Consider the following 72,089-nt stretch of genomic DNA (forward strand, 5'->3'; position numbering starts at 1 on the left):
GAGGCATGAGGACAGATACAGGATAAAAGCTAGAGGGGAAGCAAACGAGAGTTATTTAATGATGGAGGAGATCTAGGCATGTTTGGAGGGAGTGGGGAGGGAACTAGCAGAAAGTTTACAAAACTGAGATGAGGTAAGGAAGATGAGGTTGGATAATGCTAATCATTGAAGAATGGTCCAGGCAGAGTATCAGAAGAAGGAAGGACCTCCACTGATGAAGGCAGGTGATTAGAAGGGTCCAGGTTTCCCTGAAACCCTTAACCAAAGTTCCATATGGCTGCATGTGTGCCTAGGAATAAGAAGAGACACTTCCCCTCCCATTTATGTAGTTGACAGATTACAGTTATTTGCACAAACAAATGTTCAGGAGCAGTCTTACCCCAATATGCAGAGGACATAAAATCAGAAGGCCTCAGTTCAAAGGTCATCCCTGTCACTAGCCCTGTGCATCTTATCAAGGTGATGATTTTCCTAATTCACATGGTTGTAGTGACAGAAGCCTTTTGTAATATTACAGCCAAATCAGAAAGTACTTTCCCATTACTCAGATGAAGAAAGGAAGCGCCAGGGAAGAGAAACACCGTGTTGCAAGTTCTCACAGTTGCTATGTTGCAAAACTGCAGCTGGAAACAATGTCTCCTAACTCAAGGTATTTTTCCAACACACAGTGTTATCAAAGGAGAGAGTGGAGGGAGAAAATAGAAGCAGACCAAGGGCTGAGCTTAGAAGGACATCTACACTTAGGGAGCAGCAGAAGGGAAGGGGTAGGGGAGAAAAGAGAAGGAAAGAAGCATTTATTAAGCACCGACTATATACCAAGCCCTGTGCTGAGTACTTCACTGATATTAACCTATTTGATCCTTATAACAACCCTAGGAAAAAGGTCCTATTATGATCTGCATTTTATAGTTGAGGAAACTGATACAGACAGCAGTCAAGTGACTTGCCCAGTGTCACACAGCTAGCAAATGGCTTTGATCAGATTTCCTAAGTCCAAGCCAAGTCACTCTATCCACCGAGCCACCTACAGAAGAAAGATGAACCAGCAAAGAAGAATAGAAAGAAGTAGAGAGTATAAAGAGATCATGGTAGAATGGGATCCCAGATAATAATAAGACTTGATTAGGTTGAAAGCTTGCTTTTCAGAAAACAGAGATCCATCTAGACTTCTGAAATGGGCATGGGAGAGGCCCGAGGGCTGGAAGTGCAGAGGATAGGCAACAAGGAGGCTCCGTTTGGATGTCTTCATCCTCAGCGTAGCAGTAGTGTGGTTTCTGATGTAGGCAGGGCTGGGGAGGTGAAGGAAGAAAAATTAGAGCTAAATGAGACGGGGATGTCAAGAAGTGTGGAAGGAAGTTTTCCATACACTAGTGAGGGTCCAGGACCATAAAGATATAGGACATGTAATCATTATTATTCTAGGACTTCATCCAGAAACCCTGAGTGGTTTTGTAAGAGGATAGCAGGAATCAGATTGTGATGGATGAGAACAGATGATGGGTGAAGAATTAGTGATGTTGATGAACCATTCCAATAGGCATCATGGTCAAGGCTGGCATAAAAGTATGTGAAATCAGTCTGAAGTAAAGTGGAATGTGATACAACCCCCATCATGGGAAAGGAAACAATCATAAGAACATGAAAATGTTAAGGATGAATGAGGGAGTAGAGATAGAAGGATAGGGGATATAGTCAGAGAGAGGGGGCAGGAATTCAGGATCTCTCATCTGTTCACATAATTTCTTGTGTTAATTTCTGGGTACCTCCATTTGGAAAGGATATGGAGAAACTGAAGCAAATCTAGACGATCACTAAGAAGATGAAATGCCTTGAGCATGCCTTGTGAGTGCTGGCTGAAGGAAGAGAGGATGACTAGTCTGGAGAAGCAAATGGCCAGGTGGCATATAGTAGCTTTTTTAGGCACATCAAGAACTGAGCTATGGAAGCAAGGCTCTACTAGTTCTGTTTGGGTTTAGAGGACAGAACCAGGTAGTGAATGGAAGCTGTAAAGAAGTAAATTCAGACTTTGTCAAGAGGATAAAAAAATAAAATTCCTTAGAGCTGTCCAGAAAAGGAAGGGGCTGCCATGGGAGGCAATGGGACTCCTTCATTGGAGCTCTTCAAGCACGAGCAGGGAAACCATTAGTCCCATATGTTGTAATGGGTTTTCTTTTGGAGAATGGGTTGAGGTATTTCTTAATAGTTCAGTGTCTCCATGAAAAGAAGTCACTAGTGGAGTGATCTGGGCACCTTTACTTGGACCTACATTAATTATCATTTTATCCATTACATTTGTAGAGCATGTATAAGATCATTATCCAAACTTCTACTCCCACTGGCAGGTTGAGTTTCCAGACCTTTGCTGACTACATCTTCCTTACTGTTCTAGGGGACCCTGAGAGGATGACCATGTCATTTATCATATTATTACTCTAGGGGCCCAATTATAGTGTCTCCCCACAAATATCAACCATTTATCTCTTCAGTGTGATTTACTCAGTGAGTGGAGCCTCATTATGACCCCTTGATATTCATCAGAAACTGACATAGTGTTTATAAAAGAATATTTACTGAAAAGATAAGAGCAAGAACTAAATCACCAAACATCCCCCACCCCCAAATATAGGACATGCTTCCCCTTCTAAATCTTGGTCCCTGGGAAGAGTAAGATTCAACTTAGAATAGTGATTGGCAAATATTTCCCTGACAAAATTTTGTTCTGGGTATGGCAAAACTGAGGGGACATGTCCCACTCTTGTGTGCTGGGTATTGTACACCAGCTATCAATATTATTCATTGCTGAACTAGGTCAAGAGGGTGTCTCCTCATAACTACTTCTTCATTGGACTCAGCAGCTGGCAATCTCTGCTATAGACTCCAATTCCCTCCTACCTTTTGTGGGTCCTCCATACCTTTCAATGGTCACAAGGTCATAGTGTAGTCTGTTCTGTCTCCTATATTTAATCTCCTAAAAGGAGGAAAGAATGAAAACACAACAGAGATGGAAAAACAGGAGCACAATGCCATAGGTTATGGGTGCTAAGTGGAGAAATAAGACTCCCCAAAGCAATACTTGCTACCTCCCTTCCCACTGAGAAGTTTACATTAATTCTTCCTCATTTACAATCAAGAGAGATAAAATGTATTCCCCTATTAGTCTTGAAAAGGTTACAAGCCAAGACTAAAGTGGAGGGAGGGCTGGTGCATGATTTGAGGTTCACAGATAACTATGCATTCTGAGCCTCTGAGGCTGAGATGTAGCAGAGTACAGCTCAATTCTCTGCCACTTGTGCTAATTTCTGGTTTAACAATTAACACCATCCATACATAGACCCATCAGTTACAGTAAATGGAGAAATTGTGAATGCTGTGGATAAGTTTACTTACCTTGACAGTATATTTTCCAGGGCTGTACACACAGATGATTAGGTTGACACATGCATTGCCAGAGCTATCTCAGCATTTGGGAGATAGGACATTGAGAAGTATCAAATGCATAATTTTGATTACATTAAATTAAAAAGGGTTTGTATAAATAAAACTAATGTAGCCAAGATTTGAAGGAAAGCAGAAAATTAGGGGGGGAGGGGAATTTATGGACAGTTTCTCCTTATATCTCAAATATATAGAGAACTTTGTCTTATTTATAAGAATGAGTCATTCCTCAATTAATACATGGTCAAAAGATATGAAGCAGTTTTTCTTTCTTTTTTTCTTCTTTTTTTGACTGTGTAACTCTTTTTTGTTTTGTTTGCTTTTTTGTTTTTTTTTTCACTTCCACAAGTTTTTGAGTTCCAAATTTCTCACCCCTCCCCCAGCCCAAGATGGCATACATTCTGAATACCCCTTCCCCTGGTCTGCCTTCTCTTCTATCTCTCCCCCCTCCCTTCTCTTATCCCCTTCTCCTTCTATTTTCCTGTAGAGCAAGATAGACTTCTGTACCCCCAATTCCTGTATTTCTTATTTCCCAGTTGCATGCGAAAACATTTTTTTCAAAACATGTTTTTAAAACTTTGAGTTCCAAATTTTCTTCCTTCCTCCCTCCCCACCCACCCTCATTGAAAAGGCAAGCAATCAAACAGTTTTTCAATGAAGAAATAAAAACTATATATAGTCCTATGAAAAATGCTCTAAATCGTTATTGATTAGAGAAATGTAAATTTAAAAACTTTGAGATATCTCATATTTATCAGATTGGTTAGAATGATAGAAGGGGAAAATAAATGTTGGAGGTGATGTGGAAAAATTGGGACACTAATACACTGTTGGTGGAACTGTGAACTGATCCAACCATTTTGGAGAGAAATCTGGAATCATGCCCAAACAGTTATAAAACCGTGTATACCTCTGACCTAGCAATACTGCTATTAGGTCTGTTTCACAAGGTGGTCAGAGAAAAAGGAAAAGAACCTATATGTCCCAAAATATTCATAGCAGCTGTCTTTGTGATGACAAAGAATTGGAAATTGACAGGTGCCCATCAATTGGGTAATAAATGGCTGAACAAGTTGTGGTAAGTGATTGTGATGGAATATTGCTGTGCTATACGAAATGATGAGCTGGCTGATTTTAGAAAGAACTGTATGAAATAATGAAGAATGAAATGAACAGAACCAAAGAACATTGCATACACTAACAGTGATATTATTTAAAGAACTGCAAATGACTATGTTATTTTGAGTATTTAAAATATTCAAGTCAACCACAAAGAAACCATAAGGAAGATGTTATCCAAATACAGGTAAAGAACTGAAAAACAGATGCACATATACGTATATGTACATGTATATACACATATACACACACATATCTGAGTCTAATGGTTGCCTTCTTTAGTATGGGGTGGGGAGGGAGAGAGAAAAAAATGAACAGAAAACAAAATCAGAAGGAAGCACAGAAAAGCAGGGTAGCAATGTAGTATTTATTAGTTTTTTCCAAAAAAAGTAAACAGTATGAAATGCACATTCACGGTTTCACATGGAGTCTTCTCTGCGTTGTGCTGTGTCAACAGAAAGCTTTTTTGTCTTTTTGTATTTAAATTCAAAATGAATTTTAAAAAAGGATAAAAAAGATTTTTTTAAAAGTTTGGGTCAAGGTTAGAAACATAACCATATAAAAACTGACAAAGCCATAGTATAACTTTTATATATTTGTTCTTATGATATGATACTTTCTTTGTGTTACAGCCTAATTTGTGATACTTACATTTATAGTTCAATGGTCTTCTTAATCATCCAAGTTATTTACATTCTTTATTTTTAAATAAAATTATTTAATACACATACATACACACACAAGTGGCAGTAGGAGAGAGACATATGAATGTACTTTTGATGAGAACACATATTTAGAGTTTGAAGGAACCACCAAGTCCAACTTTCTCATTTTACAGATGAGTAAACTGAGGCACAGAGAGGTTGTTCCTATTTGAAAGTTATAAGGGAGCATCCAAGTCAGGATTTGAACCCAAGTTTTCTCTGATTGTAAAGCAGTGCTCTATGTATTACAATTACTGCTTTCCTTCACTCTGTTCTAAAAGTCAATCCGAATGAAAAGAGAAGCAACTAAACCGCCAGTATATTTTAAACTACTGACCTTACTATGAGACATATGATCCAAGGAATAATAACCATTGGAAAAGCACACATTTCCACAGTGATTTGTCTTGAAAAGCATTTTACAAATACTGTCTCATTTGTTGCTCACGTATTGCTCTTATTATCCCCATTCTACAGATGGTGAAGCCCAGACAGGAGCAGGTTAAGTGACTTGCTTAGGGTCATACAACTAGTATGTGCCACAGACAGAAATGGAATTCAGGCCTTGTGGCTCCAGGCATAACACTTCATCCACAGGGCCACACAGTTGCTTACAGAAAGCATGAGAGAAATAAACGTCCAACGGTAACCAAAATATTCATATGAGTGCTTTTTTGTGCCATTAAACAACAGGAAACAAAGTGAGTATCAGTCAACTGAGGAATGCCATTATAGTACATTAATGCCATGAAATAAGGAGGAATGATGACAAAAATTAGAATTTCAGAGAAAAAAATCATTGCATTTATACGGTCTTACAGACAGCATAAGTTTGGTATTTTTAAAGAGGCCTTTGTTGTTGGGAGGTCCAGTGAAGTCTGTGCTACAGCAGGAGGCCTTCCTTTCTTAATTAGATGTATTTTATCTCCAGCATGATTTCTCCAATGTAGAGACAACTATGACATCTAGGTGAAGCCCTTCCCACAACCATTGCGTTTATAATCCTTCATTACAGCATGAATATTTGTTGTCTACCAACTGTCCTCCTCTAGAGAAAAGCACATTCCCCTTTAGCACATTCGTAAGGCTTCTCTCCACTAGGAATTCTCTGCTATAAAGTAAGAGAATCTCTGGTTGAAAGTCTTCCCACACTGACTCAATACGGAGCTGCTCATCAGAGTGAATTTTATAATAGTGAACAAAGTCTGAACTCCATTTGAATGCCTTTCCTCATTCATGACAGTGATAAGATTTGTGTAATATGAATTCTCAGATGGGAATAAGAGACGATGGTTGCCTGAAGGCTTTACCACACTGATTACATTCCTAAAGTTTCTCTGCAGTGTGGATTCTCTTCTGTTAAGCTAAGAGTGGTAACCAAAAGCTCTGCCACTCTCATTAACACTAATGAAGTTTCTCTCCAGTGTGGATTCTCTGATGTTTAGCAAGCTTGGAATTGTGTGAAAGCCTTTCCACATTGTTTATATTCAAAAGGTTTCTAACCAATGTGGATTCTTTGATGTCTAGTAAGATTGCCCTTCACTGTGAATGCCTTTCCACATTGTTTACATTCATAAGGTTTTGCTCCACTGTGGATTTTTTCATGATCAGCAAGACCGTAGCTCTTTATGAAACCCTTTCCACACTGTTTACATTCATAAGGTTTCTCTCCAGTGTGGACTCTCTGATGGGCAGCAAGACTGGAGCTCTGTGTGAAAGCCTTTCCACATTGTTTACATTCAAAAGGTTTCTCTCCACTGTGGATTCTCTGGTGTCTAGCAAGATTGCCTTTCACTGTGAATGCTTTTCCACACTGTTTACATTCATAAGGTTTTGCTCCACTGTGGATTTTCTCATGATCAGCAAGACTGTAGTTCTTTGTGAAAGTCTTTCCACATTGTTTACATTCATAAGGTTTCTCTCCAGTGTGGATTCTCTGATGGGCAGCAAGACTGGAGCTCTGTGTAAAAGCCTTTCCACATTGATTACATTCATAAGGTTTCTCTCCAATGTGGATTCTCTGATGTACAGCAAGATGGGAGTTCTGTGTGAAAGATTTTCCACATTGATTGCATTCATAAAGTTTCTCCCCTGTGTGGATTCTCTGATGTGCAGCAAGATGGGAGTTCTGTGTGAAAGCCTTTCCACATTGATTACATTCATGAGGTTTCTCTCCAGTGTGGATTTTCTCATGATTAGTAAGACTGGAGTGAAATCTGAAAGCCTTTCCACATTGTTTACATATATAAGGTTTCTCTCCAGTGTGGATTCTCTGATGTTTAACAAGACTGGAGCTATACGTGAAAGCTTTTACACACAGATTACATTCATAAGGTTTCTCTCCAGTGTGAATTCTCTGATGTACAGCAAGATGTGAATTAAATTGGAAAGCCTTTCCACATTGATTACATTCATAAGGTTTCTCTCCAGTGTGGATTCTCTGATGTTTAACAAGACTGGAGCCATATGTGAAAGCCTTTCCACATTGATTACATTCAAAAGGCTTCTCTCCAGTGTGGATTTTCTGATGTTTAACAAGACTGGAGCCATAGGTGAAAGCCTTTCCACACTGATTACATTCAAAAGGTTTCTCTCCAGTGTGGATTCTCTGATGGCTAATAAGAAGTGATCTGTAGCAGAAAGCCTTCCCACATTCACTACATTTATAAGATGTCATTCCACTATCAATTTTCTGATGTTTCATAAGATCTGAGTTCCTACAAAAGGCCTTCTCACAATGATTATGTGCACATGGTTTCATCTCAGCATGAAGCCTAGGATGGTAAGGAAGAGATGAATGATGAGATAAGGTTGGTTCACATTCATTATATTCATTGGGCTCTTTTCTAATGTGAATTTTCTCATGAGTAATAAGCTTAGAGTTCTGACTGAAGGCTTTTCCACCTTCACTATTTACATAAAGCATCTCTCCAGTACTTTTTTGATATCTAATGAGCTCTGAACTCCAGCTAATAGTCATTTCCTGTTCATTATCTTGATCCATTTGCATTTCAGGAATCTTCTCATGTGACTGAAAAAGTTCTACCACTTCAGGAAAGCACTTGCTATATTCACTATCCTGAAAACAGTCATTTCCTGAGGTAATTTTCTTACAGTGATTTAGGGCTGAAGATTGTTTGAATTTTCTCCCAGTTTTCTCAAATTCACAGTGACCCTTTGGATTTTTATCCACTTTCATATTAGAGTTGTGGATTTGTCTCAAACTGAAGTCACAGGCACCATCACTCACGAATCTTTGCTGGCCAGATTCTTCCACAAAAACTCTCAGCTTTGTAGTCATCTCATGTACTTCAAACATGGTCTCTGCAACTTAAAAAAATAAACAATCATATAAACACAAGAAGACATGCACACCTAAGTATGTGTTCTTCCTTTGGATGGCAGAAAGTAAACTCTTTATGCTGTATTTACCCAGTTAAAAAGAAAACTTTTCAAACTTAAGCAGGCAGAGTCAATCTTTGGAAATGCCATTTGGTCACAACCCTAAGAGGGTTTATTTTAGAAAAAGCTTCACATACAATAACAATGTCTCCTCACAACAAATGTGCAACATGGGAAGGCCCAGCATTCTCATTAACCTTCACAACTCAGTTCATGAGCTCAGAATGGCTGAGCTGCAGCTGAAATTAGAACTTAGACCCTGTGACTGAGCGCGCTCTGTCCACAGTACCAGAAGGCTTTTCTTTATTGTCCTTTCTTTCTTCAAATGCCTCTTGTTGATTATACTCATACTGACTTGACCATACTTATAATTTTGTCCGTCTCAGGTCAAATTCTGCCATTCTGGACTGATCAGTTTGGAGGTACTTGGTCATTCCTGATCAATTTCATATACTAAGCTGAGAAACAGGTTCAGTCTTTTTAACTCACACTGATAATATTCAGTGTTACATCCAACTTTTCTTATACTCTATTCAGATCCAAAGATATTAAGCCACTTGCTGCACATGTACTAAATATTTGTGCTAGTTCATTATCTATCATATATTATGTCTCATACTATATCTTGAGTCCACGATTCTTCTGTCAAGAAGTGAACAGCATGATTCACTATTGATCCTCTAGAACCATGGCCCATGTAGTGGTTCATGATGATGTTCAAAGGGCTTTAGCTAAAAATTCTTTAATGGTAAACCTCATGCAGCAAAGAATTGTTCAGATTTTTGACCCATACATTTTCGCCCTGAACAACAAGCATGTGCATGTGTGAGGCATAATGGATCGCCTTGTGCGGTGATTCCAAATCATCATGATCGGGTATAAAATGACTTTGGTGTTCATGCAGTGATTCCATTAAATTCTGACCACTTCTAGGACTAACATACTGTTCTGGTTTTTCACCCTGTCCTCAAATTATTTCTGCATCGCCATAAAAGTCTGATATTTAATTATAAATCAGCTCTCGGTGGATGGTCACAAGTATGCACACAGTCTTGTTTGCTTTTTGAAAAATGCACCACAAGGGGCAGCGAGATGGTGCAGTGGATAGAGCACTGGCCCTGGAGTCAGGAGGACATGAGTTCAAATCTGGGCTCAGACACTTGATACCTGTTAGCTGTTTGACCCTGGGCAAGTCACTTAACCCCATTACCTAGCCAAAAACAGACAAACAAACAAAAAAAGACAACAACAAAAAATACCCGAGAGTGTCTAGAGACCTTTGCCATATACATACACATGTAATGTGTGTACATTTGTGCATTAAAAAAACACATTTGGGGCAGCTAGGTGGTGATAGAGCACCAACCTTGGATTCAGGAGGACCTGAGTTCAAATCTCGTGTCAGACACTTAGTAGCTAGCTGTGTGATGCTGGGCAAGTCACTTACCCCCTACAGTCTCCAAAATTTAAAAAAAAAGAAGACACAGAAAAATGCACCAGACTAGCTGCCTTAGTCCGAGGTTTCCTTGTAATCTCATTTCATCAGCCATGTGATCACATCAAAAAGCAGCAAAAGTATGTGTTCTTCCAGGCAGATGGTACAGTTTTTGAAAAACATGATCACTAGGCCTACACATTACAAACCATCTTGAAAGATAATTTCACAAAAAAAAAAGGAAGAAAAAGAAATAATTAGAGGCAGCTAGGTGGCACAGTGGATAGAGCACTAGCCCTGGAGTCAGGAGGACCTGAGTTCAAATCCAGCCTCAGACACATAATACTTACAAGCTGTGTGACCCTGGGCAAGTCACTTAACCCCAATTGCCTCACCAAAAAAAAAAAAAAGAAAGATGATTCCACTCATCATTGGTACATGAAATGTGCACATTTATGGACAATACAAAATCTAGTAGACCTGAAAGACAAATAGCTTTTGTTTCAAGAGAATTCAGCAGGTGTTACATCCAAATAACAACCCTGAGTGAAACAAGGCTGTCAAATGAAGGCTAGCTTACTGAAGTTGGAGTGGATACACATTTTTCTGGAGTGGCCGGAGTGAAGGGGAGCACCAGGAAACTGGTGTAGGTTTTGCAATCAAAACTAATCTAGTCAACAGACTTGTATGCCTCCCAAAAGGAGCGAATGCCAGGCTCATGACAATGTAATTTCCACTTGCAGGAAAACACCTTGCCACCATCATCAGTGCTTATGTTCCTACCCTGATGACTGATGAAGGCATAGAAAACATTTTATGAAGACCTAGAGACCATCATCAATATGTAGGAAGAGGATAAGCTTATAATTCTGGGTGACTTTAATGCTACAGTAGGCACAGACTACTAGAAATGGCAGGGAGTGCTTGAGAGGAACGGAGTCGGAAACCGCAACAGCAACAATCACCTACTACTGAAGATGTGTGCATTGCATGATATTCTCATCACCAACACTCTTTTGTTTACCTAAACATAATAAAACTTTGTGGATGCACCCTCATAGCAAACAATGGCATTTAATAGACGATGTCATTGTAAGGAGAAGAGACAGAGAGGATGTGAGAGTGACAAAGGTGATGTGTGGTACAGAGCCCTGGACTCATCACAGACTGATCCTCTCCAAGCTAAACATTCCCATTCAACAAAAGCAGAGGCCCCAAGGCAAGATGACTACCAGAAGACAAGTTCAACAGATTACAGAGCTTCTCTGAGCGAACACTTGATTGCTAACTTGGAGGGAAAGCCAAGCCAACACACAGTAGACAACAGTGGAGCAGAAAAGGAGTGGCAGCTTTCAGAGATTTGGTGAACTCATTTGGGTCAGAACCCTCACAAACATCAAGATTAGTTTCATGAAAATGATGCAGAAATTCAGAAGTTGCTAAATGACAAATGAGAACTCCATAGGGTTTATCAACAGGATTGTTTATCTGTGTCTAAGAAGGCAGCACTGAACTCCATTAAAAATAAAGTACAAGTGAGGCTTAGAGAAATGCGAGATTCCTGGCTTAGTAAGAAGGTAGATGAAATTCAATTGTATGCTAATAATAATAATCCAAAGGGCTTTTATGATGCCCTGAAGGCTATTCATGGACCGAAGACCTATGGTGCATTGCAATTATTCAGTGCCTATAGAGCTACAGTGGTCAGTGATAAGAACACGATCCTGGAGAGATGGGCTGAACACTTCCATAATGTTCTCCACAAACTACCATCAATCAATGCTGAAGCCACTGACTATATACCTCACGTAAAAGTCAATCTCTCTGTAGCCAAATTTCCAACTGAAGAAGAGGTTTTAGATACCATTTTGCTCCTACCCTGTGGCAAAGTACCTGGTGCTTGTTCTATTCCAGCTGAGATTTACAAGGTGAGGGGTCCATAGCTCATACAAAAGCTGACTGAAATTTTCCAGGTTATATGGTAAAAGGAGGTCACCCCCCAGGAGTTCAAGGATGTCTCCATTGTCAATCTCTATAAAGGAAAAGGAAATATGTTGTCATGTGACAATCATGTCTCTCCTTAGTCACTGCTAGCAAGATTCCTCCTTAATAAGCCGACACTTCACCTGGAAGATAGTCATCTACCTGACAGTCAATGTGGCTTTAGAAAGGGCCATGGAATGGTTCATATGATGTTTGCTACCCAATGACTCCAGGAGAAATGCCGGGAGCAGAACAGAGGTCTGTACATAATGTTTGTCCATCTGACTGAGACCTTTGATACTGTCAGTCATGACGGCATATAGAAAACTATGTCAAAATTTGGTTGCCTGGAAAAGTTCAACAGTATTGTACATCAATTTCATGACAGCATGCTTGCTTGGGTTCTAGACAATGGACAATGCTCTCATGATTTTTCAGTCACCAATGGAGTGAAACAAGGCTGTCTACTTGCTGCCATGTTTTTAGCATTATGTTTTCAGTCATGTTGTCAAAGTCTTGAATAAGGATATACATGGCATCAAAGTCAGCTATCACACTGATGGTAAATTCTTCAAGCCAAGACTAAAGTGGAGAGAGAGTTTGATTTTTTGTTTGTAGATAATTGTGCACTCAATGCAGCTCTGAAGCTGAGATGCAACAAGGGATGGATTGATTCTCGGCTGTTTGTACTAATTTTGGCTTAACAATTAACACCAATAAAACACAGGTGCTCTACCAGTCAGCACCACACAATCCACATGCGGAACTACTGGTTACAGCAAACAGAGAAGTTTTGAATACTGTGGATGAGTTCACTTACCTTGACAGTATACTTTGCAGGAATATACACATTGATAATGAGGTTGATGCACAAATTGCCAGAGCTAGTTCAGTATTTGGGAGGCTCCGAAGGAAAAGTATGGGATGGAAGAGGTATTAGACTAAGTACCACCCTGAAGGTCTATACAGAGCTGTTGTGCTGATCTCATTGTTGTGTGGCTGTGAAACCTAGCTAGTCTGCCAGCGCCATGCCAGAAAACTGAATCTTTTCCATTTGAATTCTATTTTCTTACAAAGATTGTGAAGATCACCTGGCAACATAAGGTACTGGACTCTGAGGTCCTTTCTTGCTTTTTTTTTTTAAGGCAACTGAGGTTAAGTGACTTGCCCAGGCTCACACAGCTAGTAAGTGTCTAGTGTTTTTAATAGGAATGTCAAAAATATATTCTGTCAAAAGCATCTGCTGAAATAATTATGTAATTTCCATTAATTTTGTTATTGATATGGTTAATTATACTGACAGTTTTCCTGACATTAAACCAGCCTTACATTCCTAATATCAATCCCACCTGGTCACTGTGCATTATCCTCATGATCAGTAATCTCTTTGCTTACTACTTTATTTAAAATCCATGCATCAACATTCATTAGGGAAATTGGTCTGTAATTTTCTTTCTATGTTTTGGCTCTTCCTAGTTTAGTAACTGCACAATATTTGTATCATAAAAAGAATTTGGTAGGACTCCTTCTTTGCCTATTTTTCCAAATAGCTTATATAGTATTGGAGTTAATTGTTCTTTAAATGTTTGGTAGAATTCACTTGTAAATCCATTTGGACTTGGAGATTTTTTCCTAGGGAGTTCATTGATGGCTTGTTCAATTTCTTTTTCTGAAATGGGGTTATTCAAGTATTTTATTTTGTCTTCTGTTAATCTGGGCAATTTTTATTTCTGTAAATATTCATCCATTTCACTAAGACTGTCAGATTTACTGGCATACAGTTCGGCAAAATAGCTCCTAATTATTGTTTTAATTTCGTCTTCATTGGTGGTGAATTCACTCTTTTCATTTTAGATACTGGTAATCTGGTTTTCTTCTTTCTTTTTAATCAAAGGTTTATCTATTACACTGGTTTTTCTTTTCATACGACTAGCTCTTAGTTTTATTAGTTCAACAGGTTTTTTTAAATTTTAATTTTATTAATCTCTCCTTTGATTTTCAAAATTTCTAATTTGGCATTTAATTGGGGAGCTTTAATTTGTTCTTTTTCTAGCTTTTCAGTTGCATGCCCAATTCATTGATCTCCTCTTTCTCTATTTTATTCACATAAGCATTTAGAGATATAAAATTTCCCCTAAGAACTGCTTTGGCTGCATCCCAGAAGTTTTAGTATGTTGTCTCATTGTTGTCATTTTCTTGGATGAAGTTATTGATTGTTTCTATGATTTGATGTTCGACCCACTCATTCTTTAGGATTAGAATATTTAGCTTCCAATTGATTTTTAGTCTATCTTTCCATGGCCCTTTATTATATATAATTTTTATTGCATTATGATCTGAAAAGGATGCACTTAATACTTCTGCCTTTCTCCACTGGACTGTGAGGTTTTTATGCCCTAGCACATGGTCAATTTTTTTGTACATGCTATGTACCACTGAGAAAAAGGTATATTCCTTTCTATCCCTATTCAATTTTCTCCAGAGGTCTACTATATCTAACTTTTCTAAAATTCTATTCACCTCCTTAACTTCTTTCTCATTTATTTTGTGGTTAGATTTATCTAGTTCTAAGAGGGGGAGGTTTAGATTCCCCACTAGTATAATTTTGCTGTCTATTTCTTCCTGTAACTCACTTAACTTCTCCCCTAAGAATCTGGATGCTATATCATTTGGTGCACATATGTTTAGTAATGATTTACTTCATTGTCTATGGTGCCTTTTAGCAGGATGTAGTTTCCTTCCTTACCTCTCTTAATTAGATTTATTTATGCCTTTTGCTTTGTCTGAGGTTAGGATTGCTACCCCTGGTTTTTTTAAATTTGGCTGAAACATAACATATTCTGATCCAGCCTTTTACCTTTACTCTGTGTACCTCTCTGCTTCAAATGCGTGTCTTGTAAACAACACATTGTAGGATTATGATTTTTAATGCACTCTGCTATCCGCTTCCGTTTTATGTGAGAGTTCATCCCATTCACATTTACAGTTATGATTACTGTGTCTTTCTCTCCACCCTATTTCCCCTTCCTCCCCATTTATACTTTTCTCTGTCTTTTCACCCTTTCCCTCCTCACCAGTGTTTTGTTTCTGACTAGCTTTCTCAATCTGCCGTCCCTCCTATCAGCCCCCTCCCTTTTCTTTCCCCTTTCCCCCACTACTTCTTCCCTCCTCTTTGCCCTCTCTTCTATCCACTCCCTCCTCTTTCTTTTCCCTTTCCTCTCCTACTTCCTATAGGGTAAGACAAATTTCTGTACCCAACTGAGTGTGTATGTTACTCCCTCTTTGACCCAAATCTGATGACAGTAAGGTTCACACAAAGTTCGTCTGTGTCCCTTCTTTCCCTCTACTGTAATAGGTCTTTGCATCTCTTCATGTGATGTAATGTGGAAGGTGCTAAGTCTTGTTTAATCCTGACTGTAGTTCCACAATATTTAAGTTATTTCTTTCTGGCTTCTTGCAGTATTTTCTCCTTGACCTGGTAATTATGGAATTTGGCCACAATTTGGAATTTTTTTCAGAAGGTGATTAGTGAATTCTTTCAATGACTATTTTACCTTCTGGTTCTGGGATACCAGAGCAGTTTTTCTTGATAATTTCTTGAAAGATGCTGTCCAGACTCTTTTCTTGATCATGGCTTTCAGGTAGTCTAATAATTCTTAAATTATCTCTCCTGGATCGATTTTCCAGGTCAGTGGTTTTTCCAATGAGGTATTTTACATTGTCTTCTATTTTTTTTCATTCTGTTTGACTGATTCTTGATGTCTCATAACTTCATCTTCCACTTACCCAATTCTAATTTTTAAGGAATTATTTTCTTCAGTTAGCTTTTGTACTCCCTTTTCCATTTGGCTAATTCTACTTTTTAAGTTCTTCTCTTCATTGAATTTTTTTGCCTCCTTTTCCATTTGGCCAATTCTACCTTTTAAGGAGTTGATTACTTCAGTGGATTTTTTTTCATTCAGTCAACTGTATTTTTTAAGGAATTGTTTTCTTCAGTCACTTTTTATCCTTCCTTTTCCACACTATTGATCTTTTGCATACCTCTCATTTCTTTTCCCATTTTTTCTTCTATCTCTCTTACTTGATTTTTAAAATCCTTCTTGAGCTCTTCCAAGGAGGCTTTTTGGACTTGGGACCAATTCATACTCCTTTTTTGAGGTTTTGGATGTAGGTATATTGATAACGTCCTTTTCTGAATTTCTGTCTTGATCGTCCCTGTCACCATAGTAACTCTCAAGGGTAAATGTTTGTTTTTGCTTTTTGCTTATCTCATTTGCATATTTCCTGGCGGGAGCACCAGCCCAAGCTTCTTTTTCTTCTTCTTCTTCTTTTTTTACTTTTCTTTTGGTGAGGCGATCAGGGTTAAATGACTTTCCAGGGTCACACAGCTAATAAGTATTAAGTGTCTGAGGCTGGATTTGAACTCAGGTCCTCCTGACTCCAAGGCCAGAACTCTATTCACTGTGCCACCTAGTTGTTCCTGGCCCAAGCTTCTTGTGCTAGGTGCCAGGGGCCTGGTAACTGGCTTTGTGCGCTAGGGCCTCAGGTGTTGGCAGCAGGAGCTACAGGGGTCTGGCAGCTTACCTGGTATTGAGCCTGGGTCCTAATGGTGCCATCTGGAGTGTGCCAAGGCCAGGTGGGATTTTTCTGCATTTCTCTCGAGACCACACTGAAACACAGGGAGGTCCAACCAACACAGGATGCCTGCCTACACAGGGCTGCACCAGAGCACAGGGAGGTCTGGCAGCTGTAGGATGCCTGTCCACCCTGTGCTGGACTGAAGCATGTGGTGGTTCTCCAAGCTGGGTTCTGCTAGTTCCCCTGGCTGTGTTAAGGCACATGGGGGGAGTGGGGTACTACTGTTGGCGTTGTCTGCTCCATCACCCTGGGGCTTGGGATCTCCCAGTGGTTTGCTGACATGGAGCTTGCTGCTGGCTTGCTGAGATACTTCCTGTCCTGGAATGTACTCCCCTTTTATCAGAGATAGACCGATCCTCCAAGGCTACAGGTTTAAAAAACTGCTCCACCCCATCTTTCCACTGGCTCCACTGTTCCAGGATTTGTTCTGGGACACAATTTTATGGTTTTTGTGGAGGTGAATATGGGACAGAGACAGCAATATACTACTTACTCTGCCATCTTGGCTCCCAGAAGTCCACTGAGGTCCTTTCTTGAGCTAAACTGCCAAACATTCAAGGTCTACCGTAGCGAGTGAAATTCCAAGGAGGTAGCCACTTAGTTTTTGAATGCCAAATGTACATTCCCTAAAAGACTATTTTATGGAGAACTCACACAAAGCAAGTGCTCACTTGCAGGTCGGAGGAAGCAGTACAAGGACACTCTCAAGGTCTCTCTGAAGGACTTTGGAATTGACTGTGTGACATGGGAGACACTGGCATGGGACCACCCATTTGGCACGCCCTCATCAGAGAAGGTGCTCTGCTCAATAAGCAAAGCAGAACTGAAGTAGCTTAAAGGGAATCAAGATGTGCAAATTTAGAGAATCCATCCCAAATGTTCACATAGACTACTTGTGCCCAACCTGTGATAGAGCATTCCGAGCTCTGATCAGCCACAGTCAGACACTGTCATTTGACTCTACGATAGTGATGTCATCTCGGTTGTCTTGGAGAATGAAGGACAACAACCAGCCAGCAAAGAGTTCCTATTAGCCACCCTCAGCCCCTCCGAGATGCTTCCAGAAGAGTTCCATGGCCCTGTGTTCAAAACAGTGACTTCCTACAGGCTCACACTTTTCTGACTGGAAGAGAACTGGAAGGCCAAAGAGTCTCAGGCCCCCCCCCTTTTTCATTTTCCAGCTCCTCTCTTTTATTATAGATGAGGAAACTGGGGCTCAGATGTGCAGTTACTTGCCCAGGATCCCACTGCTGAAATGTGTCTAAAAACAAATTCCAAACTTTAGCATTTCCTTCACTACAACACACAAAGGTCTCTTGTGATAACAGCCCTCACACACCTGCTTTCATCTCACTCACCTGGACAGGAGCTCCTTCGGCCTTTTTGCTCCAGAGTCCCTGGTGCTTCCCCGTGCTTAAAAAGGAAGATCAAATCTTCTCTAGGAAGTGAAAGCCCTGAGTATACAGAATAAGGAAGGGATGAGGACAGAGAGAAATATGCAATTTAGTTCTTTTTAGAGAAAGGTGACATGCGAGCAAGGAACACAGGATGGTTCCCAGGACACCTCAAGGATGGTTTCCATGGTATCAACTGTTGGCACCTTTGGAGGGGGACAGAAACCATGTAGCTTACTTGGAATCAGAAAATTCCACCTTTATTCACAACTTTCACAGAAGAATAAGCACACTGCAAAGCTTCTATTACCTAGAAATTGGAGGCTGCTGGTAGTTCAGTGGTTAGAGGTCTGAAGCTGGAGTCAGAAAGATAAGTTCTGACCAGCCTCAGACACATGGTAGCTGTGTGCCTCTGGGCAAGTTACTCAACCTCTGTTTGCTTCACTTCCCTAAACTATGAAATGGAGATAATAATACTACAGGGACGTTGTGAGGATCACGTAGTAATAATTATAAAGCACTTTTCCCAGACATTGAAGATACACACATGCATATGTGTGTGCATATGTATATATACATACACACATATATATATATATATGTTATATATATACACATATATCTAATGTATGTAGGTATATGCTTAGTCTCCACCCTTCCTTTCCTACCACTTGGGCTAGAATTTGAGGGAAGAATGAAGGAAGAATAAAGATAAACTTGCTATGCCAGGCAGGATTAGGAGAAATAAGCTACCAAGGTAATACCTCAGAGTTACCTAAGGAAAAGGTCCTTACCCACAGAAAGAAGGTTCTGGGAGGTTTCCAGCATGACCTCCTTGTACAGCTCTTTCTGAGAATTGTCCAACAGGCCCCACTCCTCCAGGGTGAAGTCCACAGCCACATCCTGGAATGCCACCAGCTCCTAAACCATCAAATGCAACAAGATTTAGAGTGAAAGAGACCAAAATTCATCTAGCCCAACCCTCATCAACTCAAGGAGGAAAATGAAACACAGATGGGATTTGCCCAAAACTCATAATCTTTTTGAGTATCAGAGTCAACAACTGAAACCATAGTCAATAACAGCCTAATGGAATGTTGAGAAAAGCATTTTGTATTTCAAGTGAGAGTCAATGTGGAATAATAAAAGTTGGAGAAATGTCTTATTATGAAATGCTTCTCTATGGAATCAAGGAGAAGGCACATGCTCTATCCATGAGTTATGAGAACATGAGGAGAAAGCAAGAAGGTGATGTGAAATTCCTCCTCATCAGAAATGTCATAAATGATAATGTTAAGAAAATTCTATGAAGACTATGAGAAGTTTTCTGTAGAAAAACATTACTAGTGATTTTTTAGAAGAAAACAAAGAAAAAATAATTATCTAGTAAATTTCCACAAAGGCCGAAATAAAGACTTACCTAGATGAAAGCATGAAGAGGCTTCTTAAGAAATATTACTTACAATCTGGACTGAATTAAGTGGTATTAGACCATTTCCAGGCAAGTGAAGTTACCTGTTGTAATATTGAGGGCTTGGGGTAACACTGGATATGCCATATCATAGGCAAAAAAACCCCAAACTCATCTTTGCTTTATGATTGCTTTCACTTTTTAATGGAATATATTAATTCACATTAATATTTAGTTATATAGAAATAAGAGTAAATATGATGGATAAAGGAGGGTTCCTTCATTTATTAAAAATGCAGTATTTTATTAAATGGGGTTGAAGATTTAGCTAATTCATAAGAAAGATATTGACAGTTTATTTATGAAAAACAAATAATTTAAACATACCCCTAGAACTTTGGGACCAAGAGTCAAGAGAATGAGTTAAGAGGCAAACTGATGGCTCTCACACAAGAGAGTAGCAACATCGGCAAAACCTTTAATACTTGGGAGGGGTCATCTATTTTTCCCACCTGCTACATGCAGACCCCATGTTTGGCTAATGCACTTGACATCTGATGTTCTTCCATTTCTAGCAGAATGATAGAATTCATTTTTTCAGAAGTCCTATTAATTTGGAGCAATTCTCTTTCACATAGATAAAAAACCTTTCACTTTTTTGTCATTTTGATTTCTTCCTTAAAATGTGTGATTTATGTTCTATTTGTAGCCTATATTTCACTTTTAGTTTCCTTTATTTATGTTATTGAATTTCTGAGCAATTAAAGAATGTATTAGTCTTTTCCCAATTTTTTAGATTGCCAAGAATTTACAAAATTTTCCATTTCACTGGAGTCTCCTGAGTCATATGACTATAGACAGCTTTGATTTCATCTGAAAACTGCCTGTTCATATTCTTTGACCATTTGTCAATTGGGGAATGGCTTGTATTATTATAAATTTGGCTCAGTTCTCTATAAATTTGAGAAATGAGGCCTTTATCAGATACTGGCTGTAAAAATTGTTTCCTCGCTTTCTGCTTTCCTTCTAATTTTGGTTGCATTGGTCATTTGTGCAAAAGCTTTTTAATTTAACGTCATCAAAATGATCCATTCTGCATCTCATAATGCTCTCTATCTCCTTGTTTGGTCATGAATTCTTCCTTTCTCCATAGATCCGACAGGTAGACTATTCTTTGCTCTTCTAATTTGCTTATGGTGTCATGCTTTCTGCCTAAATCATGTACCCATTTTGATCTTATCTTGGAATATGGTATGAGACATTGATCTATACCTAGTTGGTGCCCTTTTGGTTTCCAGTTTTCCCAGTAGTTTTTGTCAAATAATGAGTTCTTATCCCAGAAGCTGGGGTCCTTGGGTTTGTTAAAAAGTAGATTACTACAGTCATTGATGACTGTGTCTTGTGTACTTAATCTATTTCACTGATACAGCACTCTATTTCTTAGCCAGTACCAAACAGTTTTGATGATTACTGATTTAAAATATGGTTGGAGATCTGGTATTATTAGGACACCTCCCTTTGTATTTTTTTTTCATTAATTCTCTTGATATTCTTGACCTCCGGTTCTTCCTGATGAATCTTGTTGTTTTTTCTAGCTCTATCAAATAATTTTCTGTAGTTTGATTAGTGTGGCACTGAGTAAGTAAATTAACTTAGGTCGAATTGTCATTTTTTATTATATTGGCTCAGGCTACCCATGAGCAATTGATATTTTTTTTCAATTATTTAGATCTGACTTTATTTGTGTGAAAAGTGTTTTGTAACTGTGTTCATATAGTTCCTGGATTTGTCTTGGCAGGTAGACTCCCACATACTTTATCACATTTACAGTAACTTTAAATGAAATTTCTCTTTCTGTCTCCTGCTATTGAGCTCTGTTGATCACAGAAAGAAATGCTGATGCTTTATGTGGGTTTATCTTATATACTTCAACTTTGTTAAAATTGTTAATTATTTCAAGTAGTTTTTTAGCTAATTCTCTAGGGTTCTCTAAGTATACCATTATTATCATCTGCAAAGAATGATAGCTTTGTTTCTTCATTGCCTATTCTAATTCTTTTGATTTCTTTTTCTTCTCTTATTGCTACAACTAACATTTCTAGTACTATATTGAATAATAATGGTAATAATGGTCAGTCTTGCTTCACCCCCGATATTACTGGGAAGGCTTCTAGCTTATCCCCATTATAGATAATGCTTGCTGATGGTTTTAGATAAACATTGCATATCATTTTAAGGAACATTCCCTTTATTCCTATGCTCTCTAGTGTTTTTTAATACGAATGGGTGCTATATTTTGTCAAAAGTTTTTTCAATATCCATTGAGACAATCACAAGATTCCTGTTGATTTTGTTACTAATATGATCAATTATATTGATAGTTTTCCTAATACTGAACCAATCCTAGATTCCTGGCATAAATCCCACCTGGTCATAGTATATAATCCTTGTGATACATTGCTGCAATCACCTGGCTAATATTTTGTTCAAAATTTCTGCATTGATATTCTTCAGGGAAATTGGTCTGTAATTTTCTTTCTCTGTCTTGCCTCTTCCTGGTTTAGGTATCAGCACCACATTTGCGTCATAAAAGGACTCCTTCTTCACCTATTTTTTCCAAATAGTTTCTACAGTATTGGAATTAATTGTTCTTTAAATGTTTGGTCTCTCTGTTCCTTTAAAACACACCTCAAGCACCATTATCTGCATGAAGCCTTACCTGCTCTCTCCCACTGCTGGTAGCCTCCCTTTCCAAACACTCTCTATTTAAACCTTTGTATTTATTTGACTTTATTCACTCATACTGATGTGGTATCTATTTTTAGGGGTACCTGTAGTCTCCTCTATTAGAATGTAAGCTGGGATTATTCCATCATCTGTAGCTAGTCCAACGCCTGGCACAAAGCAGACCCATCAGAAACACTGGATGACAAACTGGGCCATTTTACCAGATTTTCTCCTCATTTTTCATTCTTAATTATTCTCCAAAGTTGACCTTGGGCTCGGGGCCTAGATCTGGATGCGGCCATTCTCTCTCACATCCCTGCCATCTGCCCCTTTCCCATTTTGTCTCTACTTGTGGGCTATCGGTACCCCTTTTTCCCCTTCCTCCATGCACTGCCGCCCATTCCCTCTTGTCCAGACCAGGGATTAGCGGCTTTCCTGATGCCCTCACACCAGGGAGGAAGGGGGTCTGCTGGGATGCCTAGAGCACACACACATAAGGCGGGTTCCTCTAAAGTAGGAGGGAGCCAAGCTGTGGTGTGACAGTAAAGGCTGAACACCCAGCTTTCTGAGAAGAAACAACTGTAAGCACAACACATGTCTAAGGTGTGTGTTCCTCATGGTCACCACCTTCTTGTGTCTGGAAAACCAACAAACCCCTCAAGCCTTGACTTGCAGCACCGGCCGATTCTCGAGACCCAGAACAGTGGGGGGCACAGAGGAGCCACTCTCTAATGCTTACTGACTTGATCTAAGAATTGGTAAATAAGAGGGACTCAGAGGGACCTGGGAAGGTGTGTGAGCTGAGGCAGAGTCAGTGAGCAGAACCAGGAGGACAATCTCTGCTCTGCAGGCAACAGGCAAGGACAAGAGCTGGGGGAGCCTTCAGGCCTCTGCTCCAGGCCTGTGCAGACAAGACTCAGAAAGGAAGGGGTGTTTCTTGACCTACAGTGGCTACAGGGGAGAGCCTGGCCACAAAAAACAGAGGAGGGGGGAGAACTTGTGTGTATGGGGAGGGGGCTAGGCAGGCAAGAAGAGAGCAAAGCCAGGAGGCCTAGGATAGGGACTAGCGAGTGAAGTGGTCACCCTTGTCTGTCACTCCTAATGAGGGGGAACCTAAAAAACAGAAAGGGCAGCAATAGGGGGTGGGGTGAGCGATTAGTTCTCAAGATAAAAAAGTGCCACTGGTACACTTCAAAACAGAGAAGAAGAGAGCAAGGCAGTGTGGTTACTACTGAATTCAGTTTTATATCAATTTTCGTAAAGAAATGATCCATGGGTAAGAGAAATGCCAGCCTCAATGACAATTTTCTGTGTCTATGGAAATGGCCACATGGGCTGATGTTGGTCGGGTCTGTGGATGGACCACACTCACCTGGGCTGGGGGTCTCTGGGGTCCCGGGGGCCATTCCCTCTGGTTCTGGGCTCCCTGCTTGGGCCAGGCCTCGCAGGCTGAGCTGGGAAGGAACAAGGATGCCTGAGGGGCAGACGTCTTTCCCTTCTCTTCCTAGGCAGGAGGCTGACCTACAGGGATTAGGAGAGTGAAGTCTCAGAGGAGTTAGAAAAGCCATGGCCCTGTGCTCAGGGCACAGCCTCCAACCAACAGGGGAGGTTGCAGCAGGCAAGGTTGGGGTAGTAAAAGAAGGTCTGAAAAGGAAGACTACTTACCATGCCCACTTATTCCTTCCTTTCTGTCCCACTACCCTCCCCATCCTTATACAGAAGGGGATTGGGATCCCAGATGGGACAAGACCAATCGGAGCCTCCATAACTCCTAAATCAGAGCTCTCCCTTCATCTGACACTATGGGTGAGATATGAAAGTCACTTAATGGCAAACTAATGGTAAAGGCGGGAATAGCTCCCCAGGACCTTTGGGTTGTGATGTGAAGCCGGGACAAGTAGCAGGGCTAAGGAGGCCTGCTCCTGGCATTCTTTTTTTTTTTTAAGGCAATTGGGGGTTAAGTGATTTGCCCAAGGTTACACAGCTAGTAAGTGTCAAGTGTTTGGTCTGAGGCCAGATTTGACCTCAGGCCCTCCTGACTTCAGGGCCAGTGCTCTACCACTGCACCACCTAGCCGCCCCTGCCCCTGGCATTCTTGAAGGACACTCACCAAGAGGTCAGATGGGGAAGATGAGGCCCAGTGGAAAGGGCAGCCCAGCACAAGCAGGTGGCAGTGAGGGATGCTCACTTAGACCTACCTGGGATCTACACCTACAGAGCTGGCTTCCAGAAGGCAGAGAGATCTCAGCCCTCGTGGAAGGCAGAGCAATCTCTACTCCAATGAAAAAGGCAGAGATATCAGCTCCAAGGCCCTCTGTTTTGAGCCTGCCTGCTCTGCCTGTGTCTTCCCAGACTAGGGATAGGAAACAGGTCCTCACGTGTGGCCCTCTGACTGAATCCAAATTTCACAGAACAAATCCCCTTAATAAAAGGATTTGTTCTGTAAAACTTGGACTCGGTCAAGGACCTGGAAGGCCATGTGTGGCTTTGAGGTTGCAGGTTCCCCACCCCTGTCCAAGAGCCCCACTCTGCCCTGCCTCTGAGGCCCCCAAAACAGACATTTCCTCCAGCGGCCCCCAGTCCCAGGATTTCAGGACACTGCCCTCCCTCATCTGCAATGCCAATGTCACTGGAATGACCCCTCTTCTGTCCTCGACTTCTCCCAGGCTTCCAAACTCCACCCCAGGGCTTGACTTCCATGTCCGGTGCCCTCTGTGAGTTCCCCCTCCTGTATCCCTCACCCCCATTCCCCTCTGTGCCTTCAGCATTCAGTGACTCTGGCCTCCCTGCTCTTCCTCACAGGTGGCTCTCCATCTTCACTAGCTCCTCTCCCCCCTCCCCCCCCCCCCCCGTTCCCCCTCGTCTCTGCCTCAGGGTTTCACCAGTATCCTTCATGTCTCAATCAAAATCCCATCTTCTGCCAGAAGCCTATCTTGGTCCACCTTCTCTGAGTTACTGAAATTTACCTTATACATATTCCGTGTGTAGGAAAGAAACACATATTAAATACCTACTATGTGCTGGGCACAAGTGCTTCACAAAAATGACCTCATCTGACCCTAAGAACAACAAAAGACTCTAATCAGATAAAGAAATGTAGGAGTCCACCAGGACTGAAGTGGAACACTTGTGGGTGGTAGCAAGATCAAGGGCATGAACTTGTGTCTGAGCAGCTTTGGTGAAGCGGAGAAGGTCATGGGAAGGGAGGGGAACATGGACCCAGCAAGGTAGCATGCTAGAGGGAACATCTCTATGTACACTGAGGTGCAGAGACAGACCCTGGGCCTGGCACTGAAGTAACCGAGAAAGAAAGGAGAATACCACCGAGGTTAGCAGATGACCGCTACCTCAAATGGGACTGGGGGAAAAACAGGGCCTAAATGAAACTCCCAGGAGGAAAGGCTACTGGGTAATGGTGGTGGCAGGAGAATCTGGAAAAGGGCGACAAGCTGGTGTTGGGGAAATGTGATGACGTTTCTTTTGTGCCCAAGATCAGAGCTAGTGACAAGGTGTGTGTTCACACGCATCCCAGGCTGCCTCCTGACTATGCTAATGGCAGCTGCTTCTCCCACTGGTGGCTTCTGACCTGAGCATCCACTCTGGGGAAGGGCCCAGCCCAGCTGTCCCTCATTCCCCAGACAGGCCACCAGGCCCTTACAAGGGCTCTTCCTTGTCTTCCCCTTTTCACCTGTCCTTCCAGGTGTTCTCACTCTTCTCCCCTTCCCTCCCACACTTTAGAAGGTATGTTCCTTGAGGAGACAGGGGGTCACTAGATGACAGTGGATAAAGTGCCAGGCCTGGAGTGAGGAAAACTCATCTTCCTGAGTTCAAGCCTGGCTTCAGACCTCACTAGTGATGTGACCCTGGGCAAGTCAGTTCACCCAGTTTGCCTCAACTTCCTTATGTGTAAAATGAGCTGCAGAGGATATGGCAAACCACTCCAGTATTTTTGCCAAGAATGCCCCAGATGGGGTCACAGAGAGTTGGACACGGCTGAAAAACAACTGAAAAGCCAAAGTGAGGAGATACTATACTTCTTGCTGCTGGCATATGCAGCACCAGTGCTTAGCACAGCCAGTGGCACACAGTAAGCACTTAATAAATGCTCACTGACTGACGTCAAAGTCAGTCCCCACATTGTGCTGGTTCATTTGGAAAGTGGCAGCAATGGAAAACGTCCCAGTATTTCTCTGCAAGGACAAAGCCTCTCCCCCAGGGTCACGAGGAGGGGGGGGCCCTCATGATGTCATCCTGAGCGCTCCCTCCCGCACCCAGCCTGCAGTGGGGGTTCTGGGGAGCTCCTCCCCCGGCTTTTGATCCCCATGGGCCACACTGGACAAGCCTGAGGCCCAGGGCCCAAGCTCTCCCTGCCTCCAGCAGGCCTTCAGGGCCCTGAGGCACCCACGACAACACCCCCACGCGTGGGGCTTCTCCCCTCCTCCCCTTACAGTAAAGGAAGCTTGGGCTCCGGGGGGGGGGGTTGGTATGGTTTTTTTGGCTGGGGAGGCGGTCCCCAAGGAGTGGTGTCCCCCCCAAAGGCCGGCCCTGCCCCTCCTCCCAAGCGCATGGGGCAGCCTGGGGAGGGGAAAAGAACACGCAAAACTAGGGGCTCCCCCGGCCACGCCGGGACCCCAGCAGCCCTTTCCCCACCGAGGCACGTGCAATCACACAATTAGCTGCACACGTTCACCGGTCCCTCCCTCATTATAGCGCGCACGCACACACACACACACACGTGCAAACACACAATTCAGACACGCGGTTACAAGGACACACCAGCCCCTCCCCTCTGTCACATCCCCTGCACACTCGCACTGGTCCCAGACCCTCCCTCTCTTGCACACGCACAAACTTCTGGGGACGCAGCCACACTAACCGAACTGGGTCCTAGAGTGTGCGTGTGGGGGGGGAGGTGGTACGTAAGGAGAGAGGTGGGGCATCCCCACAACGCTAGGAGCCGGGTGCGCCTGCGCACTGACTTCCTCCTTCCCGCCCTCACTTCCCCCACTCACCCAGCGCGACTCAAGAACAAGGAGCGCAGCCAACCTTCTGGTTCCTTGATAAAGCTGCGCCTGCGCACCACGAGATTCCCAGCATGCCCTGGGGTTCGGCAACTGCCGCTGGAGGAGGGGCGGAGACGGGACGTGACGTCACATCGCAGGCATTCTGGAACATCAATGGCTGCCTAGCCCGGACCCCTGTCAGTACTATCAGAACACTGGTGGGGGTGGGGTGTGTGTGATGTCATTCTCCGCCCTGCCTGAGGTTGGGGGCGTTCTCCCCCCACCCTCTTTTCTGCTTCCGGGTCTGGGCAGTCCCCCTTTAGACTGTAGGGTCTGGAGGGCGGGGCCCGTCCTTCTGCACACAGTAGGCACCTAATGTGTGCTTACTGCTCCAGTGATCCCCAAAGGACCCTGAGAAGTGGGGCTGTTACCATCCCATTCTTACAGAGAAGGAGACTGAGGCAAAGGCTAACAGCTGACGGATTGAAGGCACAGGATCAGTTCTTTCATTCTGGGCCCTTTGGAAAACACTCCAACCACCCTTTTGGGGGAGCAGGGAGACTCCCCCCCAAGGAGGGGGAACCTCTCCCTAGTTAGAGGGGGTCTGGTGACTCAGGGGATGGAGTCGGGGACTGGAACCGGGAAGGTCTGAGACACTTAGGACCTGGGTGACCCTGGGCAAGTCACTTAACCTATATTTGCTTCGGTTTCCTCAATTGTCATATAAAGATAATAAACACCTCCTACCCCCAACCCCCAGGTTGTGAAGAGTGTCCATAGCAGACAATGGGGAAAACCAACCTGACTCCATTTTGTCTCACGGTAATTCTTGGCCTCATAACCCGATGCCTCTCGCAGGGGCCCTGAATGTCTCCTTCAGAACCTCCCCCAGCCCCATATTACAAAGGAAAACTCCGAGGGCTTGGAAGAGTTCCAGGAACTCACCTCCTTCGTTTTATCCTACTAAATCCAGCAAGGACCAGGAGGTTAATAATAACTGACCAATAAAGATACCACTTTCTTTGTTGTTCAGTCTTTTGATCCTGACTGACCCTTCCTGACTCCATTTGGAGTTTTCTTGGCAAAGGTACTAGAGTGCTTCGCCATTTCCTTCTCCAGCTCATTTTATAGTTGAGGAAACGAGTCAAATAGGGATAAGTGACTTGCTTGGGTCACACAGCTAGTAAGTGTTGGAGGCCAAATTTGGACTCAGGCCTTTGTAGTTCTTGATCTGTCCAGTGCACCATCTTTAAATGATGGAAGCATCTTCTTTCTTTCTCTCTGTCTCTGTCTCTGTCTCTGTATGTGTCTCTCTCTCCTGTCTTCCCTTTCTTCCTTCACAGATACCATAAGACCAGCCCCAACCCCCTTTTCAGTTTTCTTACACATTAATTCCCTGTACCCACTCTCTCTGACCCAGGGACACTGGCCTCCTGACTGATGCGTCACCACACTCTCCATCCCTGACCCTGTGCCTTCCCAATGGCTGTCTCTCATGCTTGGAATACCCTCTCCCCTCACTTGGGCCTCCTGGCTTCCTTCATGTCTCAGCTAAAATCTCACCTTCTGAAAACAAGGTTTTCCTGGTCCCTGAAACTGCTCCAGCCTTGCCTTTCTGGGGCCTCCCATCTACAATGTATAGAGGTTGTCTGAACACAGTTGCTTACATCTCCCACCTTAAATGAGTTTGTTTTATTTCTCAGGTGGACACTTTGTATCCATAGAACAGTGCCTGACACAGAGTAGCTACAGTAATCCCTTCCACATGGCAGGGGTTAGGGACACAGGCCCCACCCCCACCCAGTGATCTGAAAAAACTGAGTAAAATTTTGTGGCCTTCCCTTTGTACCAGTGAAGTCTGAATGTTTTCTTTTTCTTTTACATTGTATTTACAATACCTCACTGTAAAAGTAGGGTTGAGTATTTGGTCATAGGCTATATGCAAGTCAATGTTAAGTAAAAATTACTAGCCTTTGTGTATCATCTGCAGGCTTTCACATTCTTTTCGCTAAATTTAACTTTTTACTTATTTTAACTTCAAAAAAATAAATTATGTATATTTATGGTATTAAAATATAAAATATGTTGATATTATATAATACTATACATATATTTTATGCATTTCTGAGTTTCTAAACTTTTCCTGTGTCATCTGCTGGCCTTCCCTTCTGTGGCTTCTGCAAAACTCCCCAAAAATTCTCATTTGATTTCTTTTGCCTACCCACAATATATGGAAACCTTGCTGGGGAAAGTCATATATGGTAGGGATAACTAATTCCTAGGTTTGTCTTGGCAGATAGACTCCCAAGTATTTATATTGTCTACAGTCATTTTAAATGGAATTTCTCTTTCTATCTCTTGCTCCTTGGCTTTGTTGGTAGTATATAGAAATATTGATGATTTATATGGGTATGTTTTATATTCTGCCACTTTGCGGAAGTAGTGAATTATTTAAACTAGTTTTTTAGTTGATTCTCTAGGATTCTCTAAGTATACTATCATATCATGTGCAAAGAGTGATAACTGTTCCTTCTTTGCCTATTCTAATGCCTTCAATTTCTTTTTCTTCTCTTATTGCTAAAGCTAACATTTCCAGTACAATATTGAATAACAGTGGTGATAATGGATATCCTTGTTTCACCCCCGATCTTACTGGAAATTTTTCTAGTCTGTCCCCATTACATATTATGCTTGCTGAAGGTTTTAGATAGATGCTATTTATTATTTTAAGGAAGACTCCATTTATACCTATGCTTTCTAGTGTTTTTAATAGGAATGGGTGTTGTATTTTGTCAAAAGCTTTTTCTGCATCTATTGAGATGATCATGTGGTTTCTGTTGGTTTTGGTGTTGATATGCTCAATTATGCTGATAGTTTTCCTAATATTGAACCAACCCTGCATTCCTGGTATAAATCCTACCTGGTCATAGTGTATTATTCTTGTGATAAGTTGCTGTAATCTGTTTGCTAATGTTTTGTTTAAAATTTTTGCATCTATATTCATTAGAGAAATTGGTCTATAATTTTCTTTCTCTGTTTTGACTCTTCCTGGTTTAGGTATCAACACCATATTTGTATCATAAAAAGAATTTGGTAAGACTCCTTCTTCACCTATTTTCCCAAATAGTCTATATAGTATTGGAATTAATTGTTCTTTAAATGTTTGATAGAATTCACATGTAAATCCATCTGGCCCTGGAGATTTTTTCCTAGGGAGTTCATCAATGGCTTGTTCAATTTCTTTTTCTGAGATGGGGTTATTTAAGTATTTTACTTCCTCTTCTGTTAATCTGGGCAATTTATATTTTTGTAAATATGTATCCATTTCACTAAGATTGTCAAATTTGTTGGCATATAGTTGGGCAAAATAATTCCTAATTATTGTTTTAATTTCCTCTTCCTTGGTGGTAGCTTCACCCTTTTCATTCTTGATACTAGTAATTTGGTTTTCTTCTTTCTTTTTTTAATTAAATTAACCAAAGGTTTATCTATTTTATTGTTTTTTTCATAAAACCAGCTCTTAGTTTTATTTATTAGTTCAATAGTTTTCTTAATTTCAATTTTATTAATTTTTCCTTTGGTTTTCAATATTTCTAATTTGTGTTTAGTTGAGGATTTTTAATTTGTTCTTTTTCTAGTTTTTTTAGTTGTATGCCCAATTCATTATCTCCTCTTTTTCTATTTTATTTATGTAAGCATTTAGAGATATAAAACTTCCCCTAAGAACTGCTTTCGCTGCATCCCATAAGTTTTGGTATGTTGTCTCATTATTGTCATTCTCTTGAATGAAATTATTGATTGTTTCTATGATTTGTTGTTTGACCCAATCATTTTTTAGGATTAGATTATTTAGTTTCCAATTATTTTTTAGTCTATCTTTCCATGGCCCTTTATTACATATAATTTTTATTGCATCATGATCTGAAAAGGATGCATTTAATATTTCTGCCTTTCTGCATTGGATTGTGAGGTTTTTATGCCCTAGTACATGGTCAATTTTTGTGTATGTGCCATGTACTGCAAAGAAAAAAGTATATTCCTTTCTATCCCCATTCAGTTTTCTCCAGAGGTCTATCATACCTAACTTTTCTAATGTTCTATTCACCTCCTTAACTTCTTTCTTGTTTTTTTGTGGTTAGATTTATCTAGTGCAGAGAGGGGGAGGTTCAGGTCCCCCACTAGTATAGTTTTGCTGTCTATTTCTTCCTGTAACTCCCTGAACTTCTCCTCTAAGAATTTGGATGCTATACCATTTGGTGCATATATGTTTAGTAATGATATTACTTCATTGTCTATGGTGCCTTTTAGCAGGATGTAGTTTCCTTCCTTATCTCTTTTGATTAGATCTATTTTTGCTTTTGCTTTGTCTGAGATCAGGATTGCTACCCCTGCTTTTTTTACTTCAGCTGAAGCATAATATATTCTGCTCCAGCCTTTTACCTTTACCCTGTATGTGTCACTCTTTTTCAAATGTGTTTCCTGTAAACAACATATTGTAGGATTATGGTTTTTAATCCATTCTGCAATCTTTCTTTTATGGGAGAGTTCATCCCATTCACATTCACAGTTATGATTACTATCTGTGTCTTTTTCTCCATCCTTTTCCCCCTTTTATGCTTTTCTTTCTCCTTTCTCCTTTCCCCCCTAGTGTTTTGCTTTTGACCACGCCTCCTTCAGTCCCTCCTCCCTTTTATTATCCCTTTCCCTTTTCTTCCCCTTTACCTTACTGCTCTTCTTCCCTTCCCTTTTTTCCCCCTCCCTTTTCTTTCCCCTTTTCCCTCCTACTGCCTATAGGGCAAGTTAGATTTCTATACCTAACTGATTATGTTATGCCCTTCTTGAGCCAAATCTGATGAGAGTAAGGTTCAAACAATGCTCACCCCCTCCCTTCTTTCCCTCTGCTGTAATAGGATTTTGTGTCTTTTCCTGTAATGTAATTTACCCTTGTCTGCCTCCTCCTTTCTCAGTACATTTTCTAAGATCAGATAATCCACTTATTTGGATCCATTTAACCCACTTGATTAGATTTTTTTTTATCATTACATCAAAGTCAACTAATATCCACCCTCTTTATGTATACTCCTTTAACATGGTGTAATAACAATACAGTTTTCAAGAGTTGCAAGTGTCATCTTCCCTTGTAGGGATGTAAACAGTCCCTTATTAACAACATATTGTATCTTTCTGTCCCATTTACCTTTTTATCCTTCTTGAGTCTGTACTTGAAGATCAAATTTTTTGTTGAGCTCTGGTCTTTTTATCAGGAAAGTTTGGAAGTCCCTATTTTGTTGAATATCCATCTCCTCCCTTGAAAATCTCATTTTTGCTGGGTAGTTGATCCTTGGCTGCATCCAAGCTCCTTTGCCTTATGGAATATCATGTTCCACCCTGTGGTCTTTTAATGTAGAAGCTGCAAGGTCCTGTGTAATCCTGACTGTGGTTCCATGATATTTAAATTGTTTCTTTCTGGCTGCTTGCAGCACCTTCTCTTTCATCTGGTAATTTTGGAATTTTGCTATTATATTTTGGCGTTTCAATTTGGGATCTCTTTCAGGTGGTGACGTGGATTCTTTCTATGGTTATTTTACCTTCTGGTTCTAGGACTTCAGGGCAGTTTTCCTTTATGATTTCCTGAAAGATACTGTCCAGGCTCTTTTTTTCATCATGATTTTCAGGTAGTCCAATAATTTTTAAATTGTCTCTCCTGATCGATTTTCCAGGTCGTTGTTTTACCATGAGGTATTTTACATTTTCATCTATTTTTTCATTTTTTTGTTTCTGTTTGACTGATTCTTGCTCTCTCATAGACATTAGTTTCCATTTGTCCAATTCTAGTTTTTAACAGATTGTTTTCTTCTGTTAGCTTTTGTACTTCCTTCTTCAATTAGCCAATTGTGTTTTTTAGGGACTTGTTTTCTTCAGTGTACTTTTTTTCCAATTGGCCAATTGTATTTTTTAGGGACTCTTCTACCTCTCTCATTTGACTTTAAAATCCTTCTTGAGCTCTTCTAAGAAGGCTTTTTGGGCTTCAGACCAGTTCATATTCCCTTTTGTGTTGCAGATGTGGGTTTGTTGACAATGTTGTCCTCTTCAGAATTTCTGTCTTGATCTTCACTCTTCTCATAATATGAATCTATGGTATTTCTTTTTACTCATGGTGTTTCTTTTATTGAGCTCTCCTGCTGGGGAACAGAGCACTGACCCAAGCTTCTTGTGTTGGGAGCCTAGGTCTTGGTCACTGGCTTTGTGTGCTGGGCCTCTTATGTTGGCAATTGCAGGCTGTAGGTTCTGGCAGCTTATCTGGTGTTGGACTGGAATCAGCAAGGCTGTAACTTTCAGGCAATTCTAGGTTGCCTGCTTTTCCTTTCCTTTAGCTTTCTTCAGCTCCTTTTAGATGGGTACTGCAGGGTGTTTATCTGCCTGGGGCCCCTGGCAGTGCTGCCTCCCTTAGATCTGCTGAGGCACTGGGAGGCTCCTTTGCTGTAGAATGCAAAGTCACTAGGATCTCCTCCTGGTATGCTAAAGTGAGGCTGGGCTACTGCTTTGCTGCTCCCCTTCTTTCTTCTGGTTCAGCTGTTCTAGGGTTTTTCTGGGGTGATATTTTCTGGGTTTTCAGGGGTTGATGGGGGGGTGACAGTGACTACCTTTTTATTCCACCATCTTCTTACTTATTCTTTAAATGTTTGATAGCACTTAGTTGTAAATCCATCAGGTCCTGAGGATTTTTTCTTAGGGAGTTCATTAATGGCCTGCTCAACTTTTCCCCTAATATAGGGTTATTTAAGTATTCTATTTTATCTTCTGTTAATGTGGGCAAATTATATTTTTGTAAACATTCAGCCATTTTGCTTAGATTGTTAGATTTGTTGGCATATAATTGGGCAAAATAGCTTCTAATTCTTTAATTTTCTCTTCACTAGTGGTGAATGCATACACTTCATTTTTTATACTGGTAATTTGGTTATCTTTTTTTTATTTTTTAAATCAAATCAACCAATGTTTATCTATTTTATTGTTGTGGGGTTTTTTTGTATATATAAAACCAGCTTCTAGTTTTACTTATTAGTTCAATGGTTTTCTTGTTTTCAATTTTATTAATTTCTCCTTTGATTTTTAGTATTTTCAATTTGGTGTTTAATTGGGGATTATTCATTTGTTCTTTCTAGGTTTTTTTTTAAAGTTGCACGCCCAATTTATTGATCTGCTCTGTCTCCCTTTTATTGATATAAGAGTTTAGAATTAAAAATTACTCACTAAGTATTGCTTTGACTGTGTCCCATAAATTTTGATATGTTGTCTTATTGTTGTGATTCTCTTCAATGACATTATTGGTTGTTTCTGTGATTTGATCTTTAACCAATTAATTCTTTAGGATTAGATTATTTAATTCAATTTTTAGTCTATGTTTCCATAGCATTTTGTTGAATGTAATCAAATTTTCTGTTCAGCTCTAGTTTTTCATCAGGAATGCTTGAAAGTCCTCTACTTCATTGAATTTCTATTTTTCCCCTAAACAATTACTCTCACTTTTGCTGAGTAGGTGATACTTGGTTGTAATCCTAGCTCCTTTGCCTTCCAAAGTATCATATTTCAAATCATTCAATCCTTTAATGTGAAGCTGCTAAATCCTGTGTAATTTGACTGTGGCTCCACAATATTTGAATTGTTTCTTTCTGGCTGCTCACAATATTTTATTCTTGACCTCGGAGTTATAGAATTTGGCTATAATATTTCTGGGAGTTTTCCTTTGGGGATCTCTTTCAGGAGGTGATCAGTGGATTCTTTCTATTTCTATTTTACCCTCTGGTTCTAGAATATCAAGGCAGTTTTCCTTGATAATTTCTTGAAAGATATTGTCCAGGTTCTTTTTTTTTTTATCATGGCTTTCAGGTGGCCCAATAATTCTTTAGTTATCTCTCCTGGATCTCTTTTCCAGGTCAGTTTTTTTTTCCAATGAAATATTTCACATCTTCTATTTTTTTTTTGATCTTTTGGTTTTGATTGATTCTTGATGACTTATGGAGTCATTGGCTTCCATTTGTTCACTTCTAGTTTTTAAGGAATTATTATCTTCTGTTAGCTTTTGTACCTCTATATCCATTTGGCAAATTCTGCTTTTTAAGGAGTTGTTTTCTTCAGTGAATTTTTGTACATCTTTTTTCCATTTTTTTTGTGCTACCCTTACTACACTGTTGACTCTTTTTTCATGATTCTCTTGTATCACTCATTTTCCCCCTAATGTTTGTTATACCTCTCTTATTTGATTTTTAAAATACCAGGAGTTCTTTTTGGCCCTAACACCAATTCACATTTTTCCATGAGGTTTCACATGTAGACATTTTGACATTGTTGCCCTCTTCTCAGTTTGTGTTTTGATCTTCCCTGTCACTGTAGTAACTTTCTATGGTTAGGTTCTCTTTTTGTTCATTTTTTTTTCTAGCCTATTTTGCAATTTTTAAAGTTGAACCCTGCTCCTAGGGTTGAGGGAGCACTGTCTCAAGCTCTTCTGGCAGGGGGTTGGCCACTTGCCTGCTGCACTGGGGACTTGAAGCCTCACAGGTGGCTTGCTGTGTTATTGGTCTGCTGTGTCAGGGCCATGGGGACTCAGTTGCTGATTTGTGCTAGAGCTCAGGGTTTCCCACTGTCTTGCTGTAGTGTGCCTGGTTGCTGGCTTTCCTGGACACTGCCTGTACTGGATTGTATTCTCCTTTTACCCAAGTGAGACAGACCTTTCCTGCTGATCTTCTAAGTTGTCTTGGGCTGGAAAATTGTTTCACCCCATATTTTTGTTGGTTCTACCACTCTAGAATTTGTTTTGAGATATTACTTTTTAGTTGTTTGAAGGTGAATTTGGGAGAATTCAGTTGAGTTCCTGCCAAATTGGCCCTACCCCCTGAAAAGGTACATTTCTGCTAAAAGGGAAAAGATATTTAAACTGTTTCAAAGACCTTTAGCACAGCCATTTATACCAGTCCAAAGAAAACAGTATCTTCTCTTACTTTTAGAAGGCTGGATCATTTAAAGCAGAAGAAAGTCATCTAATGCCTATGACCTTCTGGTTCAGACCTATCTGGCTCTGCAAGCCCAGCACTGGATTTCTAGGAGATAGTAATCTCTTTCAGCCAAGGGGAGGCCAAAAGAATGAGTCCATGGCACAGCTACCTAGTAAGAGGGGTCACATGGAAAGGAGAAGAGGTGTAAGGGGCCCCATTGGACTCAGCCCTCTCTGGGAGGTCCTCCCACTGCTAAGAGGCCTTCTCTGCCTGAGCTCTGAGACTGTAGGATCATCTCTATCTAATCAAACTCAGGCCAGAACCCCAGGCCCCTGCATTTCTCTCTGCCCTATCCCTGGCCTCTATCAGCTGCGATGTCATGGCCATGAGAATGACCTCTCTTCTGCCCTGGACTTCTAGTACACCAGCCTCTAATCCAGGGCTCAGATTCCACCTGGGCCACTACCCATCGGGCTGGCCACCCCTGAGAACTCTGATTCCCTTATCCCTTCATTATCTCTCTCTCTCCCCTTCATCTACTCCAGGAATTAAACCATCCTTCTCAGCAGAATGACTGCCATGATAAAACTTTGGCAGTAGACTAAAAAGGAATTAGTGGTTCCTGTAATTTGAGGTCCTGGCAGTAAATGGCCCTTGGGAAAACTGAGGTTCTGTATGATAGCTTTTTTAACTGTAAATCCAAACTGGATGAGACTGAGTTTGTGGTCTCACTTAACATCTTATGTGTTCTTCTCTTAGGATAACTGTGATGTTTGATCTTCTTGAGGCAGATCATACTTTAATGCCAAATATACTTAACATTTTCATTAAGGCAATCTGTTTAGAAATTATAAGAATAAGAAGTAAAAGCAATTAGGTCAAAATTACTCTAGATTAGTCTCTAAATCTGATTGATCGAGATTGTAATGTGATCAGTCTAGGGAGGCAATTTGATAGATGGATCAAGTGATTTTCTATGCAAGATAATATGTAAATACCTTCAACCAAATCAATGTCATTTGATTGGCAATAAGTTTTTATTTCAAATTGGTTTTGCCAAAACAAGATTTGTTTTAAATCTGTAATATTGCTTATGTTATGATTATGCTTCTGATTTTTCTTTTATTCTGATTTTTGGAAAACCGTTGTATAAGAAATGTTGTTAATTTGAAAAATGATTCCTAAAGAGTGATTCAATTGTATTCTTAGGAAATTAAGTTGTCTTTTGAGTGCTGTCAAATGATGAATTAAGCTGTTAGAGAATGCAGTTACAATGTACAAAAATTGTTAAATATTTTAATTGGACATATTTTGCTTAAAAATAATAATAACTTACTATTTGGCAAAAGTGCAAAAGACCCTGTAAATTCTCCTTGTCTGGAAGGTTGCTTAGGGATTAACTAGGACCTTTTCTTTTTTTTTTTTTAGTGGGGAGGGCTAGGCAGTGAGGTTAAGTGACTTGCCCAGGGTCGCACAGCTAGTAAGTGACTGAGGCCAGATTTGAGGGACCTTCTCTTTGGACAAGTTCATAAAATCTTATCAGCCCTGGGAAACGAGATGCTGAAAGAAGGTTGCCAATCCTAAAGTGTTCAAGTGCTTTATTAAGTAATTAAGATCTCTAACAGCCAAAGTAGGGTTTGGAGTGTAGGGCTTACAAATTTGTTTATAATATACAGGTTTTTGTGAGAATTTGTCTGGCCAGTGATTATGGAAAATTATAAAATTCCACCTGGAGTAATAGATTTGGCAGTTACATCCTTGATTCAATTCAGTCTCAACAGACTCTAGTCTTGATTCAAAATGGGACCCTGTCCTTGAATACAGTTGATATCATCAGATTTTGAAATGTGTAAAACAAGGTAATGGCTCAGAGATCCTCATGATCTGGGGGCTCAATCAGGTTAATTCAACCAGCCTTTTGTGAAAAATAATTATTTTCTTTTCATATTAGTAACCAATTTTATATACAGGATCCAAAGATGCTCTTTTTGCTTTCTCATTCAAAGTTCAGTTTCTCAAAGACATTTCTGGCCTTGCCCAAAAATTCACCCCACTCAGACCATCTTATCTAGGTGGAATTTCCTTTAAATTTCAGGTGCACTGGGGTTTTTTTGTGTGACAAAAACTGGCCATTTTCTTTTCTGTGATGCTGTGATTTTGTGATCCAAGGGACAGCTGTTGTTTGGTGATGAATTATTTCACTATTCAGAAATGTCTCTTCTTTTGGTTCCTTTAATTTATCTGAGGTGATCTTTCACATCTAAGTCATGAATTCATTAAGAGCTAATCTTGGTCAACAGGGTGAGATGTTAGTCTATATGTTTTCTGCCGGTCTACTTTCCAGTGTTTCCAGCACTTTGTGGGGGTTAATAAGTCCTGGCTCCATAGTGGAGATCTTTGGATTGATTGAATATGTAGTTACTATACTCATTTTCTTTTGTATATTACACACCTGATCAATTCCATTTCTCAAGATCTTTATTTTTAAGTAGGACAAAATACTTTGAATGACTACTGCTTTCTAGTAGTTTCAGATTTGGTCTTGCTAGACCTCCTTCCTAGAATATTAGAAGAGGCTGTGGAAAGAAGCATGAATGTACTTTTGAGGAGAACAAATATTTAGAGTTGGAAGGGACTATAGAAGCTGGAGCCAATCTCATTTTAGAGATGAGTAAGGTAAGGCACAGAGAGGTTGATCCTTGTCCAGAGTTACAGAGCTAGGGAGTACTGAAGTCAGAATTTGAACCTAAAACTTCCAGATTCCAAATCCAGAGTTCTATGCTTTACAAGTATTGTCTTCCTCTACACTGTTCTGAATATCCATTTAAATTAAAAGAAAAGTCTCTAAACTGTCAAGATGTTTAAGCATACTGACCTCATTATGACACTTAGGACCCAAGAAATAATAATCATTTATAAAGCTATCATTTCCATAGTGACTTAAGTCTTGCTCTAATTTTACAAATATTGTCTTATTTGATGTTCACATCAACCTTAGCAGATAGGTACTCTTATTGTTCCCATTTTACAGATGGGGAAACTCAGGCAGGAATAGGTTAAGTGATTTGCTCAGGGTAATACAGTTAGTAAGTTTCATAGACCTCATTTGAACACAGGTCTTGTGGCTTCAAGCACAGCAGTCGGACTACCTAGATGCTTAAAGAAAGCATGACAGAAATATCTCCAACAGATACCAAAATATTTATATGAGGACCTTTTTGTGCCAGCAAACAATAGGAAACAAAGTGAGTACCAATTAATTGGGAATGGCAGAAGAAGGTACAATATAGGAATGCCATGAAATAATGAAAAGTAATGACAAATAGCAGGATTGCAGAGAAAAATTCATTACATTTATAGGACTTTATGCACAATATTCTATCTGGGATTTCTAATGAGGTCTCTCACACTGGGAGGTCAAATGAAATCTGTGCTTCAGCAAAAGACTTTCCCTTGTTAATTAGATCCAAGACTTTTGTCTCGAGTATAATTTCTCCATTGTACAGTCAAATATGAGGTCTAGGTGAAGGAAGCTCTTGCCACAAACACTGCTTCTATAAGCCTTCATTCCAATATGAATATTGTTGTCTACTGATCTCCCTCTTCCGGAGAAAAGCACGTCCCCTTTGAGAACATTCATGTCTTCTCTCACACATTGAATCCTCTGATGTAAAGTAAGAGATGATCTCAGCCTGAAGGCCTTCTGATATAGAATCTACACAGAGCTTCTCCTCAGAATGATTTTTCTGATGTTAAACAAGCTCTGTACTTCATTTCAATGCCTTTCCTCATTCATTACAGTGCTCAGATTTCTATCTAATATGAATCCTCTGATGGAAAATAAGGGATGACTGTTGCCTGTAGGCTTTACAACAATAGTTATGTTTCCAAAATTTCTTTCCAGTGTGTATTCTATCATGTTCAATAAACTTAGAGTGGTAACTAAAGGCTCCAGCACATTCATGACACTTATGAAGTTTCCATGTGCTGTGGATTCTCAGATGTTCAGCAAGACTACAGCCTTTCCACACAGAGTACATTCAGAAAGTTTCTCAGCAGTGTGGATTCTCTGATGTTCAGTTAGATTGTAATTAAATCACAAAACCTTTCAAAATTGATTATGTTCATAAGGGTTCTCTTTTAGGTGGGTTCTCTGATGTGCAATAAGATTGGAGTACTGTCAGAAAGTCTTTCCACATTGGTTACATTCATAAGGATTCTCTTTTGTGTGGATTCTCTGATGTGTATCAAGACCGGACTTCCTTGTGAAAGCCTTTCCACATTGATTACATTCGAAAGGTTTCTCTCCAGTATGGATTCTCTGATGTGTAGCAAGACTAGAGCTGTATCTAAAATCCTTTCCACATTGATTACATTCATAAGGTTTCTCACCAGTGTGAGTTCTCTGATGTGTAGCAAGACCAGACCTCCTTGTAAAAGCCTTTCCACATTGATTACATTCATAAGGTTTCTCTCCAGTGTGGATTGTCTGATGGGCAGCAAGATGGGACTTCTTTCGGAAAGTCTTTCCACATTCATTACATTTATAAGGTTTCTTTCCAGTGTGGATTCTCTGATGTGCAATAAGATTGGAGTTCTGCCGGAAAGTCTTTCCACATTGATTACATTCATAAATTTTCTCTGCAATGTTGGTTCTCTGATGTGTAGCAAGACTGGAGTTCCATTGGAAAGCCTTCCCACATCGATTATCTTCATAAGGTTTCTCTTTTGTGTGGATTCTCTGATGTGCAATAAAATTGGAGTTCTGTCGGAAAGTCTTTCCACATTGATTACATTCATAAGGTTTCTCTCCAGTGTGAGTTCTCTGATGTGCAGCAAAACTGGAGAGGTATCTGAAAGCCTTTCCACATTGATTACATCCATAAGGTTTCTCTCCAGTGTGAATTCTCTGATGTGCAGCAAGGTCAGAGTTACGTTGGAAAGCCTTCCCACATTGTTTACATTCATAAGGTTTCTCTCCAGTGTGAATTTTTTGGTGTTGCAAAAAGGTTGATCTGGAGCAGAAGGCCTTTATACATTGATTACATTTGTAAGGTTTCTCTCCAGTATGAATTCTCTTATGTGCAGCAAGACTGCACTTCTGTTGGAAAGACTTTCCACATTGATTACATGCATAAGGTTTCTCTCCAGTGTGAGTTCTCTGATGGAGCAAAAAGTTTGATCTGGAGCAGAAGGCCTTCCCACATTGATTACATTCAAAAGGTTTCTTTCCAGTATGAATTCTCTGATGTACAGCAAGATTGCAGCTCTGGTGGAAAGTCTTTCCACATTGATTACATTCATAAGGTTTCTCTCCAGTGTGAATTCTCTCATGTATAGCAAGACTGATGCTCCATCGGAAAGCATTTCCACATTGTTTACATTTATAAGGTTTCTCTCCTGTGTGAATTCTCTGATGACCAATAAGGGCTGATTTGTAGCAGAAGGCCTTCCCACATTCATTACATTTATAAGGTTTCTCTCCAGTGTGAATTCTCTGATGGCTAATAAGGCGTGATCTATAGCTGAAGGCCTTCCCACATTCATTACATTTATAAGGCTTCTCTCCAGTATGAATCTTCTGATGTCTAACTAGATCTGATTTTAAGAGAAAGGTCTTCCCACATTGATTACATGCATATGTTTTCATTCCAGTATCAAATCCAGGATGATTAAGAAGAGCTGAGTGATGGGTTAAGGTGGCTACAACTTCATTACATTCACAAGGATTCTTTCCAGGGTAAATTTTCTGATGGCTAATGATTTTAGAATTCCAGGCCTTTCTTCCTTCATTACATATATAAAGCTTTTTGCCAGCATAATTTTTCTGATGCCCATTGAGGTCTGAACTCAAGCTGAAGGGAATTTTCTCTTCATTACCTTGATGCATTTGCATTTCAGGAGGCTTCTCATGGGACTGAATAAGCTCTCCCTGTTCAGTAGAGCATTTGTACTGAAAACAGTTATTCCTTGGGGTTATTGTCTTACAGTGATTTAAGACTGAATATTCTGTGAAGCTCTTTCCAACTTCATCAAATTCACAAGGATTCTGTGGATTTTTATCTACCTTGATTTCAGAGTCACAGATTTCTCTCATGTTGAAGTCACAGGGACCATCACTCATGAATCTTAGCTGGCCAGCTTCTTGCAAAGAAATGCACAGGGTGGTAGTAGCCACTCACTTTAAACTGGTCACTGCATCTGAGGAAACACACACATGCACACACACACACACACACACACACACACACACTATAAATACATCATCTTCCCTCCAGTGGCAGAAAGGAAATTAAATTTTATTCTATTTCCCCAGTTAAAAAGAAGAATTTTCAAACCTAAATGGATAGGCTCAATCATTTGAAAATGCTATGAGCCCACATCCCTGGTATGATTTAATTTACAAAGAGCTTCACATACAATTAACACTAGGTCTTCACAACAGATCCATAATGCAGGTAGGGAAGGATTCTCACTGTACTTCACCACTCATGCCATGAGCTCAGAACGGCTAAGTGACCTGACCCACATCAGGCCCTCTGACTAGTTCTCCTCCTTCTACAATGCTAGATGGCCTTTCTCCATTGCACTTTCAATACTTTCTTCAACTGCCTTTTTAAAAAAAAATTCTTATTTTGTCAATCTCAGGTAATCTTCCTGGTTTTTTGTACTGATTAGATCTAATCTACTATCACATGGTCATTCTTCATTAATTTCATATACTATTGAGAAATAGGTTTATTCTTTTAACTGTCATTTAATAATATTCAGTAGTATATCCAACTTTTCTTATATTCTATTAAGAACTATAGATATTTTGCTATTTGCTTCACATATACTAAAATTTACATAATAATTTCCTTGGTAAATCATTTAAAATCTTTTTTTCTGTTTCCACGTCTGGGATCACAATTGTCAAGCATATTTTCCTATTCCTCTGAAGTACAATACATTTCATTTTGGCCCATCACTTCTTTAGGACAGCCATGACCCATTACCCATGTATTTTCTAAAATGTATTTCCATTGATTTCAAACTCATGATGGGGCACACGGTGATGTTGGTGTTCATGCAGGATGACATCAGACTCTGTCTATTTCTGACTAAGTGCAATAAATCCTTTCCATTTCTCAACCTGACATCAAACTGTTTCCAAACTAACAGAAAGATTCGACATACAAGGGCATGTCCTTTCCCAATTCATGGTCACACCCTTGTTTGCTTCCTGTAAACTGAACCAGAGAAGTCACCTCATTCAAAGGTTACCTCGTAATCTCATCTCACTAGGGCTGGAATCACCACATCAAGATGTTAAATGTTTGTATTCTTCCAGTGCAGAAGGCAGGATCTTTGAAATACATAATCACTAGGAGAGCATGTTACAAACCATCTTGAAACCATCGTGGACCATCACACACATTCTACAAAAACAGACCTTACTTTGCCACTCCTTGCAGTGGTAAAGCTACTTTCTGATTTGATCTTATTTTCCATTTATGTTACTATTCTTCTATCTAGCGAATTTTCAAAGGAACTAGTTGGCAACCTAGGTCAGTAATTCCACAGTGTTTCTGAGAGAGTATAGCCAGTGGTAGAAAGTGGTAGAAAGAAGAAAGTTAGGTCTGAAAGATCTTTCCTTAGAAATTGTTTTAGCCACTAAATGCACTACTTCTCATTAGCCAATAGAAAAAATATACCTTTTATAAAACAAGTAGCCATTCATTTTATTGGCTAGTTTGGGCTAAAAAACAAAATATTAATTCCCATCTCTCAACAAGAGAGCATTTTTACTGCATTCTGGTTATCAGTCATAAGGCAGCTCATAAAACATTGGATAGAGAGCTGGACTTAGCAGTCAGGAAGACTTGAGTTCAAGCTCCACCTCAGACACTTGCTAGCACTGGGACCCTGGGTGAGTCACAACTTCTGCTTGCCTTTGTTTCCTCAATTGTAAAATTGAGATAACAGTGGCTACCTTTAAGCATTGTTGTGAAGGTCAAATGAGAAGATACCTATGAAGCATTTAGCCCAGTAACTAGCAGACATCAGGCACCATCAGATACTGATTATTTTGTTGTTGTTGTCGTTGTCATTAAATTGACTTGATGAAGAACCAAATTGTAGATGGGGTTTGTCAGGTAGTTCCTGAAACCCTTGTTCAGGGAAAAAAAATTTAACTTTGAAATTAATTTCATATATGGTATTTTGTTCAACATATTCCAAGTTATAACTTATTTGATTAAAAATGCTATTCCTATTTTTAAAAAAGCTATAAAAATAAGAAAATTTACATTGAAGTCTTACAGATAATAGCAAACATGAGTTCTTGTTGGATTAAAAAAAAATTGTTCCAGAAAGTCTCATGTTTAATGTTTAAAGTAGAACAAAATTTTATATTTTATAATTATACTGTGGAATGAAAACACTGATTTGGAGCTTTGCAGGCTAAAGTTATTTTGGTCATTTTCATTAAATAAGTACCAAATGCATAAATTTAAAAGAATATTATGAGTAAGCAGCAGATTTAATGACTAGGGGACTTCATAACCCACTTTATACTTACTCCTGAAAGGAGTTCTAAAAACAAAGGATTTGGGGAATTACTGCTCTGAAGTTATGGTTTTTCATTGCATTGATCAGTGTTGCTACAGAACAAACACTTCTCCTAGTTCTGCTCACTTCTCTCTACATCAGTTTGGACAATTCTTTGCAGGTTTCTCTGACATTGTGCTTTTCATCAGTTCTTATGGCTCCATAATCTTACATTATATTCTTAGACCATCATTTCTTTAGTCATTTCCCAATATATAGGCACCATCTTTGTATCCAGATCTTTGCAACAGCAAAAAGCAGCAACTGTAATTTTGTATTGAAATGGATCTTTTTCAACTTTCTTTGATCCTTTTAGTTTATAGGACTAGTAGTTATCATGGGCTCAAAGGGCACAGAGTGGAGTGAGTTTAGGGGCATAGTTGCAAAAGGTATTACAGAATGTTATCCTTTCCCTTTTAATACTTTGTGAATCTTTGGGTTAAAGGTGTTTCTTATACATAACATTTTGTCTGGTTCTGGTTTCTAATACATTCTGCTACTCTCTTATTTTTTTAAAAAGGTAGATTCATTTCATGCACATTGTATTGTGAGAATTAATTAGGCTTTCTTCATGATCTCTCCTCTTTGCCCCTACTTCAGTCCTTAAAAGGAAAACTATATGGGGGGAAAGGAAAGGGATCAATGCCAGTAACTGGTCATTGAAATGGTCTGATCTCCACTCCTCACCCTACCCTGTCTTCCATCCATTCCAATCCCAAATGACTGGCTGAAACACTATCTTAAAAGTCTCTTATCCTTTTATCTCCTCTATTTGAAGCTCCCTCTATGGTGCAAAGTTATTTTCCACCAAGAGGCAGCCAGGTGGTACAATGGTCAGAGCACTATGCCTGGAGTCAGGAAGACTTAAGTTCAAATCCAGACTCAGATACTTTCTACCTGTAGGACACTGAGCAAGTCATAGTACTTCTGTTTGCCTCAGTTTCCTTATCTGTAACATGAGGATAATATAGCATCTACCTTCCAGGGTTTTGTGAGGATCAAATGAGATAATTGCTTGACATAATAAGCCCCATATGAATGTTAGCTGTTATTGTTGTGATTTTCTTCACTCACTCTGCTCTCCTTAAACTACTATTCTCCTCTCTCCTTCTATTCACTTATTTCCCTCTTGGTCTTAATATATTTCAATAACAAAACACTCTCTTTTGCCTGGCTCAGCTAAGAGTGAGGCTCATGATCTGTAGCTTCTTCCTAAACTCTCTCCATGTTTGTAGACTAGGTGGTGAGCTCTGGACAGCAGGGGCTGCCTTTTACCTTCCTTTGTTTCCCCAGGTTTATCCAGTGCCTAGAACATAGCAGGTATTTATCAATTATATTGACTGCCTGACTGAACCCAGGGCCACACCAGACCCCAGCCTCTACCTCAATCCCTGGATTCTGGTCTCTCTCCACTTCAAATGCAGGTTCTCACCTCAGCCTGTTTCTGTCTCTTTCTTATGCCTTATCAACTACAAGCAGTTACCTTTGTCCAGTTCCAACCCCAATAAGATCTGACCAGACTAAAGACTGGGGATTACAAAGGCTTCTAGACTTCCAGAGTCTGGTCTTATGGGGTGTCTGGGAGTCTCTACCTCCCAACCACCTGTCTGTAAGGCAGTCACCTACAGGAATCTGGCCAATGATTTTCTGAGACTGGAGAGAAAGATTGAGCCAGAGAGATCAGGAGAGGGACCTTGGGCTGGTGACTGGGGCGAGGCTTAGCCTTGGATTCCTACTTCCAGCTAGGCCAGTGGCCTTCATTCCTACCCATGTGGTGCTGAATAGAGACAGAGAAAATCACGAACCTGGGCTGCCTGGGCCCACTACAAATTTAGATTAGATGCTGTGCTCTGAGCCCTCCCTGTAAGAACGAAATTCTCTGACACCTCCCTTACTCCCTATCCCACTCACCACTGCAGCTTGCCCAGATCTTTTCATTCCTTCCTAGATTTCTTACTTTGGCTTCCACTCATTTCCTCACCTCAGCACCTGGCTTCATATTTTGCTTTAAAAATTGGATGAGAGTTTTCTAATCTCAGCTCACATAAATTAGGAGTCTTTTTTCCCTTTGCCCTGGTCACACACAAAGAGATGGCCTTTCAGCTTGCCAAGGGGAACCCCTTCATGTGCATAAATGATCCCAGGCCATCCCACCTTCTCCCCAGCAAATTCCCTCCTAATTTTTTCTGCTAATTTTCAATCTCTCCTTGTTTACCGGCTCCTTCACTGCTACCAGAAATAAAACCATGTCTTGCCATACTTTAAAAAGCTTCACGTGGTCCATTTGTCCCCATTAGATACCATCCTTTATCTTTCCTTCCATTCCTGGCTAAATGCCTGTCATCTACAAGTGATGGTTCCAGTTCCTTTCCTCTTACCTCCAAACTCCACACTCCAGCTTCCAACCTCATTGTTCAGCTGAAACCGCTTGCTGCAAAGTTACCAATAGTCTCTTGCCTGTTAAACTTAATGTTTTTTTCTCAATCCTCATCTTTCTTGGCATCTCTGAAGCTTTTCACATAGTCAGTCACCCCCTGTTTCTTGATCCTCTCTTCTCTCTAGTTTTGGTGACAACACTTTCTCCTGGTTCCCCTCCTAGGACGTCCAAAACTCAACTCATTATCTTTTCCCCAACCTTCCAATCTTCTTACTTTCCCATTACTCTCCAGGGCACCAGCATCCTCATGGTCCAGGCTCATAACCTAGAAGACACTGACTCCTCATCATCTCTCATGTACTCACACCCCCAATTCAATCTTATGGGAAGTCGTTTTCATTCTGCCTTTGTAACATCTCTCCCATACATCCCTTTGTCTCCCAAGATTGCCACTTTCTAGGTTCAGTCCCTAATCACCTCACACCTGAGATATTACTGTAAGTCTTCTGGTTGGCTTCACTGAATCAGTTCTCTCCCCCATCCATTCAATCCTCCCCCCAGCTGTCAAATTCATCTTCCTAAAGTGCACTTCTGATCATGTCCTACTCCACACACTCCCTTGGCTCCCTATCCCCAGGATCAAATATAAAATCCTCTGCTTGGCTCTTAGAGCCCTCCATCATCTGCCTCTCTCCTGCCTCCCCAGTCTTCTTTCACCTTACTCTCCTTCCACACCTGTGATAATCAATGGTACAGGGCTCTTCTTTGTTCCTTGACCAGGACACTCCCCCTCCCGACTCCACGTCTTCTCTGGCTGCCCCTCCTGCTCACTCTGGCTTCCCTGAAGTCCCACCTAAAACCCCTCATTCTACAATAAGTCCTCTCCAGTCCACCTTAGCCTTGGTGCCTTCTCTCTCTTGATTAGCTCTAATTTATCCTGGACGTAGTGGGTATCTACGTAGTTGTTTGCATGTTGTCTTCCCCACTAGACTATGAATTCCTTGAGAGCAGGGCTTGTCCCCTGCCTTTCTTTGTATCTCTGGTGCTCAGCACATGGTCTGGAATGTAGCTGGTGCTTAATAAATGCTTGTTGACTTGAACAAAATCTGGAAAATTGTTCCTGTTGGACAGCCTCAGCCCTTTTGGGATGATTTCAGGAGAGTTCTCTGCCTCAAAGTTCCAAACAATGACTCCTTATAGGATCATAGACGTATCGCTGGAAGGGAACTGAGGGCTGTAAAGTACAAATGCCTCATTTTACAGATGGGGAAACTGAGGCTCAGAGGTTCAGTGACTTGCCCTGGATCACATTGCTAAAAAGTATCTAAGAAGGAATTCCAGGTCAGGTTTTCCTGTCCCCAAGGCTAGCACTCCCTTCATTACAATATAAATAAATGCCTCATGATAAAAGACCTCATACATCTGCTTCTGTTTCACTTACCTGGACGAAAGTTCCTTGGGCCTTTTGTCTCCAGAATCCATGGTGCTTCCCTTTCCTGGAAACAGGAGATCAAATCTTCTCTGGTAACTGGAAGCCCTAGGCATTGGGAAATCCAGAAAGCATGAGGATGGAGAGAAATTTATAATTTGATCCTCTTTAAGGAAAGGGGGCATGTAAGCAAGGACCACAGGATGGTTCTCAGGATTCTTCAAGGATGGATTCTATGGTATTGATTGTGGGGATCATTGGAGAGGAGATTATTGGGTCTTGCAGCCAATTGGGAATTGGAAAATTCTGGTTTTGTTCACCCCTTTCCTAGAAGGATTGGCATACTCCATAGCTTCCATTATTTACCACTGGTAGTGCAGTGGTAAGAGCCCTGGGAGGAGTCAGGAAGGCTTGATTCCAAATCCAGCCTCAGACGATTAGTAAGTTGTATGTCCCCGGGCAAATTATGTCACTTCTGTGTGCCTCAGTTTCCTTAAATATAAAATAAGTATAATGGTAGTACCAAACTCACAGAGATGTTATGAGGATCAAATGAGAAAATATTTATAAGTTACTTAGCACAATGCCTGACACATAGTAGGTTTATACAAATGCTTACTGCCTTCCCTTTTTGCTACCACCTGTACTGGAATTAGAGGGAACAATGAAGGAGAATAAAGTTAAATCTATTATAGTAGTGAGAAAAATGATTCAGTATCATTTTTTATTCATCCTTTTTTCAATTAATTGATTTGTCCTGTAACTGTTTTTCTCCTGTAATTGCTAACACCATGATTCTTTCCCTCTGAAAGAATTCAGCTGGTCTGTAATGGCTTAACTTTAAAAATCCAGCTCTCCTACTAATCACTGATCCATTCTTGCCTCCAGAAACTTAGCTGTCCTTGAGGGATGTGTGTGAATACTAGGGTGTTGGGTCTAATATCTTTAGGCCACCAAGCCATCCTTCGAGGATGTCTGGTTTTCCATCCAAAATGTCTGCTCTGTTCTCTCTAAGACCTTGCAGGTGCTCTAAAATAATAATCAATTCTTAGTCACAAGGAAGGAGGGGGTTGTTGTTAGCCCTTCATTACCAAACTTCCAACCAATCATGTTGTTCCCTCCGCCTCAACTTTGTAACCAATCATGTTGTCCTCAGCACCATGATGTCAACTATCCTGCTCTTTGTTCTGTCCCCCCTAAAATGTATTAAAGGGGACCAGTCTCTCCGCTCTGGATCTTTGACCAGAGGCAGAGTCATTTATTGGCAGGCAGCATGTCTCTGCTAATAAAGGTTATCTTGCTCAGAGAATTGCCTCAGTTTATCTTATTGTTCAATTTCATTAACATTGTTCAGTAACATTAGGCAGGATTAGGAGCCATGAGCTACCAAATGTTGCTTGTTAACAAGAAGACCTTTCTAAAGTCTAGACCCTTCCCAAAGAGGAAGGGGTGCCTTGGCAGGTAGGGGGTTCCTTCACTGCCCATCTTCAAGGAAAAGCTGCGTAAGGGGTTTTCAGAGCTTTCTCAGGCAAAAACCAGCTCCAGTTAGAGGTTAGACTAGATATAATCTGTAAAATAGGCTTCAAAGCTGAGATTCTCTAATACTTGATTAATGTTTTACCTGAAACTACCTAAAACAAAAGAGACAACTTCAGAAGGAACAGAGCAAAGTCCCAGAGTCCTATCACATAATTCAAAGACCTTACATAGGGAAGCCAGGCACCAGGAGGATGCTGTGGAGAGACTACTTTTGTAGCAGATTCGGAGTTACCAGAGGACGTGATCCTTACCCAGGGACAGCAGGTTCTGGACATTGTCCCACATGACCTCCTTGTAGAGCTCCTTCTGAGGATGGTCCAAGAGGCCCCACTCTTCCAGGGTAAAATCCACAGCCACATCTTGGAATGTCACCAGCTCCTAAACCATCAAATGTCACATCATTTAGAGCTGAAAGAGACTCCAGAATTCATCTAGTCCAACCCTCATTAACTTCAAGGACGCAACTGAAGCAGAGAAGGGATTTGCCCAAAACTCATAATCTTTATGAGTGTGACAGCCAACACTTGAAACCATAGTCATATTGGGAGCCCAATGGAATGTTGAGAAAAGCATTTTATATTTGAAGTGAAGAATCATGTTGGATTAATAAAAGCTGGAGAAATGTCTTAATATGAAAATGCTTCTCCCTATGGAATCAGGGAGAAAGCATATGCTTTCTCTGTGGAGGAAAAGGAGAGAAGGTGGCATGAAATTCCTCCTTATCAGAAGCGTCATAAGTGATATGTTAAGAAAATTCTATGAAGAGTTTGTGAGAAGTTGACAAGTACTGTGTATTCTAGGGGGAAATGATCACTGAAGAGAGAACAAAGAAAAGGCAATTATCTAGCTAATTTCCTAAAAGGCTAAAATAAAATCTTATCTCAATGAAAGCATGAAGAGGATTCTTAAGAGATAGTGTTCACAATCTGGGCTGGGCTGAGTGGTATGGAAGTCTCCAGCCGAGTGAAGAAGAGTCATCTATTGTTTTACTGTGGGCTTGAGGTGACACTAGGTACAATGTGTCATAGCCATAACAGCTTCTATCTTTGCTTTATAATTGTTTTCCCTTGTTAATGGCACCTATTCCTTAATTTTCATATTTAGTTATATAGAAATGAGGAACTATGATGGGGATATGTAGTATTTTATTGAATGGGGCTGGAGATGGAGCTAATTCACAAGAAAGACACTAAGAATATTTATGAGGAATAAGCTGTTTAATTCTAGAACACTGGGGATCAAGAGTCAAGAGAATAAGTTAAGGGGCAGACTGATGGCCATAAGTGGGTGGCCACATCTGCACATCCTTTGATATTTGGGAGGTCTCATCTAATTTTCCAACCTGCTACACATAGACCACGTGTTCAGCCATTGCATTTGCTCTCTGATGCTCTTCCACTTTATTTTCTTCCATTTCTAGTAGCATGATATGGTTCACTTTTTCAGAGGCTCTATTACTTTGGAGTCCCTCAGACTTCAAATGTAGGTGTCATCCTTGATGCCCATCTCTTCCCCCATCCAATAACTCTGTTATTTTGTTCTATCATTATTATTATTTCCTATCATGTGGATAAAATTGTATTTCCTCTTTTTTCATTATTTGGTTTTCTTCTTTAAAACATCTCATTTTACTCTATTTGTCATCATATTTCACCTTTAACTTCCTTTATCACTATTATTGAATTTCTGAAAAAATCAACGAGTTTATTGCCCCCCCCACTTTCTGAGATTCCCAAGAGTTTACAAATCTTTCCTTTTCTTTAATGTTTTGTGAGTCACGATTCTTCATTGTATATAGTATTTACTCTTGGTGTGGGCAATCACTATAGGAAGGCAGTCCTTTTATTAATAATCAATCTCTAATTGATTTTCTAGCCTACTCCCAACAGCGCTATTTTAAACCTTTTTCCTTCTCCATCCTTCACCACCATGGGGTGATGCCATGAACTCCAAACCTCCATTTAAGCAGAGCTCAGCTCACTCATCTCTTCATTTCTCACCAGGCTCCACTGCCTTGGAATTTCTCTGTCACGTTTCTCCATCATGCACCAAGAAGCTCATGACCAGGATAACTTTTTCATCCTGTAACATCTCATCTGCCTTGGTACTCTACCTGTCTCTCCCCACTAACTCCCTGATTAGAATACTACTTGAGGACTTTTTTTTTCTTTTTTAGGCAATGGGGTTAAGTGACTTGCCCAGGGTCACACAGCTAGTAAGTGTCAAGTGTTTGGTCTGAGGCTGGATTTGCACTTAGGTCCTCCTGACTTCAAGGCCAGTGCTCTATCTACTGCACCACCTTGCTGCGCCCACTTGAGGACGTCTGACAGAATTCTCCACCATGTCCCAGGGTCTGGTGTTCCCCAGCCCCCAGCCCTGCCCCTTTTCAGCTTCCTTTTATGTTTTGTCTTCCCTCTTTAAAGTACAAGCTCCTTGAGGACAGGAATCAGCTTTCTTTCTTTCTTTCTTTCTTTCTTTCTTTCTTTCTTTCTTTCTTTCTTTCTTTCTTTCTTTCTTTTTCTTTCTTTCTTCTTTCTTTTTCTTTGTCTGTCTGTCTGTCTTTCTGTCTGTCTTTCTGTCTGTCTTTCTGTCCAACTGTCTTTCTGTCTGTCTTTGTTTCTTCCTTTCTGTCTTCTTTCTTTCTTTCTTTCAGTTCCCAGGCCTTACCACAGTGCCTGGTACACAGTAGGAGCTTAATAAATGCTTATTAACTACAGATTATCCAAACACTCTCATTTGAATATCTTGCCCGGTATTTTTCTTTAAATGCCCACCATGACCTAGAGATCACCTACTTTTTCAGTCTTCTTACACCTAACTTCCAGCCACTTTCTCTTTGACCCAATGACACTGGCCTCCTTGTTATGCCAGGAGGAAGACACTCCATCTCAAGGCACTTTCTCTGGCTCTCCAAAATGGCTGGAATTCTCTCCCTCCTCATTTCTGCCTCCTGGGGTCCTGCAAGTCTCAACTAGAGACCTACTGTCTACAGGGAGCCTTTCCCAGCTCCTCCTCATTCTAATGCCTCCTTCTTTTAATTATATCCCACATACCTATCTGCAGCTTGTTTGTAGCTATTTGTGTGCTTGTGGTCTCCCCCACCAGACTGTGAGCTCCCTGAAGGCAGATTGCCTCTTTTTGCCTGCCCAGCACTAAGCACAGTGCCTGGCTGTGACGTTTCCTAAATCCTCACAACCTCTTGAGCTATCATTCTATGTCATCTCTTTTTCTTAGCCGAATTCCTTGAAAAATCTGTTTGAACTCTCTACTTTCCTCCTTCACTCACTCATTACTCCTTTACAAATTGGCTTTCCTCCTCACTCTCCTGAAAGTGCTCTCTCTAAACCAGAGAACACTTACTTATCAAATCTGATGGTCTTTTCTCAGTCCTAATCCTAACTCGCCTCTCTTCCTCAGACAACACTGCTGACCACCCTCTCCTTTGGTAGTTTTCTCTCCACCATTCCTCCTGTATGTCTCACCACACTTTTTAAGGCCCCTTTGATGGCCCAACAAACACATCCCAAATCAGACCTGTGCGTATCCCCCATGGTTCTGGGCTGGGCCCTCTGCTCTTCTTCCTTTCCCCTCTTGGATTGATTTAATTATCATCTCTTCAGATCACTGCCAGATCTCTACAACCAGCTCCAGCTCAGTGAAGCTCCCATCAGGCTCCATCATACCAGCCGAGCATCTAGGCACATCTCAGCTCCAAGGGAAGGCAAAGAGACCTCAACTTAAGGAGCAGAAGCCAGAGAGATGTCAGTTCCAGGAGAAGAAGGCCTGAAGGTGCCCAGCATGCTCCTGGGGAAGAGCAGAGGACAAGTTCAAGGAGCTCCAGAAAGAATGAAGCCAAAGCCAAAAGGAAGCTCAGCCTGGATGCCTTGGGTGATGAGAGCAAAGGCTGGTGCTACAAAGATCAGTATTGCCCGGGAGCCTGGAGTGGAAGATCTGGGAACCAAGTCAACTGGATGTGGTCAGATAGGAGCTGGAGAGATCAAGGGGGCCATCGAGGATGTCAGTGAACTTAAGTGGATGGGAATGGGTGCACTGAATTCAGGTGATCATTAGTGGCCTTCTGTGGGCAGGAAGCCCTCATAGTCAATACAGGGGTGAGAAAAGCAGTTCTGGGGCATAATCTCCAAAATGACAAAATGGTATCTGATCCAACCCAAGGCAAACTGTTCAATATCACAGCGACGCAAGACTATGCTCCAACCACTGATGTAGAAGAGGCCACAACTGATCCGTTTTATGACATCTTCTAGAAGCAAGGCCAGGAGGGGCCCAGACAGGGGTGAGGTCACAGCCCAGGCATTCTGGGAAATGGCTCTCTCCGACTGGGATCACAGAACTAAGTGGGGACCTGTGACAGAATTCTCTACCAGGCCTCAAGTTTGAGGGTGTTCTGTGCTGTATCCCTCACTTAGTAAGCTACTGGAGGGCAGGGACTGTCTTCTCTATGACTCCCCAGTGTTCAGGACAGTGCCTGGCACACAGCAGTCACTTAATAAGTGTTGATTGACCATTGACTGCCTTTGCACTCTCCTGTAAGTGTCTTCCCTCTTATTTTGCTTTGAAAATTGAGGCCCTTCAAACTGAGCTACCTCTTCTCCTAACAGCCTTTCAGACATCTGGAACAGATGTCTAACGGATATCTTAACCTCAATATATCCAAAAGGGAACTCATTATCTTTCCCCCTAAAGCTTCCACCTTCCCTATTACTGTCAAGGGCAACACCATCCTACCTGTCCCTCAAACTCATAAGCAAGGTATCACCCTTGACCCCTATCTCTAACCTTATCCAATCTGCTGCCAATACTGTCCATATCACTAACATATTCCCCTTCTCTGCTGATACTGCAGGCCCTCATCAACTCACCCTTGGACTTTTACAACAGCCTGCTGGTGGGTCAGTCTGCTGCAAGATACTCTCCACTCCAATGCATCTTCCATTTAGCCAACAGAGTGAAGTGCCCAAACTGCTGGGCCTACCATGTTACTCCCCTACTCTATAAACTCCATTGGCTCCCTATCACCTTGAGGATCAAATATAAAATCTTCCTGCATTCAGTGGCCATCATGACCTAGACAGCATCTGCTTTTTCAGTCTTCTTACACCTTCCTTCCCACCACTGGGGCTCTTTGATCCAATGATACCGGCCTCCTCCAACCCCATCTCTAGACTCCAGACATTTTCTCAAGATTCCCACCTTGGCTGGGATTCTCTCCCTCCTCATTTCTGCCTCCTGGATGCCTTCGAGTCCCAGCTAACATTCTGCCTTCTACAAGAAGCCTTCCCCACCCCCTCTTAGTTCTCCTTTCTTTCTTTAGTTAATTATTTCCTATTTATCCTGTATATTCATTACTTTGTATAGATTTGTTTACATGTCATCAACCCCATTAGACTGTAAGCTCCTTGAGGGAAGGGGCTGTCTTTTGCTCCCCCCCAATATCCAGGGCTTAACACAGTGCTTGGCACATAGTAGGCTCTTAATAAGTGTATATTGATTGATTGATTGATTGATCCTCAAAACAACTTTGAAAGGTGGTGCAATTATCATTGCCATTCTTACAGAGAAGAAAGCTGAGGCAGAGGGCAGCAGCTGATGTATTAAATGCAGATGATAATTCCTTTCAAAGATGTTCTACTTGTCTATATATCTTTCTAAAAGTCCTTCAGTTCCCTTCTAGGCATTTTGAAAAATACTTCAGCTATTCTTTTTTCTTTTTCAGGGGAACAGGGGTGCTCCCCAAAGTGGGGGGCAAAACCTATCCCTAGGTAGAGGAATCTGGTGACTCAGGGGACAGAATCCTGGGCCTGGATCCAGGAAGATCTGTGTTCAAATATTGCCTCAGACATGTCCTAGCTATGTGATTCTAGGCAAGACACTTAACCACTGTTTGCCTCAGTTTCCTCAACTGTGAAATAAGATAATAAGCACACCCACCTCCTAGGTTGTTGTGAAGACCGTTCATAGTGAATTGTGGGGAAAACCAAACTGACTCCATTTTGTCTCATGGTACTCTTGGCCTCATAACCCTATGCCTCTTTCATGGGCCCTGAATGTCTCCTTCAGAACCTCCCCCAGCCCCACATTACAAAAGAAAACTCAGAGGATTTGGAAGAGTTCCAGAAACTCAGCCCCTCCCCTTTATCCTACCAAATCAGACAAGGAGCAGCAGCTTCATAAAGGCTAATGACCAATGGGATTGTTAAAGAAGATACTGTTTCCTCCCTGTCAGTCTCCATGACAGGGGAAGGAGAGTCAGCCCCATTGATTCTGACCTGGTAAGGATCCTCACAAAAGCTTCCAGTCTATCCCCTTGCCCAACGTGCCTCCTGTGCAAGGTAAAGATTCTTTCTGCCCCTTCCTGATGTGGGGAAGTCATGGGGACAGAAGAGTTCAGATTCCAAAATTGTCACATGGTTGGTCTATTTTCCCCCCCCCAAGGTGATTGATAATGAACCTCCCTCTAAACACTCAAGATTGAAGTAGAAGGAATTCAATTCAGCTGGAGAGAAATATATTTACCTCCTTTTCTTGGCACCTGAACAAAGACTAGCTCAATTTAAATTCAATAACATTTGCGAAGAAGAAGAAGAGAAGAAGAAGAAGAAGAAGAAGAAGAAGAAGAAGAAGAAGAAGAAGAAGAAGAAGAAGAAGAAGAAAAGATGATGATGATGATGATGATGATGATGATACTGTTTCCTTTGTTCCTGATGGCCAGGCTTTTCAGTCCTATCCAAATCTCCCTGTCCCCATTTGGGGTTTTCTTGGCAGAGATACTGGAGTGTTTGCCACTTCCTTCTCCAGCTCATTTTCTAGCTTAGGAAACTGAGGCAAACAAGCTTAAGTGACTTAACCAGGGTCACATAGCTAGTAAGTGTCTGAGGCTGAATTTGAATTCAGGTCTTCTTGTCTCTAGGGCCAGTACTCTATCCACTGTGCCTCTTAGCTATTAAAGGCCTTTGAATGGTGGAAACATCCTTTCTTTTCTTTTTTTTTTTTTAATGTCCCTTTTCTATTTCTTTCCTTGCCTAAGGGCCCTGGGTCAAGGAGCTAAGGAAGAAAGAACATATATGTATATCTATCTATTTATACGTGTTTATTATTACATATATGTATGCATGTATGTATAGAGAGATACACACATACATATACAACACATATATAACAAGTAATAAATATACATATAAATACATACATATGTGATCTCTGGAATTGAAGGACTTGTGTCCATCACCTACTGATGATTGGGGTCACATTCTTGAGTGGATAAAAACCCCTCAAAACTGCCATGTATCTGTCTGGCTGCATCCTGTGCTCCCTTATTCTGGCTATCCCTAGCAAAGACCTTGAGAATTCTCACAACAGGATCAAATGAGAACATTTATAATGTCTCCTGGCAAATAGCAGACATCATGTAACCAGCCCCAACCTCTTTCCAGGCTTCTTTCACCTTGGTCCTCTATCATCTCTGACCCAGGGACACCGGCCTCCTGGCTGATTCTTGACCAGACCCTCCATCCCTGATCCTGTGCCTTCCCAATGGCTGTCTCTCTTGCTTGGAATGTCCTCCCCCTCACCTGGGTGTCCTGGTTCCTTCACGTCTCAGCTAAAATCTCACCTTTGGAAAACAACCTTTTCCTGGTCCCTGAAGCTGCCAGAGCCTTCCCTCTCAGGGTGCCTCCCATCCACACTGTACAGAGCTTGTGTAGACACAGTTGCTCACATGTTCTCTCCCCTTTAGACTGTGAGCTCCTTGAGGGCAGGAACTGATTTTTTTCCTTTATCTTCCTTTGCATCCCCAGTAGGTTAGCACAATACCTGGGACAGAATAGACAAGTTCTAAATGCTTATTGACTTGACCTAAGAAATGGTACATGGGAAGGAGGATTCAGATAGACCAAGAAAGACTTGGGTGCCCTGAGGCAGGAGGATATGAACAGAACCAGGAGGACGATTTCTGCTCTGCTGACAACAGGCAAAGGACAACCTAACAGGATAAAGCCTCCTTGGTTCTCTTGGCTTCCAGGTTTGCTGAGGCTGGTCAGGTCTGTGGATGGACTGTACTCACCTGGGATGAGGGGTTCTGGGTCCCAGGGGCCATTCCCTCAGGTTCTAGGCTCTCTCCTTGGAATAGGCTTTGGTCATCTGCAAGCTTAGCAGCAGAGGGAGAAGGATCTTAGGGGGGGGAGACATTATCTTTGCCTTCTCTTCCTAGGCTGGACACTGGCCTACCCGGATCTACAGAGTGAGTTCTCATAGAAGTTGCAAAGGCCCTGCCCTGCTGTCAGGGGAGAGACTCCAACCAACAGATGAGGGCAGCAGGGAGGCTCACACTTGGAAGTGAGCTTGGTCTGAACAAGAAATTTGCCACCCTCTCTAACACCTTCTCTTTGGCTTCGTGCCCCTCCCCCATCCTTTTACAGAGACACAGGAGGCAGAAGGGGTTTGGGATCCCAGATGGGATGAGACCAGTCAGAGCCTCAATGACCCCAGACCCAGAGCTATGCCTCCATCTGATACTATGGGTGAGACATGAAAATTGGGAGGTGACCCAATGTTAAAGCTGGGGATGGCACCCCAGGACCTAGAGGGTGTGGCAGGGAGCTTGGACATGGAGCAGCTTTGGGTGCCAGGCCTGTGAGGGAGGTCTGCTTCCGGCCGAGCTTCTGGACACTTTCCATGAGGTCAGAAGGGGATGATGAGGCTCAATGGAATGGGCAGCCAGTACAAGTCGGGTGCTGGGAGAGGTCTTCACTCAGACCTACCTGGGACCTGCACGTGCAGAGATGGTTTTCAGAAGGCAAAGAGATCTCAGTTCCAAGTGAAGAAGGCAGAGAGATCTCTGGTCTGAGGGGGAAAAAAGCAGAGAGGTCTCAGTACCGAAGGAAGAAGGCAGAGGGATCTCAGCCTGAGGGAAAAAAACAGAAAGATTTCAGCTCAAAGGGGAAGTAGGCAGAGGGATCTCAGTTTCAAGTTCCTGTTTTCAGGCAGCCCAAGCCCTGCCCTCCATCATGTGGAATGCTTTGGCCACTGACGTGGCCCCCTTCTTCCCCTCTCCCTGCTCCCAGGCCTCCAGACTCCACCCCAGGGCTCGTATTCCATCTGGGCCACTCCCACCAGCCTGGTTATCTCTGACAGCTCCTCCTTCCCTATCCCTCCACCTCCTCTCTCCCTCCTTCCCTTACTCTGCTCTGGGACTCAGACCCTCCTCCTTCTCAGCAGAATTGCCTTCCAGCTCTGCCCCTGCTACACCCATCTTCCTCATGAGGATATGCCCACCCTCCATCCCTCCTGCTGCTACCAGCCAATCCCCTCCCCCAATGCCCTCACCCCCTCACCCCTTAGGCCTTCCTGGCCCACCAGGGAGCCCAGACTTGCCCACCCGGACTTAACTCTCCTCCAATCTGGAAACATTTACCACCTTGGCCTGTCTCCATTCTTGACCTGCCATACAGGGTCCTTTCCCTCTCTCTCATTATTCTTCCCTAAGGGACATTCTCTTACTGGAAGACAGCTGGATCCTAAAGTGGGGCTGAGGCAGGAAGTCAGGACACCTGGGCCCCAGGGCACACATTACCGCACATGTTATAAACCTTCTCTCTTCTACTCATTTACACAGACCCCCACATCTCCCTCTAAGAGAAGGCTGTTGGCTGCTGCCTGATGGAGCAATTGAAGTCCATCCCCTGGGAGGTCCCACTATTTCCCTTTCCAACCCTCAAAACCTGGGTCCTAATGGGAAGTGGAGAGGTGCAGAAAGCTGGAAGTGTTGGTCCTGGGCCACATGGACGGCAGAGAATTGGGATGGAGGCAGAGAAGGACTAATGTGGGATTGCTGTGGGGGTGGACAGAACTCAGAACCCTAGGACAGGATCCTGAAAGATCCTTCTTGACTTTTTTTGTTTTTAACAAAATGTCCACCCTCGTGGATCTTATGTTGGGAAGGGGAGTGATTGTCAGGGACCTGCAGTTTGGATAAAAAAAAGTTACTGGGCTGTGGAGCGGGGCTATGGAGCATAAACTGACATACATCATCCAGGCACAGGGGCAGAGTGGGATTCCATCTTGGTTCTTGTGAGCTGAACTGGAGAGGACAGGGAAAGTCTGGGGATGAAAATGAGGCCAAAATAATGAGCAGACAGATATATACATAAATGTGTACACACACGTATTTATAAGCACATACATACACATGTAGGAATCGAAATGGTGTCAGTATCTTGGTCACCAAACCCTTTTCAGAGAAATTTTGTTCCAAAGCTTTTCCCCATATGACCACTTCCCTTTTTCTCTTAGATCCCTCAATGTTATCTGTTCAGGAGCGTTTTGGTTTTAAGTGATCACAATCTGTCCTTGCCTCTGACTCTTGTTTGGGTAAAATGCCATCTCCTTCCCATGGCTGAGAGAGGCTTACGATCTGTTTCTCTTCCCATTTTGTTATAGTGTGACCTTGAATATTACAGTTGCATATCCATTTTTGGACAGATAAGTTCTTTTCCTTTTTCTTTGCTTATTCCTGATCTCTTCAATTTAAGTCCCACTAAACAGTCTCCATTTCCTCCAGCCACTAAAGTGCACACAGGCCCACCTCGGCTGTTCTCTGTAATATTGGAATAATAGCTATAGATATTATACATACTGTATATTATATATAATGTATATTATAACATATATGTATATATATGTATATGATTTTCAAAGCACCTTACGTATATTACTCCCACAGGTGTGGGTGTGGGTGGGTATTACATCTTTATAATTGTCCTGTGACTAGCTAGTGGAGGGACCACTTCTCTGCAGAGGTGGGAAGCCAGAAGTGTGGGAAAATGCATATAATGTTAGACTTTGTATGAGCTCATGAGCTTTGACATTTGCTTTACTTTCTTCCCCTTGTTTTATTCTTAATAAATGGATGGTTCCCTGCAGGAGATAACATGGGAGATGTAGTTGGCATTAATACCAAAAGATATCAAGACAAATTTTGTCAAAGAGTCGAGGTGACAGAAGGTTTTTCCTGGGGAGGGGGACACTCTTGAGAGCCCCATTTGGGTCCCATATTCCAGCTCGGTGTTCCTCTTCCTTCTTTGTGCTCAGGATTGTGGTTGGGGTGGCTCTACCTTCAGCCTTTCCTGGGATGGTGAGCAGGGACCAGGGCAGTCTTGCTGGTAAGCCTTCTCCTCCAGAAGCTCTAGCCTTGGCAACCTCGTTTAGTGAGGCATCCCATCCCCCAGCTGGGCCTGGCGTTCAGCTCTCCCTATGGCCCCTGTAGCTCCGGGTCATTCCCACCAGGTGGCACTGCCACTCGATGTGTTTTTGGCCAAGCCCCACCTGCCATTTTAGCAAAGTCAGAAACTCTCCATGAGCAGTCACTGTGGGCTCACAGCTCATAGGTAGCTTGGAGTCTTGGAGATGTGCCTCAGCCACTAAGAGATCATGACTTTGCTGTGCTCCAGAAGCGGTATGTCAGTGAAGGACTCGTACGGAGGGCTTCCTGACTGCAAGGCCAGCTGCATCACCACACCACCATGTAGCTCCTTACCTCTCTGGAGGGTAATGCTAGGGGCTCTTGAAATCCTCTGAGACCACAGGGGCAATGGGGCTGGCAGGTGTTAAAGGCCAGAACCCTTTCTCATGCCGCAAGGTAGCACACATATTTCTCAGCCCTGCTTTCATCTTGTGCTCTGCTCAGGAGAGTTGGACCAGCTTCTCTGGCGAGAATTTCATCCTGGGGAGCTGGGGAGCTACACGCCCTTCTTGGTCTCTCTCATGGCCACTCTTCCTTCTTCAGCTCTGCCTTCTCAGGACTCTGCCCTTCCCCTGAAAAGGACACTCAAGAAGAAGGAGGCAACTCTGAGGAGCCTGGAGTCCTATTGTCATGAGATCCAACCCTGTAAATCTATACCCTTCTTCTGGAATATCATATTCCAAGCTCTCTGGTCCTTTATATGGAGGCTGCTAAATCATAGGTGGTTTCTCATATTCCTCAGGACGTGAATTCTTTATCTCTGCTTACCTGCAATATTTTTTTTTCTTTGACCTAGAAGTTCTGGATTTTGGCTATGATGTTCCTGGGAGTTTTTATTTGCGAAATTCTTTCAGGAGGTGACCAGAGGATTTTCTATTTCCACTTTGTCCTCTGGTTCTAAGAAGTCTGGGCAGTTTTCTTTCATGATTTCTTGAAAGAGGATGTCTAGGCTTTTTTTTTTTTTATCACAGCTTTCAGGTAGTCCAATGACTTAAATGATCTCTCCTTGATCTGGTTCCAGGTCAGTTGGTTTTGGGATGAGATGCCTTAATAAAGAATTATTTAAATGAAAAAAAAAGGCAAAATTGATTGAAAGCTTCAAAATAAAAATAGGATTTTTTTATGCAGTGTCCCACATCCCAACCTCTGCAAAGGCCTGGAAGGGGGAATGTCTTTTCATGCTTCTTCTTGGGGGCCAAGTTTGTTATATTTTTGCAACATTTTGTTTCATTTGTTTTGTTTTGGTCTTCCTCTGTAGTTACATTGTTGTAGTCATCGTGTAGATTGTTTTCTTGGCTCTTTGCATTCATCATGACTGTTGTTTCTTTACGTGGATGTGATTTTCCCTTACATTCACATACCACCATTGGTTTAGCCATCCCCAGGGCAGCTTTATTCTCTGATTTAGAATCTGCCACTTAGGATCGTATTGCCTCCTGTGAGGTGTCCAAAGTGCATAGACCAGCCATGGGGTGGCCAGCAAGGAACAGATAATTGTAATGCTTCAAGAGACAAGCCATTGGTGTCCACTGTTTCCAGATGAAAGGCTTGACACTGTCCATCTAGAACTTGTCACAATTTGGCCCTCATGGGGACATCCCCAGGGCTTTATATTCCCCATCTTCTGTTCCCCCTCGTCATTCCTACTAGCCCAGCATCTCAGTGCAGGTGCCTGAAGATGAGGCGTCCAGTCCGTTCCTCAGGTATTATCAAGCATCTGGGTACAGAATGCTGCGCTAGACAAACAGGGAGCCCATGTTTAGGCAAGCATGGCTTCTGCCTTTGGACCCCCAGCATAGCTGGGGGAGACAACCCTGACCCCAAATTCTTGTCATTTGGTTCTGCTTCGTGATGTTCTGTGACTGGAATTCACAAACTGCTCATGTGAAATATTACACAATAAGTGTGCCTTGGAGGGGTGCAGAGTGCTTTCTGAGGTCTGAGGGCTGGAAGGTTATTACTGTCAGATGACTGATGAAGGCTTCTGGGAGCAGGGAGCATTTGAGTTGAGCATCAGAGATCAGGAGATGTTGGGCAAGTTGGAGCTGTGAAGACATGGAGGAACCAAATTGTAGAGGCTGGACTAGGGACACAGACAGTGAGTGTCATCTGAAGGGCAGAGTGCATGGAGGGGAGTTTGAAATGAGGTCAAGAAGATGGGCTGGTGCCAAAATCTAGAGGACCTTGAATGCCAGGCTGAGGAATCTGAATTATGCTGAATAGCAAATATGGAAACTTCCAGAGGTTTTCAGTTGTTCTGAAGTGGCCGCATGTTTTAACCTTGTGGGACAGTGCGGATGGTCCTGCAGGAGAGGGCAGTGGGCTGCAGTGAGGACATCTCCTCCTAACGAGTGTGTGGCAGCTGCCAGGAAGGCTTACCATCCCCATCCCCTCATCTGAAACGAGGGCCAATCAAAACACTTGGGGAGGGGCTGAGGTGGCACTAAGCCCGCCTCCTCATGATTGCCTTATATGGAAGATACTTACTCCTGTCTGTGAAAGTGGTGCTCCCTTGGAATCCTGGTGGGCCCAGCTGCCAGCCCACCAACACCTACCTCTTTGGTGTGTTAATGAACTGCTTTTTAACTTTCTCTTCCTAAGTTTTGTCTCTTTAATCAGAGCGAAGGCCAGACCGCAGAATTTTCCTTTTAACATTACTTGAGAGCCCCAGTGTTAAGTGTTGGGGATATCCATGCAAAAGATGTGATCATATTTCCCAGAGTTAAAGGAGGAAAGAGATTGAGGGGGCATGGCATCAAGATGGCCAGAGCAGCATTTGGAGGATCTGGGCTGGGCTGGTGGTGAAGAACTCTTCCCAATCAGGAGAGCAAAGCCTCTGGGTGGGAGCTAGAGAGCCGAGTCTGAGCCAGGAGGCAGGGCATGAAGGCGGCATCAAAGACCACTTCTTGCTCTTAGAAGGCTAGTCATCATCTGACCTGTCTGACCTCCTGGCTCTGACCTGCCTGGGTCCTCCCAGTTCCACAAGGCCCTCTCTGCATGGCCCCTGAGGCGCTAGGATCATCCTCTTCCTCCAGTCAGACTCAGGGCTAAAATATCAGACGCCTGCCTGTCTCTGCCCCAGCCCTGGCCTCCATCAGCAGCAAAACTTCTGAACAGGAAACTTAATGCATCTAAGATGAAAAGGGAAGTGGTCAAAAAGGAAAATATCTTTGCAACAAATCTCTCTGAAAAGGGTTTGGTATTCAAGATATAGAAACAATTTAGGTACATATATGTACATGTACATGTGTATGTATAAACATACATACCCACATATCTAGATACATGTGTACGCTCATTATTTTGGCTTCATTTTTCTTCCCCAAACTTTCCCTTTCTTCTCCAATTCAGCTGAGAAGAACCAGGATGAAATCTCACTCTGCTCTTGTACCTGGATGGAGCCTATCAGTCTATGGCCTAAGGCCCCATTTTCCAGCCCTAAAACTTTTTACAACCAAAGCTCCCCTCCCTACCCACCATTCCCTTTGCAAGATAAGGTCCAGGACAGCAGGCACTATCTTTGCTTCTGTAAGAATAAATCATTCAGTCCTTCTCTGGCCTCCATCCTAATTTCCCACCATCCATGTGCCCCAGGACTAACACTTCCAGCTTTCTGCACCTCTCCCCTTCCCATTAGAACCCAGGTTTTGAGGGTTGGAGAGGGAAATAGTGGGACCTCCCAGGGGATAGACTTCAATTACTCCATCAGGCAGCAGCCAAGACCCTGCTCTTAGAGGGAGATGTGGGGGTCTGTGTAAATGAGTAGAAGAGAGAAGGTTTATAACATGTGCCTTGGGGCCCAGGTGTCCTGACTTCCTGCCTCAGCTCCCCTGCAGGATCCAGCTGTCTCCCAGCAAGAGAATGTCCCTTAGGGAAGAATAATGAGAAAGAGGGAAAGGCCCACCCCGGGTCAGGACTGGGGTACAGCAGATCAAGAATGAAAATAGGACAAAGGCGGTAAATGTTTCCAGATTGGAGGAGAGTTAAGTCGGGGTGGCCAAGTCTGGGGGCCAGGCTACTGTACATTCCGTGAACATCATTTGTATCTGACAGCCAATGGTGTGCGCACACACAGCTTGTTGCTCTTCAAAATTGTGTGCTCCAAGGGGCAGCTAGGTGACGCAGTGGATAGAGCACCGGCCCTGGATTCAGGAGGACCTGAGTTCAAATCTGTCCTCAGACACATAACACTCACTAGCTGTGTGACCCTAGGCAAGTCACTTAACCCTACTGCCTAGCAAAAGAAAACAAAAAACCAAAACAAAATTGTGTGCTCCATTTACTTTCAGAAATTTTATATTCATCTTCATTCATCTTATCTAAATCTGATTCCACTTCATTCCCCCATCAGGCAGATACTATGATCATATTAACATAATGAAAGGATGTTATGGTATGGATCTCCTACAAACTAAATACTCAACCAGCTGGAAGGCCTTATGGGTTCTATTATGTGTAATTCAAGTGACAATGTAAAATGATTCTTCCCTACAATAAATAGTACTATACTAGCATATATTATTCAGCCAAAAGTCACCAGTGAGGTTTATCTCCTGTGTCTATTATAATGAAGAAATGAGGCATCATTATACACTTGCCCTCATCAATGGAATTTGCTATGTGAGTTAAACAAGAGGGACACAGTAGATTCAATACTGTTCTTTAGTTCTGTTTGATTTCAGGTCTGAGTTACAGGCAACAGCCAATCATACAGGAAGGCTCACCATGAACCCCAGGGTATCACAGCCAGGCTCAGCTATACCTACATGGGAAAATGTCTTGCTTACTATGATGGGGAAACCAAGTCTTCACTTTGGCAAGGTCATTTCCTCAACTTCTCCAGTGATAGCATTTCCTTGGAATGATAGACAAGTGGCATTAGGAGAGGTCAGACACTTATGTGTGAAATCAAAACTTAGAATAGCAGCCGACTAAAGTTCCAAGAAACTTTTCCTTGGACAGCAAAATTTCACTAATTACAGCTTAGGCTAGGTTACTTTTATTTTCCTCATGTCTTAATAATGTCTATTGATCTTTCACGTAAGAATAGTTACATTCTGAACTTTTACTCATATACAGTAAACACCAGTTCATACACGGAGCAAACAGTTGGTTCAAAAATGTAGCTTCACTATGTACTAATTATTAATAGATTCAACTTCATGATTTTCCAAATGATCGTGAATGAAACTTGCTCTTTCTTTAGAATTAGCTTGTAAATTTCTCCACTTTGGCTGGAAGAGATCCTAGTTCCTCAAACTGAGCACTGTAGGGTTTGTAAGGTCTTATGACCCAGCCTGAGTAGAAAGTCCCAAGGAACCTCACAGACTAGGATCCCTTGAGAGGATTTTGCTACTGTTTTCTCCCAACAGTAAGTTATTATTACCATTTTCTAAAACTATAACCCATTAAATATTTAAATAGTTTGCAAACCTTTTTGTCACATCTTTTAAAAGTTCAATTAATAACAGCATCCAGATAACGGGGGAAGTTACCTGTCTAATGGCATTCTTGATGAAATTGTTCTCAAGTTTGATAACGTAAGAAAGATTTGAGAAATAACATACATAATGCTATATATATAAAGCTTATTACCAATCAGCTGGTTTTAATTCAATCAAATGTATTTCATCTTTACACTAGTCATGCTTTAATCACACCCAAAAATAGTTTCTATGGAGCTTCCCACCTGCCAGGCCTTTTCTTGCTTTGTAAAGCTTAATTTAAAGAATTTCAGAGCCATGCCTTCTGTAGTACTTTAAAAAGTTTAGTGTCTGACTTTTTGGCTGTAACTGAAATGTATCAGCAGATCTGTTAACTTTCAATACCATTTTTAAGGAAAGCACCTTTTTAAGTGGCCAAGCATTTTGTCTGGTTGAATTCCTATAAGCTCTGACTACCATAGTGGTCATCCTCTGTACAAGCCCGGAACTGTGTTAAGCACGTCACAATTATGTGCTTCTCCCAACAATGCTGGGAGATAAGTGCAAATATTTCATCTCATCATAAATTAAGTCACATCATATTTAAAACTCATTTTTCCCAATGGTCCACTGTTTTCAGTTAGCTCATATCCAAAAAATTATTGGTGGCCCTCCCAGCTCCCCATAATTGTTTATTTCTTTAAGTTGCCCAAAGAAATCAATTTCTTTTATAGTTATCCCTTCTACATCACAGGGTTTAGAAGTATGGTGCCCTGTGATCTGGAAAATCTGCATAAAACATTTTGACCCTCCCTTTGTATCAGAGAAGAAGTCTGAATTTTTTTCTTTTTCTTTTATGGGGTATTTACAGTAGCTTCTTGTAAAATTTGGGATAAGTATTTGGTCATAGGTTCTGTGTCACTTTGTGTGTGGTCTGTGGCTTCTGCAAAACTTCCCCAAAACTCCCATTTAATCTTTCTTTCTTTCTTTCTTTTTTGGTGAGGCAATTGGGGTTAAGTGACTTGCCCAGAGTCACACAGCTAGTGAACTCAGGTCCTCCTGACTCCAGGGCCAGGGCTGTATCCACTACACCACCTAGCTGCCCATCCCATTTAATTTCTTATGTCAACCGACAATACATCAAAACCAAGATGGGGAAAGTTGCAATGTGGAAGGGATAACTCTATTTTCCTGGCTTAACCCTACCAGTGTACCTTAAGAGAGCAGATAAAGGGTTCATCTCTTCTTACCTGAAGCTTCTAGTTGTAACCTGGGCAGGAAAAGCTACTTACTAATCATTTATTTATTTATTTTAGGTGATTGGGGTTAAGTGACTTGCCCAGGGTCACACAGCTAGTAAGTATCAAGTGTTTCATCTGAGGCCAGATTTGAACTCAGGTTTTCCTGACTTGAGGGCCGGTGCTCTATCCACTTGCGCCACCTAGCTGCCCTAATTTGTTTGTTTTTTTACAAAGGCCTGTGAAAGCTTAACCATTTAAGCCAGGCCAAAGAAACAATATTTTCTTTATCAATCAGTTAGCCGATGTGTTTCACTTAACCCTTCAAGGTCTCATGAAATGTCTTTTGTAATCTTCTGTTGATTGCGGAAGGGAAGCATTTAGTATTTGTCAAAGAGGCATTTCTCTAAATATTCCTCAGATCTTTTTTTTTCATTGGGATCAAAACCCTTCCTCCAATCTCCTTTTTCAAAACTCCAGAATCCTTTACTTTGAAGCCGTCCATTCACACTGTGGCAGCGTAGACAGACTCCAATTTTCCTTTAGCTCTCTTCCCATTCTTCTTTCATCCCCACTCCCTTAAATATTCTTCCTTTCTTTTTATATCCCTTCAGTGGACTTTGACCAACGCTCTTTAAAACTGCCCCTTCCATATTCTAATCTGACACTTCTCTTCCTTTCTTCTACTTGCTTAATATCTCTAGTCTTTATTTCCCAAGCATATCCAGGACTGCCTACAGACTTAATCTGCATTCTAGTGAATTTTCCTATGCAATTTTCCCATATACTTTATTACACAAAACCAATGAATTGCAATGCTGTCACATTTTCGGTTCTTAAAGGCTTACAAATGCATTTGCTGTTGTTGTTCAGTTGTTCAGTCATGCCTAACTCTTTGCGACCCCTTGGCACACCAGGCCTTTCTATCCTCACTCTATCTCTTGAAAACTGCTCAAGTTCTCATTTGTTGTTTCCATTATACTATCTATTCATCTCATCCCTTGCCATCTCCTTTTCCTTTTGGCTTCAATCTTTCCCAACATCCCGGTCTTTTCTAATGAGTTCCATCTTCTCATCATGTGGCCAAAGTATTTAAGCTTCAGCTTAAGTATTTGTCCTTCCGATGAATAGTCTGAATTAATTTCATTACGTATTGACAGATTTGACCTTCTTGCTGTCCAAGAGACTCTTAAAAGTCTTCTCCAAAGGGAAGAATTGATGACCAAACAAGAGATAGAGAACATTATGAAATGCAAAATGGATGATTTTGATGACATTAAATTGAAAAGTTTTTCCACAAACAAAGCCAATGCAACCAAGATTAGAAGGGAAGCAGAAAGTTGGGAAACAATTTTTACAGCTGGTGTATCTGATAAAGGCCTCATGTCTAAAAATAATTAGAGAACTGAGTTGAATTTATAAGAATACAAGTCATTCTCCAATTAATAAACAGTCAAAGGATATGAACTGGCAGTTTTCAGAGGAAGAAATTAAAGCTATCTATAGTCATATGAAAAAATGTTCTAAATCACTATTAATTACAGAAATACAAATCAAAACAACTCTGAGGTACCATATCACACCTATCAGATTGGCTTACATGACAAAACAGGACAATGAAAAATGTTGGAGAAGATGTGGGAAAATTGGAAAACTAATGCATTGTTGGTGGAGTTGTGAACTAATCCAACCATTCTGGGGAGCAATTTGGAACCATGCCCAAAGGGCTATAAAACTGTGCAGACCTTTTGATCCAGCAATACCAATACTAGGTCTATACCCCAAAGAGATCATAAAAATGGAGAAAGGACCCACATGTACAAAGATATTTATAGCAGCTCTCTTTGTGGTAGCAAAGAATTGGAAACTGAGGGGATGTCCATTAATTGGGGAACGGCTGAACAATTGTGGTATACGAATGTAATGGAATACTGTTGTGCTATGAGAAACGATGAGAGGAGCAGCTAGGTGGTGCAGTGGATACAGCACCAGCCCTGGATTCAGGAGGACCTGAGTTCAAATCCAGCCTCACACACATACTTGCTGTGTGACCGTGGGCAAGTCACTTAACCTTATTGCCTAGACAAAAACAAACAAACAAAAAAAGAGAGATATTGAGCAGGCAGACTTCAGAAAAATCTGGAAAGATTTGTATGGACTGGTGCTTAGTGAAGTGAGCAGAGCCAGGAGAACATCGTACACAGTAACAGCCACGTTGTGTGATGACTAATGTTGATAGACTTAGCCCTTCTCAGCAATGCAAGGATCTAAGCCATCTCCAAAAGATTCATGATGGAAAATGCTATCTACAACAGAACTGTAGAGTCTGAATGAAGATGGAAGCATACTATTTGCTCTCCTTTTCTTTTGTTGTTTCTTTCTTATGGTTCCTCCCATTAGTTCTAATTCTTCTTTACATCATAACTAATGTGAAAATATGTTTAATATGAATGTATACGTAGAGCCTATATCAGATTGCATGCCATCTTGGGGAGGGAGAGAAAATTTAAAACTCAAAATCTTATGGAAGTGAATGTTAAAAACTAAAAATAAAGAAACAAAATATTTAAAAAAAATTTTTTTTAAAAAGTCTTCTCCAGAATCACAATTTAAAAGCATCAATTCTGCGATGCTCAGCTTTCCTTACAGTCCAACTCTCACAGCCATACATTGCTACTAGAAAAGACATAGCTTTGAGTATATGCACCTTTGTCAGCAAGGTGATGCCTTTGCTTTTTAGCATACTGTCCAGAATTGCCATAGCTTTCCTTCCAAGGGACAAGCACGTTTTAATTTCATGGCTGCCGTCACCATCTGCAGTGATCTTTAAGCCCAAGAATAGAAAATCTGACATTGCTTCCATTTCTTCTCCCACTCTGCACCAAAAATTGATGAGATCAGTTGCTGCAATCTTAGTTTTTCTGATGTTAAGCTCAAGCCAGCTTTTACACTTGCCTCTTTCACCCTCATCAAGAGGCTCTTATATTATAAATGCATAGTTCAATCCCACTACTTTGAGGACTTTTGGGGAATCAGAATTGGTTACAATCACATAGTTTTTATAAGTAATAAACCCAAATATAACTGACTCAGCATAACTGCAAAATTTAAGGGCCCTCCTACTTCCTCATCGACGACTTAGAAGAGGTCATCTACCTTCTTCTCATAGGTAACATCTTCTAAGCTGAAGAAGTATTTAGCCACCTATTTCACAAGGGAATTTACTTGGCAATGACCAGGGGAATCAGCTAGAGCCTAACTATGGTTTTTCAATGTAGAGTCTATATTATAAAAGCAGCTTTCATTCTGGTGCCGCTACTTCAATGTGTAAAGAAATTTGTAGGCGCTTTTTCTCTGTGAACGATCTTAGCTCTTAATTTCCTCTTCCTTTTACAAAGTTTATGATATTTTCTAATACTGTAGGTTATTACATTATTGTACCTGATAAGCAATTAGGAGTTTTAGATTGTCCTCTCATCAAAGAGGAACTAATTTTCTAATGATTTTAAATGAATAGCAATCCTTACCACACATTTAAGTTTTGGATTCAACTAAATAAAATATAGCTCTATAATTACTAATGTTAACAGTTTAAAATCTCAATTTTCACAAGAGCTATTAACTGCCAGGTTCTCAAATTTCAGGGCCCACCGATGTCAATTAGCTTAATATTTAATTTTTGAAAAAAATTAACTCAGATTGAAAAGTGATGGTGAGATTACAACTGTTGAGATGTAATTGTGAGCATCTCATTGGTTCAATGAAGTGTATATGAAACAACAGTTATCTTTTGATAGTATACTTACACAAATCCTTTGACATTTAAAGAGACTCTTGTAGCTTGACTATAGCCTTTCTTAATAACTTTATATCACTTCCACTAACTCTTCAATAGTCAGATAATTATCCTTTATGATCTACAATAAAATTTGCCTTATTGTCAAATGGTCAACAATGATTTGCATTAGAAAGATTCTTTGATTTGTA

At 41.3% G+C, this 72,089-nt stretch overlaps 1 protein-coding gene across 1 annotated transcript; it reads right to left on the reverse strand.

Annotated features, from left to right (window-relative positions):
* Positions 1–6,815: 6,815 nt before the first annotated feature.
* On the reverse strand, positions 6,816–59,240 carry LOC110197804 (uncharacterized). Its single transcript, XM_078146281.1, is given in 13 exon segments — positions 6,816–6,963; positions 6,966–8,588; positions 18,075–18,170; positions 18,905–19,031; positions 23,621–23,638; positions 23,640–23,769; positions 27,261–27,433; positions 40,060–40,262; positions 40,265–42,445; positions 48,655–48,750; positions 50,433–50,559; positions 58,265–58,348; positions 58,962–59,240. Coding segments are annotated over 12 exon segments (4,857 nt in total). The 5' UTR covers positions 58,298–58,348; positions 58,962–59,240; the 3' UTR covers positions 6,816–6,913.
* Positions 59,241–72,089: the final 12,849 nt, after the last annotated feature.

The sequence above is a fragment of the Phascolarctos cinereus genome, unplaced genomic scaffold (assembly GCF_003287225.1).
Source record: "Phascolarctos cinereus isolate Bilbo 61053 unplaced genomic scaffold, phaCin_HiC Scaffold_726;HRSCAF=1367, whole genome shotgun sequence".
Classification (NCBI taxonomy): Eukaryota; Metazoa; Chordata; class Mammalia; order Diprotodontia; family Phascolarctidae; genus Phascolarctos; species Phascolarctos cinereus.